The sequence below is a fragment of the Nymphaea colorata genome, chromosome 11, assembly GCF_008831285.2.
Source record: "Nymphaea colorata isolate Beijing-Zhang1983 chromosome 11, ASM883128v2, whole genome shotgun sequence".
Lineage (NCBI taxonomy): Eukaryota > Viridiplantae > Streptophyta > Magnoliopsida > Nymphaeales > Nymphaeaceae > Nymphaea > Nymphaea colorata.
The window spans coordinates 10,491,064-10,546,355 of NC_045148.1; the positions used below are offsets into that span (position 1 = coordinate 10,491,064).

The following is a 55,292-nucleotide window of genomic DNA, read 5'->3' on the forward strand; positions in this document are numbered from 1 at the left end:
AAGCATTGAGCAGATAAATGGTCAATTGATTCCTCCCAGCTGATAGAAGCAAAAGCGTTTGAGTTAATCTTAAGTTAAAAGTCTTCCTCTTAAAGCAAGAAACATGCACCAACACGAAAAAGATCGGGAAAATTATTATTGATTTTCCTTTCAGGTGTTTGACAAAAGTAGGTAAATACACTGAAAACTACAATGTCACCGTTGAGCTTGGATTGGGCTGAAAGGTTGTCATCCAAAGGTGGTTTCAAGCATGAGTAGAGGAGAGGAAAGGGAAGGGATTATGATTATCCAGAAATCTGCTTGTATCCAACGTTAGCTTATATAACCTGCAAAGTTGCAAAAGGGTTCTGCACACGCTTGCACAGAAGACGGTTCAATAGCAATTATTTGGTGAATCGGCTCATTGAAGGCGTGAATGAAGATTCTGAAGGCATTCACCGCCTTCTTGATTGGCTCCATCACAATGTTGCCGCCAGGAGGAACGTCTTCCTCCATGATCGAGTTTCACGTTTCTTTTTCTTTTTCTTCCACTCATCAGATCATATGCTTCAACTTTATCCATCTCGTCTGTTTTCCATGCATAATCTGGTGTAATGTGAGCCAATTTAGCATTCACTATGTTCTGTTAAAGAATTTAAATAACCACTTATATATCTAGTTCAGTAAAGTCACAGGGACTTTACGATATGGATTCATGAGTTCAGGATGATTCATGTGGTTCAATTTGAGCGACGTATTGCCATCGACTAAACGAACTCTTATGGCATAAAAGAATCCTAACCAGCTACAAGGAAATCTATATTCTGCATTTCGACAATTGGCTTCCTGCTTCCCACATGCCATTATAAAATATTCTGCAAAACACGGACATTGACATGTATGCTTCTAGCTATCTGCTTCGAAGTACTCTTTCATTTATTGGCAACTGGCATTGTAACATCATCTGCTGTCGATCAAACAGCTCTCAAATATACCCAATTGTTTTCTAGTGTTTCATATAATATGTGATGCACTGTGAACGACATGACACGGTACTGATATCAAATCCTCAAATTGATGACAGAAGTTGAAGGAATTGACAGATGACTCGTCATTGCTTGGGATTGACAGCGGTAGTAACATGCTACGGCTTGATCACATCGATGGTGGTCATCAGCAAGGAGGAAGATCGGCAGGTGGCGGTAAAAGGGATTGGGAAGGAGTTGCTCCATTCTCCACAATGAAGCCCACGGCGAGACCCCATGTTGTGTGTATCTCCAAGTGACAGTGCACAAACCATACGCCTGGGTTGAGTGCCTTGAACCGCAGCACTGCCCATCCGCCGCTTGGCACCGCCACCGTATTTCTTTCCGGCGGATCAATCAGGTTGTAACTGCTCTCCGAGTTTAGTTCAGAATCGAAGTTCCCGAATCCACGCGCTACAATGAAGAAATTGTTTCCATGAAAATGGATGGGATGGTTCTCTGCATTCACAAAACTTGTATCCTGCAGCACCACCTCCACAGATGCCCCATAGGGAATAAGAAGAAGCTTCGTTCCAGGCTCTGAATTCATGTTGGCAGTTCCGATCGGGTGCCGCCTGGTGAAGTCGTAAGGGTACAGAGGAACCTTTGGGAAACCGGTGGAGTAAATGCCGGATACATTTCGATAGTATGCTTCAAGTATGGAAAGTGGTGCGGATTGAACAACAAATGACTGGTTGTTGATAGAGGCAGAGAACTTCCTGCCATTCTTGCCTTTGCATGTCTGGTTTGCAGGACAATCTTGAAGGTTGAGGCTGACGGCTAGAAACAGGCGCATGTCTACCTCATTAGGGACTCTGCATGGGTACCGCATGGAGTTGAGACTGCGCAAGCTATCAGAAAAGTTGGTAGCAAATTGGGTGTCTCTCATTTGTGGGAGCTGCTTCACTTCAAATATGAACATTGATGATGGTGGTGGTGGTGATGGTGGCCGTGGAAGTGATGATGGGGACGCTGGTGTTGGCACTGCTGCTCCTGTTGGTGTGTACTGCACGAAGCCGATGGCTGTAGTTTTGTCAAACGGGAATACAGTAGTCGCATATGGCCTGACCGCCATTGCAAACACTTGCCGAGGTGGGGTGATCAGAGTTGAGAGCAGAACGGCCGTGGTCTGGCCAGGAGCTATCATGATTGCAGTGGTGGTGAATGGCTTGGTGTACGTGGCGTCGATCTCGACCACTGTCAGCGTGTGTTCTGCCACAGCAAAGAAGAGCTCGTCGTTGAGGGCGGCGTTGATCACCCGGAGCAGGTAGATCTTCCCTGGTTCAACGAGCATGCTGAAGGTATCTGCAGAAGCAGCAGCAGAACGCTTGATTGTTGCTTAGCTGAGAAGACAACAGGAAGGAAGATGGTGATGATGCGGTAACACAGTATGGGTCTGAGAAATGCCGGATACCAGCTCCCCACCGATCTGCTTGTTGCGGCCATTATACCACAGAGAAACTTTTGTTGCCCACTGGGTGGACTTTGAACTTGTGACAAAGATTTCATACCATAATCATGTACGAAAGTCTAACAAATGTGCAAAGTAAAAGTAGTTTCGGCTTGGTTTGTATTTTTGGAATCTGAACCATAATCTTTCGTTTTTCCCCATGTCTGAGGATCCTCTTTAATACATAGTTCTATTGGATTGGTTTCCGGTTTGACCTTCAGGTTATACGGGAACTGGAGTTGAATTTAATTCTTAAAGAGAAAGCTAAGATGGACTTGGGAATCCAGTCCATATCCACTCGGCTTGCCCTTTGCTTGTAGTCAGGAAGAAATATTTTCTGGCATTTCTGGAAGCCGTTTTCCCACTTGAAAATGAAAGAGAAAGACATTCCTAGGAAATCCATTAGCATCACCAGGACAGCACTTTTTCCACTTAAAAATGAAAGGAAGAAGACATTCCTTAGGAAGCCCCTTAGAGGATATAATTATTGTTGGAAAAATCATTTTTGCCAGCTAGTCGGATCTAAAAAAGGCTAGGATTTTAATGGCTCCTGGTACATAATTATGGGCAGCTACTTAGGATGAGCTTTTTGGCGTTCCTGCCTCACTACTAGGTCAAGGCAGGGCGAGGATCCGTGCAGCATCTTTAGTGCTCCATGGTAACTTTTCTGTCATTCTTTAAGCAGCTGCTATCATTTACAGACTCAAACTTGATTGCCCTTTCTCTGGCAAAGAAACCAACCATAAAGAAATCACAAAAGGATGACCATGCATGCATTCATATCAGTTGCATGTGATCCATCTTTTCTTTAAACTCGAATTACTCATGCACACTGAAGGTCAAACAGCTAAAAGAAACAAAACGCAGTGATTTTCTCAGAAAGATAAACAGTACTGTTCCTTTTGCTTTCTCGTTATTGCTGCCAGCTTGAAAAAACAGCATAAGTTTGAAAGAAGCTGTTCTGACATGTTATTCGAAGACGGTGACTGTTTCATATATATTGTGCGACTTTTTGGAAGTAAATTGGCTGTTTCATTACGGGTTTCTGAGTGATTAGAATGAACTTTACCATTCTTGGAGCAAGGATACAGTGGTCCTGGTAAGCCATTGATGGTGTACGCATCGGAGACATTGGGGCCTCCTCCATACAGTAAAGTGTCTGCTTCAATGGCAATTACATCTTGATTCCACCATTCTCCTACAACAATTGAAGAGGCAAACGAGGAACACAGTCATGATAAGAAATTCTTCTAGAACCCTCACGAAAAGAAAGAAACAGGAACAGGAGCTAGTCTCCTTGTACCTAATAGAATTGGAAACTCCTCGGAAATATGAGAAGGAAATGGATATGGGGCTTTTGGGTAGATGACGAATGCCCCATGAACTGATGCTCTCTGCCATGAAAGATGAGCGTGCCAAAATAGAGTTCCCCTTTGTTCTGTCACCTTGAATCTATATGTGTATGAATGATTTGTCTGAATGGGACACTGGGTTACATACGCAGGCCCATCTGCCCAACTGGTTCTGAATTGCTTGATCCCATGCCTTGGCAACAAAATACAGAGAAGCTTAACTTTTCTATGGAGCAAAGTAACAGAGGAAAACAGAACTGAGATTTTAATAGTGACAAGGAAATGACAAACATTATCAAATATTCATGCATTCTCATGCAAACAGCGAAATTAGAAGCAGCAATCCTCATCGTCTATTTGAAAGATGAGCGGCTAAGAGATTCCTTGCCCCAAGTGGCACTTCTTCAAGAAAGCCAACACAATCAAAATGTTCATGATCTTCTTTGGCTGTTGATATTGGAGTTACTAACCAGTGGATGGTAGTGTTGTCTGCTACCCTGTTTGTCACCTTGATGGCGACCTCATCACCCTCTTGGACAGCTATAGTTGGGCCTGGGTACTGGCCATTGACTGTTAGAAGAGGCTTGGTGTGGCAAATCCTCGTGATAGTCTTCCATTCAACCTACAAAGTTCTGCAACAATTGAATGGATCGAAGCAGGAAGCAGCATGCATCCAATTTTAATCAAAGGAAGACTTGTGTGGATTCTTACATTGAAACTAAATTGCCTTATCGGCTTTGAAAATGCTACCACAGATAAAGCACAAAGCATGAACACCAAGCATTGGAGATTGCATGGCCTTGTACCGCAATCGTCACAGTGCAGCACCATTTTCAGTTCCAAAGGAAGAAGAAAGAGTAATCTGCTGTTAAGATAGCTCAATGCCTTGCAAGTGCTTCTTATAGGCTGAAGTGCATCCCCTTGAAAACCATGCAGGGGGACGAGACCCAAGGTTTTCGTCTCTGACTGCTTGTTCTTTAAGTCTATGCCACTCATAGGTCATCATATAGTGCCAGCATTTTTATTTTCTTTCCTTTTCTCTTATGATCCCTTTTCACTTTTCCTTTCACAAACTCGAGGGCCTATAATATAATGTGTCTTTAGACCCCAATGGTTGGTTGGGACATGACAGGAATTCGCCTAGCAAGTTCCCTACTCGTTAGAAAGTTTGCATCTTTGAATACATTTGTATAACCCAGAGACATACATCATCCACAAGGCAGAAACAGTGTTGCAAAGAAGAGCTCTACAATTCAGTCGATATTCACTGAGTCCATCCAAAGTAACACGTTCGGTTAGATAATACTTGATGTATAATAACTATTTATGATGTCTACTGTCTAGGTGGCTGATAGCACATTAAAAATATAATGCACCATGGTTCTCACTGAGATTCATCTCCACTCTGAAGTGTGAACTGGTGACAAATTTTTGCTAGTTTAAGGGCAAAGCCTAGTTAGTACCTCGCATTGCCTCCAGAAACCATCATTATAACCTTTTACAGTTTTTATCCTTGATAAAGATACCAACTTCTGTATATATATATATATATTTGTTATTTGTATATATATATATATATATATTTGTTATTTGTAGGTACTGTGGAATTTACAACTACTCAGTTCTTCTGTCCCCGTCTACCCCTTGGATTTTTTATCTGTTCATGGCGTGCCTTCGTTTAATCTCTCATAGATAATCATGTTTCATGTCTACTGGCTACGCTCTTTCTTCATTATATTACACTTCCGCAGCGGAAACAGTCGATATCTTGGGCTATACATTTGTAACATGTAAACAGATTTTTTTCAACTATCATTCATAAAATGACAACTTCATGACTCATAAAATTCATGTTCTTGGGATCTGAAAATCACGATTTGCTGTTTGACATAAGTAAATCTTGTTGAGCACTTCTACATGTTCAAACTGAGTTAACACAGATTTACATCAAGTAGGGCGTAAGCTTCGTCGACCATACAATTAATGTGCTCGATTTGCTGGGGCTGGAATCCAGTCTGCGGTCTGTCAATTTCAATAGATAGACCTGTAGCCAGTCATAGTTTCATTAAATCCAATATGTGTGGACGCATGAGAAATGTGATCTTAGTGTTCATAAACTTTTGTGTATGTAATTGCATGACAACCCAGTATGGAGCAAGACTTTAAAAAGAGGTCAAAGGACCCAATACAAGCCTGGTGCCAACATGATGGCTAAGCAGCCATCCAAAACCATAGGGGACCTTTTCATCATTTGGTTAAGTCAAGGGCAATCACAATCATTTTCTTGATAGCTGGAGTCTCTCCTATCCTTGACCAAGGTTCAAGAGTGCACAGTTAGGGGTTAGCAATGAATTAGATCTCAAATCGGGTAGGGTTATCAATACAAAAGATATCAGGTTTAAGTTTGATTTATAGCAAAAAGAAAAGAAAGGCAAACTGGGGTTTGCGCTTCATGATCTGAGAAGAGGTGGCAGCATATGTTTGGATGCCTTATTCTACATAGTTCACGAGCTAAGTTGGTCCAGCTTGAGCTTGACTGGAAGCATATGTTTGGATGCCTTATTCTACATAGTTCACGAGCTAAGTTGGTCCAGCTTGAGCTTGACTGGAACCTAGCTTGAAAGACATGGCTCAAGCTCGTTTTGAGCGATCAAATCAAGTTCATCTACTTGAGCTCAGCCCGGCTAAGCTAAAGCTAGCTCGTGGTGAGTATTGAGAAAGTTTTTTGTTGAAGCAAAAGGTCAATCTACTAAAGATCCGACTTGTTTATGTCAGCACGAAATTCTGGCCCAGGTAATGTCTTCGTTTGAATGTCCGCAACCTGATTCTTGATATTGATGAATTGAATTCTGTATTCTTGATTAGTGAAGTGGAAGTCTATCTCTATATGCATTGTTCTGTCGTGAAATTGCTACAAGCCATTTGGCCCCCAAGTTGTCCGACCATAATATGATAGTCTCTTCTTCTCTTTCACTTGTAATTTTCTTAGGATGGTCTGCATCGATTCCTGCTAACTCATCAGATGCGGCTCTAATCAGAGTTTTGTCTTCAGCCTCTTTTTCATTATCTTAACATGGTGTGCTGTTTTCTAGATTTCCTTGAAACTAGATTGGATCCCATGAACGTGATATACCCATTTGTTGATCTTCTATTGTCTACGCGTCTTACCCAATCACCTGGAAAGGAGACAATCTAAGGGAATTCCGATTTGACTAGTTTCGGTCATAGTGCTACAAAGTGTCTACCAGATAATGAAGGATATTCTTGCATATTTCCAATGTGCTTGAGTTGGTTGATGCATGAATTGGCACGATTTATTCATTAAAAAGCTATATTTGGTCTTGTCAAGATTACACATTGTTGCGATGCTTTAATAATATTTATACATTTAATATGATCATTGACCGATGCCTGAGTCTCTTCCACCTTAGAAACGGGAGAGTTGGCAACAGCAGGGGTAATAGCTGCCTCGGGCTCGGTCATTTTTTCCCGATCAAGAATTCCACATGTGCTGTCAACAAGGTTGATACTTTCATACATCCAAGAAAGGAATGCAGTTTTCCTAGGTCGTTTATGGAAACTTTTACCAAGACCTGAGATAAGCTTATTTGCTTCAACTTCGTTTATGCCACCTACTTAAAGCAGCACAAAAACAACTTCATTAGTTGATTGAGTAGGAGCTTAGGAGGAGTATTTCATCCTATCACTAGGGGTGAATAACGAGTCGAGCTACTCGAGCTCGACTCATTAAAGTTCGGCTCGTGAATGAGTTCGAGTTACTCGTTAAAGATCTGCTCGTGAACGAGTTCGAGCTTAACACGTAACTGCCAAGTCGAACTTGAGCCTTAATCAAGTCGATATATTCAAACGAGTTTACGAGTTAGTTGAACCTTAATCGAGTCGAGCTCGAGCTTAACATGTAACGATGAATATCAGTTCTATTCAATCGAGTTTGTCGAGCCTTAATCGAGTCGAGCTCGAACTTAACACATAACTGCCAAGTCGAGCTTGAGTTGCTTTCGTCGAGCTATTCTTCAGCTTGAGCCGAGCTCGAGTTGACTGAACTCGGGCTCGACTCGACTCGACTCGTGTTCACCCCTACCTACCACCCAAGAGGGCCGAAATTCCCACCCTCTCCCCATCCTCTCCAGGCTGCCCTTTGGTGTTTCAAGACAATACTCCTACTATGCTTCAACTTGCATATCAATGTTTTCCTTTTGCAACATAAGATGCTGATGCCCTAAGAGTTCAAAATAAAACTGACCACCTACCAGCTCCCGCCCCATCCATTGCACCAAACCTCTAAGGAACAAAACAACTTCATTAGTTGATGGGTTTATGAATAACGGCAAACTGAGTTTTATCAAATGAGGCTGAGTCCTTAGAAACATGGCCTAGGATCCTTTTTCAGCTCATACAAGGTCTTAGGCAAAGCGCATGACATGTCTTCTCCTATATGTACTCTTCATCTATACCACATAAAGAATACAAACATTACATGAGTTTCAAACAAAATATAAAATTACAACCATAAAAGAATATGTACAACAAGAAAAGAATGAATTCATATAAAATGGATTTATACAATGAAAGTCATAATAGATATAAACATATCAATTAATAGCAAATATTGCATGCTTGTCATCCCTATCCCAACCCATATCATCTTCTTCCTTGTCAGCTTGTCAATAATAAATTTCAACCATTTGGTTTCTGATTCATGGAAATGAATACTCTTTGTGTAGTTCGTCATACAATCTTTCAAACAAGAACTTAAACATTTTATTTGGATAAAACTACATCTTTCAAATAACGTCAAAAAATGATACCTTTAACATATATGCAACATAAATATCATTCTATCCTTAACTCAAATATCATTAACAAAATACTTATTGTGCCATACAGCATTGTAACAAGCTACATAATTTTTAAATGATACTAGAATCCAAGTGGTTCAAGAAAAATATAACTTTTCACTTGTTTAAATAATTGGTCGAACACTTGGTGGATGGCTAAAAAGGCTAGGAACCAAAAACATTCAAATATCTAAAAAAACCATAAAAATGAGAACCAATCAAACTAATAATCTACAAATAAGTATACGTGTACTGAGTTAGACATTGTTCAAATTTGATGCTGAAATCCAGCCTCAATGCACTAGAATCTGACAATAACAAAAATTAAGAAAAAAATAGAGGTTTTGTGATTCTATAGAGATTTTATGTAATTAATATATCAAATTGAAGGTACTACTAGAAAAATTTTGATATATAACTTACAAGCATGTTATAAATTTAAATCATATAAAATTAGAAAAAATGAAAGATGAGATTGAGGAATCAACCTTTTCAGCCTTCAAGCAATCCAAAAACACGATGAAGAAGAAGAGCTTGTCAGAAAATCACCTATAAGGGAAAGGGAAAAAAAAAGAGAAAGAAGAAGAAGGAAGGAGAAAAAGGGTTTGGGTGGAGGTAATAAGTCGGATAAGCCTTTACCGACACGTACAGCACATTGGTAAAGGCATTACTAAAAATCATTGGTAATGTTATTGTGGCACTTACTGACATCTAAAGAGCGTAGATGAAAAAACGTTCGTAATCAACATGTTGATCAAAGTAGATACCCGCGTCAGTAATGTTCCAATAAAGATACATTTCAATGACGCGGTGAATATCACGTGCCGATAAAATGAGATACATGTATGTTTTACCGATGCACTCAACTAGACATCGTTAATTTTCAATGTGAAAACTTTCATCGACGCAAAACCTGTAATGTTTTGGTAAAGATGAAACTTCAGCGACACAATAGCTCCACCTGTCGATAAAGACTTCTTTTAACTGACTGGACGTCGTGAAAATGTATACTTACTGACATTTAGGTCTAAACGTTGACGCAGAAGCAGACTCCGTATCAGCAAAGTAAAAGAGCTTGCACTCCCCTATGACTTCGTCTCTTGTCATTCCCTTGTTCCCATGATTACGGTGGCTCTTGTTTGATTCCAACAATATGCCTAACGATCATCATTTTTAGCTATCCCCAACTGCATTTCCTTCTCTCTATTCTCAATTATGTTATTAAGCAGGGATATAACCTTTCTGTTCAGCTCCCTCTGCCTCTTGTTCAACTTGATCGGCAAAAACCTATTTTATACCCACAGAACATTAGCATATGTTAAGTTTTGGACATTGTATTCTCCTACAAACTAATTTGTAATTAAATTAATTCTGAAAGAATGTTGTCAAGGACGGTTCGTATTTTACCTTGATCCAGGAAAATAAATTCTTCTGGAGGCTTGAATCACTAGCTCTGCTTGTTCCTTCTGCATTTGGAATATCTGCTTGCCTTCATCATAGTGACTGCCAAAGGCAGTCCTAGAAATGGCATCTCCAGTAAGATTATGAAGTTCCTTCCACACATCCAACTCACACGATCCCTGGGGACTAATTGAACTTTCCCACCTCTGGACCAGCTCACTGCAACTAGTGGAGAATGATGGCAGCATTCCCTACTCACCCGAAACCAAAGTCGAAGTAAATAAATGACAGATCTATAGATGTAAGGCCGTCAAATTGAATAATTTTTTATTAAATAAGTGTCCAGAAGAAGAAGAAAAAGAATTACATAGACAGCTATATTAGATCGTTCAAACCTTGTGTTTTTTCAAATGGAAAACAGGATTGATGCGCCTTCTCTGAACTGCCCATTGTTCACCGTCCAAGTTGGCGAGGCCCCACCCCAGCATCTTCACCTGGGCCGGCAGAGGAGGCTTGGAGAAGTGCCCAAATTTGTTGGAAAGGACTTCGTTTACCATCTCCGGATCCTTCAGGATTAGCTGCGGAGTCTTCCCAAACCAAGTCAGACAAATTCTTCCTGCACTTGTTCCAAAATCACCAAACGTTTCAGGAAGAATCAGATTCGAATCAAAAGGAGGACAAGATTAAAAGACCAAAGTTGGTGCCAAATATATTGTCTGTCTTTGGAAAGAAAGTAAAACAGCAGAAAAATAACAATACATGAATCTGATTACTGAAGACGAAATGAAAATTCTTTTTTTCTCATCCATTGCATATTGGCATCCTTCGAATTCGCGTGGGGTATCTGCCATTAATTAGTTTCGAACTCCCAATCAACTTGGTGAAGTTCAGAGCCACAGGATATATAGAAAGAATAAAGAATTGAGACCTCAAGCCCTTATGACATACCGTATTTATCAACGGCTTCCTTAAAGAAGGGCTCGACTCGTGGAGTTATGTCATGAGAGGTCATGGGCTTAGCCATTGCTTTCTCATGCATAGCGGCTTCTTTCCACGAGTTGCCTACGAGGAGTTTGTAAGGGTAGCCATGGATTCCCTGCCTCTTGAAGAACTCTGCGTACTGCCTAGGCTTCCACCACACAGAGTATACTGTCATCACCACCACCCACGAGAGGAAGAGAGCTACAGAAGCCAGGAGAAGGAGCACGGCAGCTGCCATGAATGCTGTTCTTCCTTGGCTTACTGACACTGCTTGTGGGAGAGGCCCCAACCACAGGGTTGATATTTAATGTCGAAATTTTTCATTTGGTTCACGTGGTGACAAAATAATGCTCGGTTCGCAAACCGAGCAGCGAGTAGTCACAGTTAGCCTTCTGTTTTCCTCTGGTAGTTTCTAAGGAGCCCAAACTTCGGCTTCAAGGTGACGGATTTTTCTTGGGTTGCGGAAATTCAAGGTTTATGTTTTGAAAGATCCATTTCAATATCCATACTACGTGTTAAAATCTATGAATTTAATAGATTGGAAAGAGAAGAGGAGGAAAGTCCGATCTTAAATTCATAGACGTAAGATTCTAAGGTCTCAGATCACACATATTTAAATCCACCATAAAACAAACACAACCTACAACCTGTTTAGCAATGTTGTTTAATATAAAAAATTGATGTTTTTTAAATTTAAAATAAAAATTAACCACCTACCAACCTCACCCCAATTATTGCACTAACAGTATCTTTGGACGTGGGCATTGTACGATTAAGTTCGTTCTCAGCTCTTTTCTCTCTCTTCCTTTATTTTCCTTGTTTTTGAATGCCATCTTTTTGAAATGATTGTCAGCAGTGACGGTCTCACAAAATTGTTTTAATATTATGCTAATGTTTTAATATATTTGAATGTTTATATATATAAGTGTCCCATAAAAATTAAATATATTAAATTAGTGCCACACCAATATATATATATATATATATATATATATATATATATATATATATATATATATATATATATATATATATATATATATATATATATGAGTCATACCTTTTACAAGAACATTCAATGCCATCTTTATGATATGAAATGGGTTACCACCATGTGTAGTATATGGAATTGAAATGGTTATTATATCATTTTATGGTTCACAAATCTGGATTTTGTCATTCAGAAAGGATCACAATATTGAGGGTGACACTGCGCCCTTGCCAAAAATAAACGGTGGCTGTTTTCAACGTTAAGCTCTATCACTAAGTTAAGAAAAGTTTACTTCATCCCTTGTTTAAATGTTCTTGTAAAAGGTATGACTCTTATTAAAATATGCTCCTTTTTAACAAAAACTTTCCTCTTAGTTTGAAGGCATTTATGACTAAATACAACTTAACTTGAGCTAGTGATAAGAGGAAAATGGGAGGAATGTTAAGTTGCACAATATAATATAACAATTTCAATGTTGACTATGCTTTTGTTCTTTGTAAGGCTGAATGGTTAAGTTTCACTGGTTTAGCTAGTTGGATGAGTAATTGGTGGAATGCTAATTCCCACTTGGATCCATACATGGCTGTGTTTGTTTACCACATATCACAAATTGGCAGTGATATGAGATAGCCGAAGTTCTCAAATCCATGAATTTAAGGTCAGACCTTCTCCATTCGGACCTTAAATGCTTGTTTTTTTTTTTTTGTATATAGAATGGATTTGAGATCTTGTGTTTGCTTAAACTGGGATATTCTTATGTATCAAAACTTCAAAAGCAGCGTCGGATTTCGGACGAAAGGCTATCAAACACAACCTTTGGTATCAACCACTGTGAAAGCCGTCGTAGCCGAAGACTTTGGGAGCAAGGAAAGGGCAAAGGAAGGGGAAGGGACAAGAGGATGAGAGTTGTTTACTTCTGAGGGCCTACTGATTAGGTTTTAATTTAAAAAATTAATTAAAAAACCTTTTTCACCAAACCCAAAAAAAAAACTATTTGATGACAAGGAAAATGTGCAAGCTCTTGTTAATTTAAGCTTGGAAGTATCTTCAAGTTGAGCCTTTGCTTTAAAAATTTTCCCAGCAGTGGTCAAACATGGTTTTCGTTTTCCCTGGACAACATGTTATAGTTTCAATTTCCAACTCCGGCCGTCAATCAAACAGTTGGAATTATGTAGGATCCAAAGATGTCTAGATCCAAACCTAATTAAGTTGGAGATACACAGAGTGCAGGCTATATGGGCCATTCGGGCAGTGGCGTAGCCACATGGTGGCTGGTGTAGACAGTTGCCCACACCAGCCTCACAAAATTATTTTAATATACATGTTAATATGTAAAAAAAATAAAGAAATTGAATGAGTGCTCCCACCAGAAAAAATTTCTGGCGCCACTAGTGCATTCGAGTCATTCGCCTAACTAGATATCGGCCAATAGGATATGAATTTGGGCTCCAATTTGAATCATGAAGACCAATAGTTCAATTTCAATATCACTAGGATCCACTTATGCCTCAAAATCGCCTACCTAACGTAATCATCTTAACAAAGTTCGATTGTATTAACCGATCCGATTCAGTGGCCGATCCAAGAGAGTCACCTTTTAAATAAAAGTGTTTATTTTTAAGTTGCTTAATTGAATTAATCAATTAAGTTTTTTTAAAAATTGATTTTTTAAGTAATTTTGCCAATCCACAAATCAACTGAATCGGCATCCTTACCAGTTCAGTTCAAGAACCAATGTTTAGAATACTGTTTGGCAATACCCTAAGCATTTGATTCCAAGGCCCATTCAAAGGTGCCATGTTGGTTTATTAATTAATTTTTTAATACTTTAAGAAAATTTTCTTTTTAATTATTCTTTGCATTTATTTTGTTTAGATTTTTTTTTTGTAAATTTTTTACCAGTTTCCAACCGATCGACTCCTTGAGTCGTCCCTATAGAAATATGGGTTTGGGTACATGCTGTGCGATTGTAAACTTTAAAAATTTGTTGTTAAATTATAATCACTTAATTCGTATTAACCATGGGTTATGAGTAGGCCTGAGCATATGGCTGGCCCCACATCCGAAACACAAGTCCTGCAAAAATATATATTTTAATATACAATAATATATAAAAATAATTAATGGTAATAAAATATTATAATTACATATAAAAACAAAAAAAATTAATGTTTAAAAAAATTGATCAGGCCAAGCAAGGCGCCCACCAAGGCCAGCACAATGCCTTTTTTTGGGGTCTGAGAGTTGGGCCGGGTTCCAAGTACTCATCGGGTACCCAACCCAACGCCCAAGCTTACTTATGAATAGCGATGATTTATAGTGACTTTAGTAGTGATTTATGGTGTTTTAAAAAATAAAAAATTTAAACTTTAATGGATATATATATAATACATGTTTCAATAGCCACGTAATTACTACAGAAAAAAAAATAATGTTAAGAAAATCTAGAGAGACTTGCTGATTCAGGACCAATCACATTTCCTATTGCATGACCAATTAGGCAAAACCTTTTCTTTTCCAAATTGATCTTAATCATGAAATTGTACGTTGATCTTGATCATGAAATTGTACGTTGATCTTAAACATGAAATTAACTAATTAATCAACTGCTCTCTTTCAATGTCGCAGTGAAAGGGTTGGGCCTTGAATATTTCTTTCGAAAAGATATCTCCATATTGAATCAGAATATACTCTCTCTGCGTGAAGCAGATTCTCTGAAATTTCTGACAAAATTCCCCGCTCAAATGAGGTGCTTCTCATGGCACAGAGAGTCAGTAAAGATCTAGATTCAGCGGGGAGAGGAAAAGAGAAAGATCACTAGTGCAGACGTTCAAGTCAACTTTTCCAAATGGAAACCAGGATTGATGTGCTTCTCCTGGCTGCCCATCCTGATCACTAGTTGGTAACAAGTTTCTTTTACCATCTCTGTATTCATAAGGACCAGTTGCAGCATCTTCCCCTAACCAGGTGAGACATTCTACCTGCAGTATTCAGCATCCAGGAACTCCTTGTTTTTACAGCAACAAAGCACCAGAATCAGAATTTTAATCGGCAAAAAAGAAGATAAAAGCAGTTGTTCTGAGATGTTTGTAACCTGATAAGCTTAACAAGAATGGGATTGAAACTAAAATCTAGAAGTCCTGACCAATTCACCCTCTTATTGAAGGCAACAGATTGTCTACAGCTTCGAAGGGAATCGACTCGAGGAACTGTGCCACGAGAGAAGGCCGTGGGCTTATAGCCTTGGCCATGGGCTTATAGCAAGAGGCGCATATAAGCTTTGGTTGGTAACATCTACATAAGTTCTAGAAGATTAAAGTAGTCAAGAATCCTCTAGGTTGTGTTTGATTGCCTCTTAGACCTAATGCTGCATTAAAAGGATCTCAGTAACGTGGATCTTAAATCAACGTTAGATCTAAGAAACCATAAATTTAAAGTCATCTGTGAGGGGGTCAGACCTTAAATCCATGGATCCGATTTCAGATCACCGCAAATCTTAGATCCGTGGTAAAACAAACTCACCCTTGGGGTTTTATAGTGATGGATGGAATAGGTGTTCCTAAATCCTGCTAGAAAATATGAAAATGGAGAACCTCTGATTATTTAATTTTTGGAATTTTATTGTTATGTAGGAATAATAGTCAGTTGTTAGATTTATTATATATATCTGCGATCTTTGTAATTGGTATATACAAATTTGCCTCTAATGGGACCATGATTTATTTCAATTATAGAGGAAGCACGCAAAAGTTTGCTACAAGAGATGAAAATATTAGAGAACTTAGGACGATTTTCCAAGATTTTATTGCTATCTACAACAGTGATAATATTCACCCATTAGACATGTTATCCATAGTTGCAATCTTTATCTGCACAAGCAAAAATTGGACTATTACCAATTCCAAGCATTTTGTTTTAGCGAATCTAGCTCGAGTAGCTGACTACAATGCATTATATCATAGTAGATTATGTAGAAACTGAAGGCCAAGTTGCTTCCTCTTTGCACCAAACCAAGCACATAGCAAAGTTAGACAGGCAACAGTGTGGAGGAAGCTATGTAGTGGTACTTTTCTCAGATAGAATGCAGGATGATCTGAGCTCCATGTTGAGGCTGAAGGGTTATGATCTGGCGTGGAGCATGAGCATAAGTTGGTGACAGTTCGAAGGAGAAGCGCTGCAGAATCATGGCAAGTGCCATCTTAGCCTCAATCAGTGCAAATGTCTGGCCAATGCAGATCCGAGGACCCCAACCAAATGGAAGGAATGCCAATTGATTCTTGGATGCATTTGCAATTCCTTCCGAAAACCTCTCTGGTTTGAATTCTTCAGCATCATCGCCCCAGAGCTTGTGATCATGGTGGATCAGAAGCAATGGCAGAATCAGGCGAACTCCTTCTGGGAGGATGAGGTCTCCTAATTTTACAGTCTTGTAAGTGTATCTAACAATAAAAGTTGCAGGTGGATATAGTCTTAAAACTTCGTTCAGAATCATGGTGACCTGCAATATTAGATCATATATGAAATGTACATATTTGTGCTAAATATTCAAAGTAGGCTCGGATAGAGCTTGCTAAAGAAGCTTAAACACAGTAATTCTATTAGAATTTGGTGAAGGCACAACCAATTACTTGAACAATCAAGAGCATACTTACAGTCTTCAGGTGGCTTAAGCTGTCAAAAGAGGGGATGTTCTTTCCACAAACTTGAAGAACCTCCTCCCTCGCATGCATCTGCCAGCTAGGGTACATGGAGAGCAGAACCATGGTCCATGTTAGCAACACTGAAGTTGTCTCCTGACCAGCAAAGTAGAAGAGCTTGCACTCCTCTATGACTTCCTTTCTTGTCATTCCCTTGTCCCCATGCTCACGATGGCTCTTGTTTGATTCCAACAATATGCCCAACAGATCATCATTTTTAGCTATCCCCAACTGCATTTCCTTCTCTCTCTTCTCAATTATGTTATTAAGCAGGGATATAACCTTTCTGTTCAGCTCCTTCTGCCTCTTGTTCTCCTTGGTGGGTAAAAACCTATTTTATACGCACATGACATTAGCATATGTTAAGTTTTCAATATTGTATTCTCTTACAAACTAATTTGTAATTAAATTAGTTCTGAAAGAATGTTATCAAGGACGGTACATATTTTACCTTGATCCAGGTATATAAATTCTTCTGATGGCTTGAATCACTAGCTCTGCTTGTTCCTTCTGCATTTGGAATATCTGCTTGCCTTCATCATAGTTACTGCCAAAGGCAGTCCTAGAAATGACATCTCCAGTAAGATTCTGAAGTTCGTTCCACACATCCAACTCACACGATCCTTTGGGACTAATTGATTTTTCCCACCTCTGGACCAGCTCACTGCAGCTAGTGGAGAATGACGGCAGCATTCCCTACTCACCCGAAACCAAAGCCGAAATGAAAGATCTATAGATGTAAGGCCGTAAAAATTGAAAGCTCTGTCTCACTGACAATAGGATCATCTATAACTACTTTTCCTGTATAAATTGGATACCAATTAAGTATGAGCCCCACAGGAAAAGGGCTCACCACTTTTTCATAGTAAAAGCCAACTAATAATAACAGTAAATATTAATATTTGTCTGCCTACTTGCAACAAAATCCAGTACTCAGTCAGATACTACACATTTGACTAGAAAGGTGTGGTCAGTAAGGTAACAAAGAAAATTCCATATGAAGATCATAATTCTCTGCCTCAATTCTAACAAAGTAGTGATTTCTTGAAAGTCATTTTCAAAAAGTAGTTATCTCTATTCCTTTCGTTTTAAACAAATGAGAAGAACAACTTCAGGGACCAAGCTATTAATGAGCATGTTCTTAAGATGTGGAACCTCAATCAGTTCCCAAATAACTCTTATATTTGCATTGAATTATTGTTTACTCAGTCTTACTAAGTAGGCAACTGATCCATATCAAAATCAATAAATACTATAACTGATTACTAAACCGTGGTAAAGTGGTTCATTTTTCCCTTTCGTTCTTCAAATACACAAGCGAGCTGTGGTTACAACTACTATAGACTATAGAATACGCCCATGTAGGATCACAGCGGACACTGAACACTGAACCTTCTTCAACTTGAAGGTCTTCGGTTCAAGGTGGACTGACCTCTTCTTGACATCTTTTGGAACTAAACACTAAATGCGTTCACATGAAATTGAGTTTGACGATTTAGGTGAGAAACTGGGTCCTATGCCCATCTTTTCAAAAAACATGCCTCTAAGGTATCTGTCTTATACAACAAAATAAATTTTCTGCCAAATAAGGGTTCAGAAGAAGAAGAAGAATTATATAGACAGCTACATTAATCGTTCAAACCTTGAGTTTTTCCAAATGGAAAACAGGACTGATGCGCCTTCTCTGGACTGCCCATTGTTCACCGTTCAAGTTGGCGAGGCCCCACGCCAGCATCTTCACCTGGGCCGGCTGAGGGGCCTTGGAGAAGTGCCCAAATTTGTTGGAAAGGACTTCTTTTACCATCTCCGGATCCTGCAGGATTAGCTGCGGAGTCTTCCCAAACCAAGTCAGAGAAATTCTTCCTGCACTTGTTCCATAAAGAATCAAACTCGAATCAAACGAAGTACAAGATTAAAAGGCCAAAATTGGGGCCCAATATATGGGCGTCTTTCAAAAAGAAAGTAAAATAGCAGAAAAATAACAAGACATGAATCTGATTACTGAAGACGGAACGAAACTTCTTTTTTCTCATCCAGTGCATATTGGCAGTCTTTGAATTGGCAAAGGTTATCTGCCATTAATTAGTTTCGAACTCCCAGTCAACTTGGTGAAGTTCAGAGCCACAGGTCATATAGCTAAAGAATAAAGAGTTGAGACCTACGGCCTTATAACATACCGTGTTTATCAACGGATTCCTTAAAGAATGGCCCGACTCGTGGAGCTATGTCATGAGAGAAGGCCATGGGCTTAGCCAACGCTTTCTCTTGCATCGTGGCTGCTTCCTTTATGTTGCCTACGAGGAGTTTGTAAGGGTAGCCATGGATTCCCTGCCTCTTGAAGGCCTCTGCGTACTGCCTGGGCTTCCACCACACAGAGTATACTGTCTTCACCACCACCCACGAGAGGAAGAGAGCTACAGAAGCCAGGAGAAGGAGCACGGCAGCTGCCATGAATGCTGTTATTCCTTGGCTTACTGAGACTGCTGATGGGGGCGGGCGACCACATGGCTAGTATTTATGGAAAATTTTCCGCTTGGTTCATGTGGTGACAAGTGACGATGGGAACGCCGTAGAATTAATGCTCGGCTCCAAATCAATGCAGTCAACGTTAGGCATCTCCCTGAGGTATTTTATCTTAGCGCTCAAGAAAAGAAAAGAGTTGTCTAAGAGTGTCTTGCGTGCCACCACCAACCTTCACTCTCACCAATTCAAATGATATTTTTGTTCCTTCCCAGCTCTTTTTCTGTTTCTTTCTTCTTTGTTTTTGAAAGTCATCTTTCTCAAATGTAATGGTTACGCCACAATGTCTAGTATATGGAATTGAAGTGATTATTATATAATTTTATGGTTCATAAATCTGGATTTTGGTATTCGGAAAGGAACAGAATATTGAGGGTGATACTGTACGTTTGCAAAAAAAATAAGCAGTGGCTGCTTTCAACGTTAACCTCTTTCACTAAATTACAACATTTTTATTCTTTAAGTTAATAGAAGTTTACTTATTTCATCCTTAGTTTGTTTAAATCTTCGTATAAAAAGTAGTCCTTTTTGACAAAAAACTTTCCTCTTAGTTTGAAGGCATTCATAAGTAAATGCAACTTAACTTGAGCTAGTGATAAGAGGAGAACGCGAAGAATGTTAAATCGAACAATATTATGTATCAATTTCAATTTTGCCTATGCTTTTGTTCCTTGTAAGCCTGAGTGGTTAAGTTCCAAGGTTTTAGTTAGTTGATGAATAATTGGTGGAAGGCTAATTCCCGATTGGATCCATATATGGTTGTGTTTGTTTACTACAGATCACAAATCTCAGTGATACAAAAGTACTTAAGATCTCAAATTCATGGATTTAAGGTCGGATCTTTCCTTATTTGATTTTAAATACATGGTTTTTTTTATATAACATAGATTTAAGATCCAAGCTATTAAGAATATGAGATCTTGTGTTTGTTTAAACTAGAAATCTTACGTAGCACAACTTTTAAAGCAGCGTCGGATTTCAAATCCGAGGCTATATGAGTATTAACCTCTATCGAAGCCGTTGTAGCCCTAGCAATTAGAGCTCTTAACTTGTCATTCATTACTTGCTTAGCGATTATGTTTTTTCCTTAAAACATTAGTTTAAAAGCCATTTTTACCAAAAAAAAAAAAAGAAGAAACTATTTGAGGTGGAGCCAGAAAAATTGGATGGAGGAGCATGTGTTTAAACAAACTCAAATCTAGTGGGACACTTATATATATAAGAATAAATATTTAAGATTTCTATTTAAAAATAAAACTTTTACTGCCCACACCACAGTTGCCACAGTGTGGCTACGCCACTGCTTGGAAGTACTATATTTTCTTTAAAAATTTTCCGGCAGTTCCGTTTTCACGGACACCATGTTATCTTCCAACTCCGGCCGCCAACCAAACTGTTTGGCAACACCCTAAACATTTGATTCCGTGGCCTATTCGAAGGTGGCCCTTTGGTTTTTAAATAATTTTTTAATACTTCAGGAATTTTTCTTTTTAATTATTATTTTCGTTTATTATTTATTAAAAAAATACCAGTTTCCAACCGATCCACTCCTTGAGAAGTCCGGATCGAAATATTTACATCCTTCTGATGCCACGTCGCCACGTGATCTGTCAAACTGTTAGATTCCTTATTTTTTAACTTAATGGCTTGATGATTCCAAGGAGTGCAATGCTGCTGCCATGCGCTTGAATATAAAATTTAAAAATTTGTCGTTAAAAAAATAATCACTTAATTCATATTAACCACGGACTATGTTCGGTTTATATGACTTTCGTGGTGATTTATGGTTTTTAATAAATAGATTTTTAAAATTTAACCATTTAATAATCTCCTATAATGCCAAGTTAATATATATATATATATATATATTCTAGCTTTGCCAGAGATGAGACACATGTTTAAATGGCTACTTAATTACTACAGGAAAAAAAAGAAAAAAATTAATGTTAAGAAAATCTAAGAGACTTGTTGAAACATGAAAGTGAAAATGTACCATTTGACTCGAATCAGCCGATTCAGGACCAATCACGTTTCTTATTGCATGACCAACTAGGCAAAAGTTTTTCTTTTCCAACTTAAGCAGAAAGCAACGTTTGCACCCTTTGATCTTAATCATGAAATTTAACTCAACCACTCTTTTTCAAGGCCCCATTGAAAGATTGTGCCTCGATATTTCTTTCGAAAAGATATCTCCATGTTGAATCCGGATATACTGTCTCTGCGTGTAGCAGATTCTGATAAAATTTACAAGAAGGTGCTTTTTATGGCGCCAGAAACTCAGTAGGATCAAGATTCAGCAGGGAGAAGAAAAGAGAAAGATCACTAGTGCAAAGCTTCACGTCAACTTTTCCAAATGGAAAGCAGGATTGATGAGCTTCTCCTGGCTGCCCATTCGTCACCTCTGAAGCCAGGAAAACTTGCCTGATTTGTTGGAGAGAAGTTCTTTCACCATCATCTTCCCAACCAGGCGAGACATATTCTACCTGCAGTATTCAACGTCCAAGAACTCCTTGTTCTTACAGCAAAAAAGCACCAGAATCAGATATTTAATCCACGAAATGAAAATTAAGCAGTTGGTCTTAAATATTCTAACCTGATAAACTTAACAAGAATGGGATTGAAACTAAAAACTAGAAGTCCTGACCAATTCACCCAGTTATTGAAGGTGCTTTTTGTAGAAGGTGCTTTTTACAAGCAGCTGCTTCATTCCTATTGGCAACCGTGAAGAAGGAACACGGCTGCCATGAATGCTTTCTTTTCTGTACAGGCTTTGGTCTTGCTTGCTTGGTGACCAGATTAAGTTGTATGGTGACCAGATTAAGTTGTATGGATTGCAGCCCATGACAGGGCCATGTCATGTGAATAGGATCCACTCTTGAGCTTCGACTTCATTTTGGAATTCTGAAGCTTATAATCAATAAAAAGTAATTTCAGTTTGCAGGAACATTAATAAAAGAAAAAGTTTTGAGAAAATAAGAAAATGTATGTCAGTTTGATTTTCTTTTTTTTTTTAAAAAAAAATGTTAGTTGCTTGAATTAAGCATAAACTAAGCAATCCATTGAGAGCCATTGGGGTTGGACATGAAACTTGGGGTGAGCAAAAAGTTAACCTATTGAATCGAAGAAGGCCCCTCTCCCCTGCGATCTCATTTTTAATATCCAAAGAACTAGCAGTTATAGGAATCGAACAGATGACTCATTTTCCAGGTGCCTGTCTATCCTACCAACTATGCTAAGGTTCTCCACGCTAAAAACTTAGCTACCGTTTATGAAACAAGATTTGTGAAGTTGTTTGTATTTGCAAGTTCTTTAGATTCTCATAAAGCTTTCTTTCTCCATAGAAAAACGAAGGCAAAGGGTAAACCTCTTAAAAACGGCGGCCAGTTTAGCGGCCGCTGCCACAATCCACCTACTGCACCGACCCTGTCGAGCCTCCATTAGCTCCATTTCTACTACTGAAAGAAGTGGTAGTTTTCTTTTCTGCACGTCGACGATCTACGAGATCGAGAATGAAAGAAGTTTTTCCTAGCAAAAGTAGGTCGAGCAAGGACCTGGTTGGTTCATTTACCAGCCGTCGTGCGGCTAAGTGCAGGAGCCCCCATGATTTCTAGACAAGGAGAATATCTCTCCGTTCTTGTTTCCAGAATGCAAGATGGTCGTGGTCGCGACCAGTAGGGCGACAGGGAAGTTGGTATCCAGGCTGCGTACAGTTTCGAAATGTGAAGCCGCTACGCCGCCACCGAAGGGTGGCGGAAAGAGGCGGTCGTCACCAACTGTATCTGATGAACAGATCGTGAAATGGAACATGGCTATCAGCAGTCACATGCGAAGCGGGAATTGTGATTCCGCGCGGAAACTGTTCGACGAAATGCCTAGGAGAAGCACAGTGTCGTGGAACGCCATGATATCGGGCTATGCTTCGAATGGCATGATAGAGTTGGCGAGGGAGATGTTTGAGAGGGTTCCTAAGAGGGATTTAGTCTCCTGGAACGTGATGATAGCTGGGCACGTTCGAAACCGGAATCTAAGAGCTGCGCGTCGGTTGTTTGATGAAATGCCCGAAAGAGATGTTGTGTCCTGGAATACGCTTGTTTCTGGGTATACCCAGAACGCGCTTATGAATGAAGCGCGAGAATTATTTGAGATGATGCCGATTAGAAACTCAATCTCGTGGAATGCCATGCTCACGGGATATGTTCAACATGGCAAAATCGATCTGGCGAAAGAATTTTTTGAGACGAATTCAGACTGGGATATTGTTGCTTGGAATGCGTTAATGGGCGGATATGTTCAGAAGGGCAGACTAGAAGAGGCACGGGAATTATTCGACAGGATGCCTGAGAGAGATGCCGTCTCGTGGAATACGATGATCAGTGGTTATGCACAGAATGGAAAACTTCCAGAAGCTGAAAAGCTCTTCACCAATGCTCCAGTTCTGGACGTTGTTAGTTGGACAGCTATGGTATCTGCGTATGTGCAGAATGGCAGGCTTGTGGATGCTCAAAAAGTTTTTGATGAAATGCCAGAAAGGAATGAGGTTTCTTGGAATGCATTGATTGCAGGGTATGCCCAGAGCCGACAAATGGACAAAGTACAAGAACTTTTCGAGAAAATGCCTTGCCGTAATATTAGCTCTTGGAACACAATGATCACCGGTCATGCCCAGAACGGTAATGTAGATCTTGCTCGACAGGTTTTCGATAGGATGCCTCAACGGGATTCTATATCGTGGGCCGGAATGATAGCTGGGTATGCACAAAATGGACGTGGAGAAGAAGCTCTACAGCTGTTTATTGAAATGAGACGCAGCGGAGAGCAAAGCAACAGGTCGACTTTCACATGTTCTCTTAGCACATGTGCTGATCTTGCAGCTGTCGAATGTGGAAAGCAGTTGCACGGTCTCCTTGTGAAGGTTGGCTATGAGATGGGGTGCTTTGTGGGAAATGCGCTTCTTGCCATGTATTGCAAATGTGGGAGCATAGATGAAGCATATGGTGCATTTGAATGTATGCAAGAAAGAGATGCTGTTACTTGGAACACCATGATTGCCGGATATGCAAGACATGGTTTTGGATTAGAAGCACTCAAAGTCTTTGAGACTATGAGGATGACAAATACTAAGCCAGACGATGTCACCATGATTGGAGTTTTATCAGCATGTAGCCATGCCGGCTTAGTGGACATGGGAATGGATTACTTTCACACGATGAATGCTAAATATGAGATAAAAACAACTCCTCAACACTATACTTGCGTGATTGACCTCCTTGGCCGGGCAGGTAGACTGGAAGAGGCCCAAGAGCTGATGAAAAATATGCCTTTTGAGCCAGATGCGACTATGTGGGGTGCTTTGCTAGGGGCGAGTAGAATTCATGGGGACACTAAGTTAGGTGAGATTGCTGCTGAGAAAATTTTTCAGATGGAACCAGACAATGCGGGAATGTATGTGCTTCTTTCTAATCTCTATGCAATAGATGGCAGGTGGCGTGATGTGGACAGATTGAGGGACATGATGAGAGAGAGAGGAGTGAAGAAGGTGCCTGGTTATAGTTGGATTGAGATAAAGGACGAAGTCCACACATTCTCTGTCGGGGATACTGCACACCCTGAAAAGGAGAAAATCTATGCTTTCTTAGAGGAACTAGATCTGCAAATGAAAAAGAAAGGGTATGTCTCGTCCACGAAGATGGTATTGCATGATGTTGAAGAGGAAGAAAAGGAACATATGCTCAAGTACCATAGTGAAAAACTTGCGGTTGCTTTTGGGATTTTGAATGTGCCTGCGGGAAGACCTGTTAGAGTGATTAAGAACCTTAGGGTATGCCAGGACTGCCACAATGCGATCAAGTACGTCTCTAAGATTACAGGGAGGTTGATTATACTAAGGGACTCCAATCGGTTTCATCATTTTGATGGCGGAAAATGTTCATGTGGAGATTATTGGTAAGGCATTTTTCTTCAGAGTCTAGCCATTCAATAGATGTTGAAGGTGGATATCTTGCAATTCGCTAAGGCTTGAGATTGACCCCCAATGCAAATTTGCTGGGGTTGATGGGTCCCCTCCCTTTTATTCAATACGGCTTGAGATTGACCTATTCAGAGGACTTATCCTTTTAAGTACTTTATTGAGCCATGAAAAGGGTGCTGAAATAAGGTGATTTTCGAGCAATGTTAGCTTTGATGGAGGCTCAGGTGATGCTGGTTGATGTTGAAGCATTATCGTAACTTAAAGAAGAGAAAAAATGTTTCATTTGGGAAGAGAGGCTTGCCTCTCTATGGTAGTCCTGGATATTCCTTGGCCTTCTTGGGAGGATGAGATTGAGGTACTTTTGGATTTGTGCACTCCGTACTTCTTTTGGCCTTTAGGATTATTTCTCACAACTGACGGAGCAAAAGCCCAACAGGATGTGCAAACTTTGGTCAGGCTTTCGCTGTAGAACACTAATACATTTTTATAATGAAAGCGTGACGACAAATATTGCATTTTTAACTGCTGAAGAGATTATGTGCAAAGTGGCTTCAGCTAAGTCCATGCAATAACTTAAAATTGCTTATAGCACAGCCGACCATGTTCAAATTGATTGCCTTATGAATGAAGGCCATCCAATGTAATCAAACTTTTGCAAGATTTCTGAATCGGCTTCCTGTTTGTGTACTCGGATCCTCGCAAAGGGATGAGAAAAACAAGCAACATACCGATCCCATTGGCTTCTTTATCGATCTGATACTTCTTGTCAGCTATTACACAGGTGTTCGAGAATTTTGTTTTGTTGGCCACATGTAAACCGACGAATACATGTTCTGTACATTTACTGGTTTCCTTAGCAAATCCTTAGTTTGTTGGCGCTGATCTGATACGTCAGTCGATAACATTTTTTGCGATGGGCTTTCATGGCCAGCATTGTTATATATAGATATTACATAGCATAGGCGCTAGTTTTGAAGCTTGTAATTTCAAGAACACATACATCAATAAAAGGTGATAAGAGGTGTGTGAACGATGTTAAAGAAAAGCCCTAGATCAAATTGTGCTGCTGCCACTTTGCAGCCCGAACTTTTTCATGGCTGTCTTTTTAAGGGGGGTAGTGGTCAGATCTCCTCTGTGCCTTCAGAGGAGCAGGCCTGTTCAAATGGTCTTGAAGAGGAAAAAAACGTTACTCTAGCTACACGGAATGATTTATTTACCATGGCAGCATGTTTAGAACTATACCGATGCTTGTGAGATACTGGAAAACTAGCGCTTCAAGATTCATGAAGCAACATCTTGGACTTTGCTGCATAGAAGTGATATAAACTGTCAAAAGTGATTCAAATGTTTCGTTTTCCCTTGGAAGATCAGTTTATATAATCAAAGGCAGTGTTATACTTATCATAACTAACTTTTGTTATGCATGATACGTTACACCTCTGTATACCAGTATCACACTGTATCATATAATACATAGCTTTAACATGTGATATGGTGTGAAATTCTCCATATTGTACCATATGGTGGTGGCTTAAAAAAAGGAGCAGTGCTCGATCTTGATTTAAAATTTTGGGTTTTAGAAAGTTTTTTCACCCGACTTAAACACTCTTAAGAGTTGAGAGTGAGGGAAATCTTGCCATTTTGAAGCAAAACAAGTCAATTTGAAGTTTGAACCCAATTTTGTTTGTAGGAAAACGATGTGTAAGAAAGAGGAGTTTATAATTTCTACTGTAAAAGGTGGAAAATCTTATTGATTTACAAGACTTTAAACTTACTTCTGTATTATGATAAATTGTTGAATGTCCATTGTTATATCCATGTGTGAAATGTTCTTATGGAAACAGATTGTTTATTTTTTCTCTGGCTTTAATTCTCAGTTTAGTAATTTTTGAATATTAAATGATATCAGACATTCTACATTGCTGCTTAATGAAATTTGAATTAGCAAATCCTAATGAAAATTTTATAAAAACGCACACAAGTATTGACCAAATTCGAAATGAAGAATAGAAATCTCCTGGCTCCCAGATGCTGCGGCATCGGCCAAAAATTTTCAAACAGCAGCTGACTAAAAGAAAAATCATTTTAAATTGCCAAAAATTTAAAAAGCGTAGCTGAGAAAAATAAAAATCATCGTTCAGACCGCCATAAAGATGTCACTATACTATAAACCTATTTTTAATACCCCTTGTCGTGGCTGTTTTTCAGATATGGTTTTTAAATTTTTTGTCATCGAGTAACCTGCAACTGGCAAATTTCAATTGTCCAACAAAAAAAAAAAAGTTTTGATTTAACTGCTTAGATTATATAATAAACAAGCGGCTAAACGAAAGAAGTCCAAATTTGAACTTAATTTTTTGCAATTTCATCGAAACTTAAAGTATGTTTCCACGGAAAGTTCAATTCGATTCGGAAGCATATATCTAGCTCAATTTAATAGGATTGATCCAAGTCAAATATGTCATCGTGTCTGGTTCATTCTGTCCCAGACTCCTTTAACTGGGTCGAGCTTAGATAAAGATTGGATCCCCTCTGGTCGTCTTCTTCACGCTGGTGCGCGCTGCTTTCCCGGAGGGAGTTCAATGGCCTGTTCAAGCTTATCCGGAGAGCACCTCCTCCTCTTCTCACGACCCTCTCCTCCCCTCTACCACCAGAGGCCGACATTCCTTTTTCCCAGAATCAATAGGATTCAAATCTCTCCCAGTCGAAAACCACGTTTTCTTTGTAACCCATTATGCCAAACGTTGCATTCTCCGTTCTCTCTTCGTGCTTTGCTGAGTAGGGGTAAGGCCCATTTCATCCTGCCACTTTTTTACTGTCCATTCTTGCTCTTTTTATTTTTAACTATTTTTTGCTTTGTTGGTCCTCTTTGACGCAGAGACTCCTGAAGTAAAAGACGACGAAGATGATACGGAATTCATTGAAATTGGGTATGTGTCTAATGTTCATGGCCTCGACGGTGAAGTACGGGTAAAGCCATCTACCGATTTTCCGGAAATGCGATTTGAGAAGGTATGTTGATGTTATTCTTCTCTTGGTGGGATTTCAAAGAGTAGGTTCATCATTGAGATGGTATTTGTGGTCACAGCCAGGAAAGAGATGGTTGAGGAGCTTGGTCTCAGGGCGGAAGGTTATTCGCGAAGTTGAACTCACTAGCGGGAGAGCTCATGCCGGACCTAAGTCTTGGATTCTTAGTTTTGCTGGGGTTGACACGGTTGAGATGGTCAGTGTTGTCTTCTTTTTGTTTTGTATTTTTTAGAACTTTATGTTCTTATAGAATTGTGAAGCTCCTTTTCTCCTATAAGTGGAAGCCAAAAATTTTATCTACAAGGGGCTGGTGTGAATGGGCACATACTAATCTAGGAAGGAGTATCTTATGGATTTGGATTTCCTTTTTATGTATTTGTTCATTATTATTTTTCGGCCTTGCTAGAGATGTATGAAGTATAAGGCTTCTTCATGGGAGGGTGTATTGTTGGATCATCTTTATGTTTCATGTTGTTTTAGTTTCAAATGGTTGGGTCGAGTTTCCAGGAGCCTGCTTACTGTTGTCCGAAAAGAGACATGGATACCGTTTTCTCTTTACCGTGTTGTTCCTTTCTTCTGCCCTTTTAGCTCCCAGTTTACTTGCAAGACCTTCCGCGTCTTAACATTCTTAAACCGCCACACTTGTTACTCTCAGTGCCTCTTCTACCCCTCAGTCGTAGGGTTGACAAACTTGTCTTTTAAAGTTGAAGAATTTGATAGGCGGCTGCGCTTGATAAAGTATCTAATTAATTATTTACCTTGCCTATCAAGTTGGTGGATGAAGATGATTTGTAGCAGAAACAATGGTACTAGTGGTCATCCAAGTGACACAACTTGCAATATCTTGCAAGCAATTCCTGGTCGAGGAATGTGTTCCTGAAGGGGGCTTCAGCTACAGTGACATGAGGTGTATAAACAATCCCAATGATGTGTAGTGAGAAGAAGTCGATTGACGACACAAGGAGTTACAGCCGAAATGAGTTTGACTGATTATCCTTATTCATACTTGTTAATGCTGTCTTGAAGTCCGATTTCTTTCCATCCTATGGAAAGTTGAAGTCAAGTTCATGTTTGAGTTAGATTTTATGGTTATAGTTGATTGATAGGCTATCGTCTAGACATAGCTTTGCCATATGGTCTTGCTCCTATTTTCATATTAAAGCCAATCATGCTGATGCCTTCTTTTTGCAGGCCAAAGAAATTGTGGGTTCAAGTATACTTGTTAGGGAAGACGATAGACCACCACTAGAGGATGGTGACTTTTACACGCCTGATCTAATAGGCATGAAGGTCTATTTGAAGGTTTGTAGTTGTATAAAATGAGAAACATTTACTATGTTATGTTTGAGTTCTTTATAATTGGTGAATGCTTTTCTGTCTAGATTGTTCATTCTTGCCAGTACTGCATCATCTCAATGCCTTCCTCACCACTAGGATGCCAGTCATCCGAAAAGTTCTTTTATACTCCCTATCAAATATAACCTGACACTGTAATTGTGACTGTATTGCTTGCATTTTCTTTTTATAATTAGCTGATTATTTTATGTATATTTTTCCTGTGGCTTCTGCTCAATACCTCTTTTAGTGAATTCAACTCTTGTAATTGCCCATGTTGTCGTGATAAAATCCACATCATGCAGAACTTTGATATCTAATTGTTGCTTTCCTTTGACAAAATGTCTTAGATGGAGGTAGGTGAGTAGTTTATCCATTTCTTTCGAGGTAATGTCTTTTCAATCATGTCGAGAACCATTTGTTAGCATAAGGTTTAAGGTTTGCTAAAGTCTTAATTTTACAGTAGGCTGAATCTTGCCCTGCACTTTGAAAGTGCTATAACTTGAACTGTTTGTGGGTCACTCTTCTGTCAACTTCTTCTGAACCTTATCTTTTCCAGTAAAATATATCTTGAATATTGTTGGGGGAAATAGAAATTATTATGATTTTATTTGTTTCTAAACTTTTTGTTATAAATATGTAAACTAGCATGAACGGCTAAAGCTGGAATTAAAATGGCAGAAGGGGTTTAGTGATAGTCATCCAAGGAACTTCAGCCAGTTGGGGCATGTTTATGAGGCCAGAAAACAGCACATTATAAGGTCACCCGGGAATGTGTGAAAGCATAACTGGCTGTGACTTCATTAGGTTGTTCCCAGAATAGGACGCATGTAGAGGTCTACAGATAGTCATGAAATAAAAAAATGAGAAGAAAATGACTTTCGTATTTGAGGACATTTTATGAAGCCTGAAAAGCTGTGTCACATGGGTGTACCTAAACAGCTGTTTCACCCGTGCTGGCTCTGGTACTGGTGCTTATCTGTCACAGTACATCTGCCGAATCATGCCAAAAATGACCATCTTAAATGTGCACTGACTAAACTAGCCCTAACGCAAAAAGTTCATAGTGATTTATATGTAAATATGGATGAATAAGGCTATTCGAAAAATCAGATGTTGACACATCCATGGGAGACATAGTCAGTGACAAGATGAAAGAATTCAAACTAAACATGCTCTTGTTTGTATACTAATGTTATTGGCGGTGATCCTCTCAGTTAAGAGGTCACAAAGTTTCTTGGATAATAGGTATGGTTTCTTATGCTGTGCTATCTAAGTGACTGCTAACTTCTTATAGGCCAGTGTATATCTATGACATTAAAAAAAACAAATCTGGTTACTTTTTCTGGATCTTTAATCGTCTAAATTTTCCTTTAGGACAACAGAGAGCTTGTGGGTACTGTAGTAAATGTACTCAAATCTGGTGCAAGTGATCTTTTACAAGTGATGCTGGTCCAAGAAGTTAATAGTAGATCTATTTCACTGGATACAACATCAAGTCAATCCGCTCAATTGGTGTGGATTCCTTTCGTTGAAGCCATTGTGCCTGATGTGGATATCAAAGAAAGGCATATGCTGATTACACCTCCACAGGGCCTTCTGGAGTTAAACTTACGCTGTCATGAAGCATCAAAGAAAGAAAGAAGACAGCTGGTTTGACATGCTTCCTTGAGTTTGAAGCCGCTTTTTGTCTTTGCTTTAATATATCACTAAATGAAATTGCATTATCTCCCATATGCACCTTTTTGTGGTGTTCTACTGTGCACATTACTAAATGAAGTTGTGCTGCTTTTCCACATTTTCAAGTACATTATTGATTATACATTATTATTATTATTATTATTATATGTATGTTCTGTGCAATTTTTATTCTTTCTTTGGGGCATATTATGTATATATTTCTTTACAATATAATTTTGCATAATCTTCAAAATTTGCATTTGCATCAAGACAACTTTTTACAACCAATATAGCTGTATATCTCAGTCAGTAGCATGTTTTCTCAAGTTATTTCTGCAATATTTCTATACATTTTTTATGGGGTTCTTGACTGAGTTGTTGTGTGTCCAGCATACCATGTTTACTTGGTCAAGCTTGTGTCTTGAGCTTGTTTAGGAGCAAGGGATTATGTAATACCTGGTCGACTAGATCCACATCCTCATACTAATTATTAACAGAGTATAATAGATGGTGCCTAGAGGCTGTCATAATCATTTGTTATTTAACCAGGTATCAGGTCTCTCCTTTGCCTAGCACGTGATCAGGAATTGTTTTTCTTATTTTCACCGTTTCTCAACTAGCCAGAAACAGGACTTGGCATATGTTGCATGCTTGATCTGTATCTACTTCTATGTGAGTCATGTATGCCCTTGGCTAAGCTATGATTGCAATGTAGGAGTGGAAGCAAAAGAAAAGAACTAGGCAACGTCTTCTTGCTGCAAAGAAGAAGTTAGCTGACATTGGACAACAACATATATTGGAGGGATTATCATCAGGTGACAAGGATCAAAAGCTGTTGCTGACGAACCAGATTACAAATATGAATCTGCAGTTATTTCAACATGCACTGCACAATATTTCAAAGCCAAAAGTATGGTAATATTGATCTCTCTTCAAACAGATAAGACATCTACTGCTGCACGAACCATTGCATCTTTATGAATTTCATTCTTGCAGCCTATAGAATACACTGATCTAGATGTATCTGGTTCAGTTAGCCTTATGTCTCAGCAGAAAGTTTCCTTTTCTGATTATTTATGGTGGTAGGGTACAAATTATTGTGGTGCTTGTAGTGTTGATGCTCCAATTTCTAGTTTCCTTCAAACTCTCTGGAGCATTGGCACTTCTATAAAAAAGTTGAATGGAGAAGGATTGTTCCTTTTTCTGATTTTCCTTGTTGTCAATGGAAAAAGTTTATTTTAATGTATATCTCCATGATTCTAAATTTTTTACCATCTGTTGGCTTTGTGGGATGTTGGGTGAATAATTTTGTGGTTTTGCTGGAAAATCAGAAACAGCAATATTCTATAGTATTCTTTTTTTTACCATACAATTTGGAAAGGTATTCGGATTATTGAATGTTTTCTAATTGATTCTGTACAATTATCAAGCTGAACAATTTGGCGACTCAACTAGATCTTTTTTTACTTGAAAAATTTCTTCCTGCATGTTCATCAAACTGCTGATTTATGGGTTACATAGGAGTGTTGACGAAGCTAAACAGCTAAATGTAATAATAAGGGCTGCTTAATGTTGACCTATTTCAGGAGCTTCCTGGGAAGGAACGTCTTTGAAGTATTCCATTTTTTTTGTTTTCAAAGGACACCACCTCAATAATGTTTTTGAAAAGAAATGACACACAAAGTATTCATCCTTATGGTGGATGTTTGTGGACATGTGTCATGCTATTATCATTCTGGTCCTTTTATGTTTTGACTTTCTTCTGAATCGCTGGTCTGATGCAGTTACCTTTCTCTTGTTTAATGTTGAAGCAATTGTTACTTGGAAGAATTTGTCAATGCAAATTCAGCTAAATTATTGCACAAGACTTTGAAGATACCCAAGAGCAGTCTTCATTGTTATGGAAGCAAGAACCAACAGAATGGATGTTCAGAATTACGCAAAGCTGGTTTTGATTTCATTGTTCAAGGGAAAGTTGCTACTGTTCTTGCACTTGATGATGGGAAAGTGCAAGAAGGACGTCTGCAGCAGAATTCCATTGAGGAAAATGTCTCAAACTCTGCAAACTGTGTTCAACTTCATGAATTTCTTCTAAATATTAAAGAACAAACTAAGGTAATTGACTGGCTTGAGCTGAGTCTACCAAATCATCTGGTTGACTCAGTGAGTTTACTTTGGGTGTCTCAATGTGTATTGTATTTGTAAATCCCTAGAGGTGTCAAATATTGCCTTCACAGTCCATTCTGATTCCAATGTTATGCAGGTAGAGGAGAATTTTCCTGTTGCATTAATCATGGCATCTCCTGCTAATGAAGTGCAGACGTTTCGTGATTTTTTGGTTGATCATGATTATTACGGCTTAGACAAGGAAAAGGTAGGATATTAGTGGTTGAAGTTCCTTTATTTTTTGTTTGGGTATACATGTGTGGAGGCTTTATTGTCTAGATCATGGCAGTTATCTGCAACTTAGGACAAAATGCTCTGAGTGGATTCACTTTTTCTTCAGAGACCTTTTTGATGTAATGGTTAGGACATCAATGTCCACAACTGCTCCATCCACCTGGTCAGGAGGGCAGAATTAAAACCTTCAATTTGAAGGAGGTCAAAAGTTTGATGTGTCTGGGTTGGATCTCATGGACTTATTTAGTGAGGGTTTGCCTAACCCAGGTTGCTGATTATAATAAAAGGTTTGCATCTGCGAAATTGTGCTTTTGTCAAAAGATCCATGGTATACTTTTGTTACATCCTCTGAATGGATAGATCATGTCAGTCCGCTTGATAGTGCCTACACAAGTGGAAATTTTGTCCTTGCTTTACTGGTTTGTGTCAACCTATGTCCAGTCACTTATTTTCTATTTTAGGCTGATTATATGATAGCCACAACTGCATGTTTCTATGATTTTTTTATTTTTTTTAATTTGACATAGGTCTGGATCCTTGAAGAAGATAATCTGCCAGTTGTTAGCAACTCAGCTGAAGAAAAAGCACTCAAGATACTCTTGAAAACTCCATGGGAGGTACTTCATGCACCAGTAGGATCTGGGAGCATATTCAACTTACTCTCAACCCATACAGTGGTGGATAATCTGAGTGAAATTGGTATCGAATATGTGCAGGTAGGAGGCTGGGAAACTTTCTTTCTATTTACGCTCCAGTATCTGGGCTCATTGACAAAGTGTTAGTGATTTTAGTACTTGCTAAATTCATCCTGTAAAGTGGACCAAGTCTATTCACTTTTCTGACTGAGAAACAGTTTATATTTATGCAGTTGCTCCAACCAATCTGATGGCATGCTTGAATCACAAACTTCAGCTGATTTTGTTTTATTGTTGCCCCGCATACCTAATTTGCTAGACTAGTAAATGCCCAAAGGGGCGACCAATTGGTTTGCTCAAGGGTTGACCCCTTACTGTGTTTGCTTTACCTTTTTGTCGAAACAGAAAGCAACTCTTGGAGTGCCTTACTGGTTTGATATGATCTTTCTGCCGAGATCCCTTAGAGTGTAAAGCTAGCTAAGGTCTTCTTGACGGCTTGAACCTAAGGAATTGTTCACCTTGTGCAAGCACGGCAATGCTTCCGCCTTGCAAGAGGCTGCAATGAATGAGGTTCCTAATTGTGGTAATCAGTTGGTTTGTGTTTGCTGCCACGTTGATTCCCATGCAATATTCCCTTTAGTAAATGAACTGATGGTCCAACTCGCCCCTGTGGAATGTGCTAGAAGATTTCTACACGTTTCTGGCTTTAAATATCTGCATTCTTATGTCAATTTATGTAATGACTACACGTTTCCGGTGTAAATTTTCTTTCTAGAGTTTCCAGGATCTGCGAGTTTTGTTGGGATACTTAGATTTGACAATGTGCTTCCTTTCTTGCAGGTATGCAGCTTGAGTAAAAGATCTGCTATTGGGTATCCTCTACTTCTTGGTCACATCCACGCATGTAAAGCGGATGTTGGAATTAAGATCTTTGGTGACGAGGATGATGAGTTCTTCTATGATATGGTATTCTCCTTGTCATTTCTAAGGAGGTTGGCTACGCAGATGGACGAACTGCAATTTTTTGCCTTGGAAGGACAGCGCTCGCATGTTCAGAAGATTGACAATGATTGGGTGGTTGTACATCCTCTGCAGCCCAATTCTTATATTTTGCGTTCATCAATTTACAGTTGTTTGCGCTTATGTCCTCCTGATAAGGTCTGTATGTTACATATTGAAGGTTGATTGTACATGGAAGAATTTTGGTTTCCAATGCAAGGCTGCGGGGCGATAGGTCTTCCAACCTTTATGGATTAAAAAAATAGAGCTATACAAAAAGGAATGGACAACCAACAAAACAAAACTATCAACCTGCTGTACTAAATCCAAGAAGGAAAAAACCAGCAGCAAAGCCTTAGGCCATCCAGATGAACAATGGGAATCATAGCAAGAAACTTAATTCAGGATAGTAAAAGAACTTTCAGATCCACGCATCAACTGCACCGTCCTTTCCAAAATTTGCTTCGGAACTTTATTTTGATGACAAAAATCTGAGGATGTAAATGCTGTAGGGTTGGGAATCGAGACAGGATGTTTAGCCTCCTTGTAGTTGCTCTCCTAAGTATTCCTTTTAGGTGAGGAGTTGGTGAGCAGACCAATAGAAAGGTTAGAGTGCGGAAACTTAGTGATCAGGGACCTTCACCTCCGGAAACAAGAAATGCTCACTCATGAAAGATTACACAGTCAATAAATAAATCTTCCAATCAATGGTTATAAACGCATCCACACAGGATTTCCAGATCAACCACTGGAAAGAGGCTATGGAGTAGGTTGACTCTTGATGCAGTAGTTCATTCCTTATGGACCAAATTTTCCAAACAGTAGTTGGACGGGCTATAGCCCAGCATTTGCTTAACCACCCGCTTTTTAAAGAAGTCAATTTCCATTTCTTGATTCCATGGATAATATTCACGTGAGGAATGCACTTCTTATGAATTTTTTTGGCTATAGGTTGCCAAGGGTTTGCTGCATAAGGAGTCCAAGAGGAGGTGGTTCAGGTCCTCTTCATGTCGATGTCAAAGGGTGCAACGGCTAGGGAGGTGGAAACCCATGTGTTTCAATCTTTCTTGGCATGGACGCTTATTTTGACATGCCAAATACAGAAACCATTTGCCTCTTGCGTGGCATTGGATATGCCAGAACCAGTGTCTCCAAGCCTGGCTAGATGATTTTTTGCCTATTTCTCTCCCATATGTCTCTTCTCGACAACGAGCTGTGTTCATGACTTCCCCACTCAAGGGTATCAGGTTTGTGCAAGTCCGCTGCCTGATAGCGTTGAACCTTAGCATACGGCTCATTCCAATCTGCATGACCGAAGGAATTCCCCATAAAAGCAACAGAAACAAAAGGGGATTGGATAGCATGGAGGGGGAGATTTCCACAGCATCCCATCTGTCAATCCAGAAACGGGTACTCTGCCATCATGAACTTTCCATTCGATATGGTGTTTATTGGTCGCCCATTGCTTGACCATACTCTTCCACAATCACAAGTGGCGGCTTTTTGCTTTACAGATCCAAATGCTATTCTCAGAGAGATATTTGTCACGAAAGATTGCAGCCCATAAACTACCCGATAATGGAACAATAGCCATCAAAAGAATCATAGCTGCATTATTGTCCCCAAGTAAAGGCTTAAGTTCAATGCCTCCTTCTTTATAAGTTTTACACAATTGCTTCCAGGCAATGTAGTGGGGCCTTTTCTCATCAGGCCAATCGTTCCAGAGGAAATTGGCTATGTTCCTTTCTATACTCTGAAGTACCGAAGCCGGGATGGGGAATATGGAAATCCAATATTCCGCCACCAGGGATATGACAGATTCAAGCCAAATGTGGCCAGCAAATGAGAGGACCTTGCTTTTCCAAGCAGCCAATAGCTTCTTGATCTTGAGGAGAAGAGGATCGCACATGTTGGCATTCAATTTACCATAGAAAAGTGGAACGCCTAAATAGTTGGCCGGTAGAGCGGAAACTTGCCATGTAAGGACCTCCAAAATTCTCCTTTGTCTCTCCCTGTCAACATTGAAGAAGAAAACACTATATTTTTTATCGTTAACCATCAAACCCGAATAAGAGGTTAGCTCATTAGAAGCATCGTGAATAGCATGAATTGACGAGATTTTTGCTTTCGAAAAGAATAGGGTGTCATCTGCATAAAGGACCAGACTCGCGCCTTAGCCTTCGCCCAAACCATAGGAGGAATCACATGTGCATTATCTCTAAGCAAAACAAATCTTTTATGAAAAATTTCCATTGCAATAATGAATAAGTAAGGAGAGATGGGATCTCCCTGCCGAACACCTCTACCTGCCCAGATGAAATTAGTCAATTACCCGAGCTCTATTTAGAAGAACAGAGAAAGCCATGGTGGAGACACACGTCATGATTCCTTGAGTCATTTTGGGGTGAAACCCAAGGAATAGAAGAGCATTCTGAAGAAAATTCCAATTCAATCTGTCATAGGCTTTAGAGAGGTTCACTTTAAACCCAATACAGGGGTATTGCATACGGTAGAGACCTTGAACGATCATGTGCTATTATGATGTTCTCTGATGTGCCTACCCTTGAGGAAAGCAGCTTGCTCCGAGGAGATGATCCTACCAAGTATAGGTCTCATTGCCAAGAGCTTGGTGATAAACTTATAGAGGCAGTTACAAAGAGGAATAGGTCTGAAGTCCTCCAGTCTGGAAGCACCAACTATTTTGGGAATAAGCACAATGAGGGATTGATTCACCTTCTCAAGAAATTTTCCAGTGTCAAAGAAATCTTTTATAGCACAAGTGATATCTTTACCTATGATGTGCCAAAATTGTTGATAGAAACCCACGAAGAAGCCATCAGGACCGGGAGCATTGTATTTGCCCATGGAGAAAACCACCTTTTGCACTTCGTCTGCAGTGACCTACCCTAAAAGAGAGATTCTCCTCTTCAGTGACCGTCTCTCCATCCTATAGAGTGAGGGGAATATCACCTGTAGCGCCATCCTCCGATAGAAGGTAGGAGAAATAGTATTCATAGATGCCTCTAGTAAGAGGCGGAAATCTGGTGGGGCCATCTATATAAGATATACGGTTAGAGTGACCCCTTTTTTTGAGCATCTCAAAGAAAAATTGAGAACTACAATCTCCTTCCTTGAGCCACTTTTAGCGAGGTTTCTGTTTCCAAAAAAGTTCTTCATCTTCTAAGGCTGATTGAAGTTCTGCTTTGAGTAAAGATTCATGTTCATGGTCCTTATGATTTGCGTGAGGTTGTTGTGATTGGACCACCTCAAGTTCACGAGTTGACAGGCTTCTTTTCTCCTCCAAAAGAGAATATTTGAATAGATGCTTGAGAAAATCAGAAAACTAACCTGAATCCGAAACAGTAAAAGTGAGTAAACCAACTCTCTACTACGCGTTGACATGCTTCTTTTCTCCTCCAAAAGAGAATATTCTTGAGAAAATCAGAAAACTGCCCTGAATCCGAAACAGTAAAAGTGAGTAAACTATGAACAGAAACTGTTCTAGGAGAAACATGTAGTTTGGATGATGAGCCAAAAGCGCCCATCCAATGGCTGTTCACTAGGCAGCGGTCAAGGCGGCATTATATATTCTCTAATCCTGTTCTATTGTTAGAGCAAGTAAAGTGGTCATGCATGATGGAGTTATTGTGATCAAATATGAATGACACAAACAAATCGCAAGATTTTTGCTTTGGGTCCGGCCCGACTTATCCTCAGGTCCCCGAAGATAATTGAAATCACCAATAAGAGCATAAGGGCAAGAGATGCGATAATCACTAACCGAAGTTCAACATATGGGTAGCTCTAATAACAAGATTAGGGCTCATGTATACACCAAAAACCACAAGCAGACCCAAAGGAGAAATTAATGAGGTTCCAACGAAGAAGCACAGTTGGGTTCTGTTACGTCTGCCCTTGTAGCATCTCAGAAGAGAGACGAACGCAACCTCCCAAGACCTCTTAGTGGCGAAGTAGCTGGCCCAAGCTTGGCCTTACAAACTTTTCTACCCGGCTGAACACAATCCCAGCTCAAATGGCCCTTGGGTAAGGATACAAGGAATGTCTTTCCCCTTCGCTAAGCTAGGTTTGAACCTACTACAACAATGTGGGTTCGAGGCCGTACAAGCATAGCGTACATATGCATCTCATTCCTCATTCATTCAAGCATCCATCATTCACAACAATCCATCATTCACAACAAACCACGCATACAATCCCTAGGACGTGCAAACCATCACCATGCACCTTAGGTAGGTCCGTAATACGGGTTCGTGTCCTTAGCTATCGAGCTTTGGAGGTAACCCAATCATTACACGTTCGGAGGCAAGGCTGAAAACAAATGCACCCACCCTCGGGACTATAAGGGGAACCGGGTGCCTACCTGGCTGAAGCAAGTTCAGCTAGCGACCAAGGACAAAGGCCAAAGCCCCTTGGTAATCAGCACGTCGGTCTTCGCAAGTGAGGCGCCCGATCGAGATGGTCTCTCCTCCTTGCTCAAGACAAAAACAGCAAGGTCACTGCAATGGATTTCAGTGACTCAAACGGGAGAAGGGAATGCACTTAGCTGGAAGCTTTGAAACCCCTAGTGCACTGTCGAAGTAGGGGGAGGCAAGCGCTGACAAGGTGACAGCGTACACCATTCTTCTCCCGGGATCAGCTCAGCACACGGTTGCTGGCGCTGCTCCTTCTTCTCAGCAATAAACACCAGAAAATACAACGAGAAGATTACTGTCCAAAATGGCAAGGAAACAGAATATTTCCGAGCGTCGTTAGGAGACTTCATTGTGAGAACATTTTACCCATGTTCTTTGTTGAGCTTAGGGGGATGCAGGCACCGATTAGCCCGGCGTAAGCTGGGTCTCCTAACTGGTGCAGCAGCGTCGATTTAGTCCATGCTGCCTCGCATCTCCTTCCACGGTTTGACTGTAAGTGGACTCCAACAAAAAGCAAGGCAGTCACTGAAAAAGACAAGGATGAAGTGCAAGGATTTGAAGGTGGAGAAGCGTCACCAGATCAAGAGTTAAACCCCTGGAGCAAGACGAAGAAGGGGTGAGGCTAGCTTCGAATGACGCCGAAGCACGCACGCTGTCCTGGACAGCTAAAGCTCATTGGTTCTTTGGTGAATGTTCTGGTTTCTCAGGTGGTGCAGACATTTAAAAATTCACTAAAAATCAGCCGTACCTCGGAATGGGCTGAAAATTGGTGGGTAGCTGCCTCTGATACTTATGAAGGGACGCTCCAAAAACCACTTCAATCGGAGCCCTCTAAGGTCAAGTCGTTGAGGGTTGAAGATGCAGGACTGTCGCAGTAAACAGAACCTGTTCAGGAACAGGGGAGTCCGCCAGCGAGCTCAAGACCAGTCTGACTTCAAAAAATCACCCCCGCTCATCCAAATGCCCAAAAATCCTGAAATTTGGATTGAAGGGAGCTGACACACCCAGGAGTGGACGCCCAAAAGATTGGGCCCAAATCAGATCTCCTTGGGCCACTCGTTGATGCCTTTGTGGGTTGCAGCTGAGCAAGTTCAGTTCAGGTGGGTCTCCTCACAAGGATGGAACTCCATTTGGGGATTTCGATCAATCCGGGCCATTCAAACGAGGATTATAGCATTAAACTACAAGGTTAAGGTAAGAACAACCCAATAAAGTGAAGGAGAATAGTCAGATCACCGGATTTTATGCATTTTCCCAATTTCTGATGAACTTGGGGTTGTTGCCGCCGTTCTGGCGGATATTACAGAACTCCTCCGCCGGTAGTCGCCGGATTCAGTCCGACGTCCATATCTCCCTCGTCTGAGCTCGGATTTTGGGGCTCTTAGGCTTGAAAGTTCCGTCTGGTTGTTAGGAAGGCAACCACGGTGGCCGATCACCAAGATTTGACACCGTTTTCTTCAAATTTGCAGTTTATCAAAGTATGGTCGGCGGCAGAACAGGGGAAACAGAACCCGACGTTCCCCGATCGATTTCTCACTCGTTTTCGAGTGGAATCGGCTCAATCCAAGTTTGTTGGTTTCGTATTGATGTGCGGAAGATCACCACAGCGTCCGATCATTGAAACCCTCACTAGATTTCTTCAGATTTACACATTATCAGGGTCTGGTTAGCGATGTCACAGGGACTGCTCCATTGTCAAATTAACTCGGTTCCCTCTGTGATTCTCCTCGATTTCTCGCAGCAATCATATAATAGAAGCAGGTTTCAGCGTGTGCTACAGAAATCAACAAGTTCCTCACCGATTTAGCCCTCTGATCGCAGTGTTAGACAGTCGGTAGCGAACCGGCTGAATGCGCTGCGATCAGCCATTGGAATCAATGGAGTAACCCTTCAGATCAGTGGCAATCGCTCGATCTACCTTCGGTGGGTTCCACACTGGTTGGAAGCACCTCCGGCGTCAGCAGCGTTAGGGTCACCTTCTGGAACGAACGGAACAACAAGAGGAAGCCATCGGAGATCAGGACTTACCTCTTGAAGACCGCCGGATGTCGAATGCAGCAGGGAAGACGACGCTGGAATCAGCGTATCCACATCCGCTGCTCTCCCTCGATGATCGGAGCCTCACAGCAGCCCCGTGGTCGAGCTGCTAGCACTTCGATCAATCTCCTCCTCGGTTCCGGCCAGCGGCTTCTCAGAACCAGCGTTTTCAGCAAATGGGAGATGGAAAAACGTAGTCGCCCGTCCGGTATTGGTCTCTGGCGCCAATCCTCTGGTTGCATGACTTTTCTACCGACGATCCAGCAACATTTCTGGCCTGGGGCTTCTCAGAAACGCAGGGATCAACAGCATTGGGGAAGGCAAGTTTGGCAGCCTCCCATGGTGACAAGGTCTCTCGTGCGAGAGGGAGAAACGTGATTTCTATTTCATAAAAACTTAGGGCATAATGCTCATCACTTAGCTTATAAAGCCACAGTGACCCGGGACGCCCCTGAACCGTCCCGGTACAAGGATAAAACCGAAACATAAGGAAACTATGTACAAGTGCAACGATACGGCCGAGACGGCCTACCAAAAAGACTCCGACTCGGGTCTTCCTTCCGCTCCAAGGTGCTGCCTCGATGCCTCGCCTGGGTCCCAACCCACTTCGTCAAACTCGGTCTAGACGGCCTTCATCTCCGCCCGTCTTAGTTTTCTGGACTGTCTCTGTTCTGGACGCCAGAACATCCTCTGTGTCTGTCCTATGGCTGTCCGTCCTGTCTGTCAGCTCTGTCTCCGTTCTGAACACCTGAACGACTCATGTCCCTGTCCAGTCTGTGCGTCCATTGTTTGACTGTCTGGACTCTGACAGTTTCTGTCCAGAACACGCTATCTCCGTGGTGTGTCCAACATCTCCAACAAACTGAGCTCCGCCTACTTTGTCCAGCCTACTCCGCTCGAGTACGTCTGTCTTAGCCGGGATGGGCAGGATAGCCTCACCTTAGCCAAACTCTAAGGCATGAAGTCCTCGGGTCGATGGGTTAGCCTCTCCAGAAGTAGAGGCACTGGAGGTGTGTGGGACCTCTAACCCATTAACCTCCCTTGGCTGAACGGAGCCTCTGCTAGCGCTCCCCTCCGTTGTGGCTGGCGCGTCCGGGCTTTTGGCGTCGTCATTGGTCATGGTGGCCGTGGCTCCTCCTCGGGTAACCTCACTTGCGCCCTCGTCCTTTGCCCTGCAAAACACGTTAGCCTCACATTGTAAAGAAGCAGGTTCGTCGGTAGCAGGTGCCATCCCCGCTCGGCGTGGGCGCTCGGCGTGGGCGCTCGGCGCCCTCGTCTCTCGGCAGTCCCTCGGTGATGCGCTGCCCAGCGCCATCTTCGGCCGTGCTCGGCCATCTTCGGCGCCCATGGCCGGCGCTCGCCCTGCCCTGTAGCTGGCTGCTCCCGCCATCTGGCCCGGTCTCAGCGGTGCTGCCGGCTGCTCTCGGCCAGCTCGTAGGTAGTCCTGTAACAGATCCACCACCCTTGGATTGAGCTTGTCCCCAAGCTCTAGTAGGGAAGCGATGGTGAACATGATCCCATAACTCCCACGATATCCTACTGTCCGGCCCTTCCCACTCGACCAGCACCTCATGCCTCTGCCGCCCATCCCTTTGCACATGTCTGTGGCGCAAGATGCGATATGGCGTCGGTAACTGCGGTGGTAAGGGCTCGGCCCTCTCTGTTGGCTGCCCGTGGTGAGGTTTCAGCCGAGAGACATGGAACACGGGATAAACCATGGCCGACTGAGGTAGAGCCAATCTGTAAGCCGCCTTGCCTACCCTTTGTAGGACTGGAAAAGGTCCATAATACCTTGGCAGGAGTTTCGAGTACGGTTGGCCCAAGAGAGACCGTTGTTTCAATGGAAGCCTCTTGAGCCATACATGATCCCCAATTGAGAACTCCCTGTCTTTTCTGCCCTTGTTATAGTTCTGCCGCATGCGATGTTGGGCCTTAATGATATTCTTCTTTAGGAAATCTAGAAGTTCATCGCGAGTACGAAGACTACAATCAACCTCGTCTTTGATGGATGTGCCTCTCTCATATCGGACAATGGTGGGAGGAGGGTACCCGTAAACAGCCTCATAGGGTGTCATGTTGATGGACGAGTAATGGCTGGTGTTGTAGGACCACTCAGCCCAAGAAAGGTACCTAACCCATGTATTCGGTCTATCCCCAGCATAGCATCGAAGGTAGGTCTCTAGCATGCGGTTGACGATCTCACTCTGACCGTCCGTCTGAGGGTGATGTGCGGTACTGGCTAAGAGTGTTGTTTCTGCCATCTTCAAGTACTCCTTCCAAAAGAGACTCATGAAGATTGAGTCTCTAACACACACAATCGTCTGAGGCATGCTATGGAGTTTCTCGACATAGTTGTGGTATACCTCAGCCACCATAGGCCCGTTGTAGTGCTTTGGAAATGGAGCAAAGTGGCTATATTTTGACAATCGATCCACCACCACAAGGATAGCTTCCTTGTTTTCAGATTTGGGTAGAGCGTCTATAAAATCCATGGAGACGTCTACCCAAGGCCTAGTTGGAATAGGCAAAGGGTGTAGCAAGCCGGGAGGCTTAATGGCCTCATACTTCTCTCTTTGGCACGTGTGACACTGCCTCACCATCTGCCTAACATCTGATTTGAACTCTTCCCACCAAAACTGCCCTTTGATGCGACTAGCGGTCTTGGCCGCCCCTTCATGCCCGGCGGAGGGTGTAGAGTGAAAGTGTTCAAATAACTCACGAATCAAAGGGGAGCCTTTCGGTATTACCACCTTCCCCTTGCGACGTAATAGGCCCCCTTCTTGGCTGTACAAAGGTATGGAGCCCGGATGTTGTTGGAGAGAAACCGTCAATAGCCGAAGGCTCTCGTCTTCTCGTTGGGCTGTCTGAATTCTGTCCCAAAGGTCGGTTTCTAGAACCGATAATGTCATCAGCTGCTCACTAAGGCGTGAGAGGGAGTCAACCGCCGTGTTATCAGCCCCACGTTTGTATTCGATCTCAAAATCGTAGCCAATGAGCTTGGCTAACCACCGTTGCTGCGTTGGAGTCGATACCCTTTGTTTCATCATGTAGCGTAGGCTATTGTGGTCGGTCCTTACTTTAAACTTCCGACCAATCAAGTAGGGACGCCACTTTTCCACGGCCATCACGATGGCTAGAAACTCTTTTTCGTATGTGGAAAGTGGCTTTGCTCTTTGCGTAAGAGCCTTGGACATAAAGGCTATCGGGTGGCCAGACTGACTAAGGACGGCCCGTGGCTTAACACTAGAACTCATGGCTGTCAACGTGATTCGTTCGTCACCACCGTCTTTAGAGAAACTCATTCGAAGGTTGGCGAAATCCCAATGGATTACTCCCAATGTCTCCAGCCATTGGATGCCTAACACAATGTCAACTCCGCCTAGAGGTAAGACAAACACGTCCACCTTGAAGGGTACCTTGTTCATCACGAGTTCTAAATCCTTGCATTGTCCTTCGCAAGGGAGCTTAGAACTGTCTCCCACCATGACCGTGAATGGAGCTTGAGGCTCAATACGGCATCCCAACTTGTGAGCCATCTCTAGACTCATGAAATTATGAGTGGCTCCCGAGTCAAGGAGAACCACAATTCTGATCTGGTTGACATACCCTCCAACCCTCATCGCTTTAGCTTTGCTAGGGTCGGTCAAAGAATGGCAAGACTTCTCCTTTCCAAGTGCTGCCTTTACTAGGACCTCCTGTGGGACTTCATCCTCACTAGAATCATCGTCAATGGATGGTTCTTCATCATCTTTTAGGACTGCATACAATCTTTTCTTTTTGCACTCGTGGCCCTTGTGCCATTTTTCTTCGCAATTATAACACAATCCTTATTGGAAACGCTGGTCCCTCTCTTCCTTGGTTATGTAAGTGATCTTCCGTGGGGGAAGTTGGGGTGGGGGTGTGTCCTTCTTCTTGAAGTGCCCTTTGGTGTTCATGGGGGGTCTGGCCCGATGTGAGTCATACCCCTTCGTCTCCTTCCTTATGACACGCTTAAGTTCCATTTTCTCTTCCTTATCCCTAGCCACCTTCATACATACCCGAAGATCATGTAATTCTTGTGTTTGAACGATCAGACGGATTTCTGGTTGCAAGCCTGCAATAAAGGCCCCTACAAGGGCATCTTTGTTCCAATCCTCAACTAGACATGACAACCTCTCAAACTGGTTTTGATATTCGATCACGGGTCCCATTTGCCCTAGGCTGTTTAGCTGCACATTGAAATCTCTTTGGCTGGCCCTTTCGAATCTCTCTATCAAACCTGCCCGAAATTGGTCCCAATGTTGGTTTGGTGTCTTCCTCATAGTGTATTGGTACCAATGAAGAGCATTCAAAATACATCATAGCTCGATCGATCTTATTATGTTCATGGGCAATCCTTTGACATTGGAAGTATTTCTCGAACTTGCAAACCCAATCTCGAACCTTAGTCCCATTAAATGTTGGACACTCCATCCGTGGATGAGGCAAGGGTGCCTCCTCACGTGGTCTCTCTTGGCGTCCCCTTCGTGCAAACTGCCCTCTATGGATAGGGTATCCATCCTCATCGTGGAAGTCCTCATATGCTTCTTCAAACTCATCCGTTTCTGTTTGGGAGTGTTGGCGCCCTCTTCGTTGCACCGGTGGGGGCCTAGGGGGCCTAGCCACCTTTTGCCTATACTCTCGATGATCTTCTTTGACTGGGCTAGGGGGGTAAGATAGGTAAATTTCGGTTCTCTCCTTGGGTTTGTAGGCTGTCCTTCATTCAAGAGGGTAGCTCCACCACTAGCTACTCCGATAGCTTGGGAGAGTAGGTGATGTAGCCCTTTCAAGAAGTCGGGTATACTCAATTGGGTGGCTTCCTTAGGTTCTTGCTGTGAAGTGCCCGGAGAGTTGTGGTTTGCTGGTTGGGGGATATTATTTGGGCCATGGACAGAAGCACTTAGAGATCGCCTCTCTATTTGGTCTATCCTCTCATTCATCTTTTCGTTTTGAACTCTCATTTCTTCGTATATTGCTTGATTTTCCCTCGTTAAGGCAGACTGTTGGGCTGTGAGCTGGTGTATTGACTGTATTAAGGCACTTAGTTCCGATGGAGGGAGGCTTGGTTGAGGATTTATGTTGGCTATCATGGCTACTTCTTCACCCACGTCGATTTCTTCCACATCTCTAGCCAGCTGTTTATCTTTGCGTCCCATGACTGTTCTACATGACCTCGAAAGCTGAAACTCAAATGCCAAATGATGCTCACAACTACTATAACTTGCTGTTCAACCTGAACAAATCTGAACTGAAAAGTCCGCTAAGCCGCTCTGATTCCAAACTGTTAGTCCGCCCTTGTAGCACCTCAGAAGAGCGACGGACGCAACCTCCCAAAACCTCTTAGTGGCGAAGTAGCTGGCCCAAGCTTGGCCTTACAAATTTTTCTACCCGGCTGGACACAATCCCAGCTCAAATGGCCCTTGGGTAAGGATACAAGGAATGTCTTTCCCCCTCGCTAAGCTAGGTCTGAACCTACTACAACAATGTGGGTTCGAAGCCGTACAAGCGTAGCGTACATATGCATCTCATTCCTCATTCATTCAAGCATCCCTCATTCACAACAAACCACGCATACAATCCCTAGGACGTGCAAACCATCACCATGCACCCTAGATAGGTCCGTAATACGGGTTCGTGTCCTTAGCTATCGAGCTTTGGAGGTAACCCAATCATTACACGTCCGGAGGCAAGGCTGAAAACAAATGCACCCACCCTCGGGACTATAGGGGGAACCGGGTGCCTATCTGGCTGAAGCAAGTTCAGCTAGCGACCAAGGACAAAGGCCAAAGCCCCTTGGTAATCAGCACGTCGGTCTTCGCAAATGAAGCGCCCGATCGAGATGGTCTCTCCTCCTTGCTCAAGACAAAAACAGCAAGGTCACTGCAATGGATTTCAGTGACTCAAACGGGAGAAGAGAATGCACTTAGCTGGAAGCTTTGAAACCCCTAGTGCACTGTCGAAGTAGGGGGAGGCTAGCGCTGACAAGGTGACAGCGTACACCATTCTTCTCTCGGGATCAGCTCAACACACGGTTGCTGGCGCTGCTCCTTCTTCTCAGCAATAAACACCAGAAAATACAACGAGAAGATTATTGTCCAAAATGGCAAGGAAACAGAATATTTCTGAGCGTCGTTAGGAGACTTCACCGTGAGAACATTTTACCCCTGTTCTTTGTTGAGCTTAGGGGGATGCAGACACCGATTAGCCCTGCGTAAGCTGGGTCTCCTAACTGGTGCAGCAGCGTCGATTTAGTCCCTGCTACCTCGCATCTCCTTCCACGGTTTGACTGTAAGTGGACTCCAACCAAAAGCAAGGCAGTCACTAAAAAAGACAAGGATGAAGTGGACTGATTTGAAGGTGGAGAAGCGTCACCTGATCAAGAGTTAAACCCCTGGAGCAAGACGAAGAAGGGGTGAGGCTAGCTTCGAATGACGCCGAAGCACACACGCTGTCCTGGACAGCTAAAGCTCCTTGGTTCTCTGGTGAAGGTTCTGGTTTCTCAGGTGGTGCAGACCTTCAAAAATTCACTAAAAATCAGCCGTACCTCGGAATGGGCTGAAAATTGGTGAGTAGCTGCCTCTGATACTTATGAAGGGACGCTCCAAAAACCATTTCAATCAGAGCCCTCTAAGGTCAAGTCGTTGTGGGTTGAAGACGCAGGACTGTCGCAGTACACAGAACCTGTTCAGGTACAGGGGAGTCCGCCAGCGAGCTCAGGACCAGTCTGACTTCAAAAAATCACCCCCGCTCATCCAGATGCCCAAAAATCCTGAAATTTGGATTGAAGGGAGCTGACACACCCAGGAGTGGACGCCCATAAGATTGGGCCCAAATCAAATCTCCTTGGGCCACTCGTTGATGCCTTTGTGGGCTACAGCTGAGCAAGTTCAGTTCAAGTGGGTCTCCTCGCAGGGATGAAACTCCATTTGGGGATTTCGATCAATCCGGGCCATTCAAACGAGGATTATAGCATTAAACTACAAGGTTAAGGTAAGAACAACCAAATAAAGTGAAGGAGAATAGTCAGATCACCGGATTTTATGCATTTCCTTAATTTCTGATGAACTTGGGGTTGCTGCCGCCGTTCTGGCGGATATTACAGAACTCCTCCGCCGGTAGTCGCCGGATTCAGTCCGACGTCCATATCTCCCTCGTCTGAGCTCGGATTTTGGGGCTCTTAAGCTTGAAAGTTCCGTCTGGATGTCAGGAAAGCAACCACGGTGGCCGATCACCAAGATTCAACACCGTTTTCTTCAGATTTGCAGTTTATCAGAGTATGGTCGGCGGCAAAACAAGGGAAACAGAACCCAACGTTCCCCGATCGATTTCTCACTCGTTTTCGAGTGGAATCGGCTCAATCCAAGTTTGTTGGTTTCGTATTGATGTGGGGAAGATCACCACGGTGTCCGATCATCGAAACCCTCACTAGATTTCTTCAGATTTACACATGATCAGGGTCTGGTTAGCGATGTCACAGGGACAGGGAGAGGGACTTCTCCATTGTCAAATTAACTCGGTTCCCTCTGTGATTCTCCTCGATTTCTCGCAGCAATCATATAATAGAAGCAGGTTTCAGCGTGTGCTACAGAAATCAACAAGTTCCTCACCGATTTAACCCTCTGATCGCAGTGTTAAACAGTCGGTAGCGAACCGGCTGAATGTGCTGCGATCAGCCGCTGGAATCGATGGAGTAACCCTTCATATCAGTGGCGATCGCTCGATCTACCTTCGGTGGGTTCCACACTGGTTGGAAGCATCTTCGGCTTCAGCAGCGTTAGGATCACCTTCTGAAACGAACGGAACAGCAAGAGGAAGGCATCGGAGATCAGGACTTACCTCTTGAAGACCGCCGGATGTCGAATGCAGCAGGGAAGACGACGCTGGAATCAGTGTAGCCGCATTCGCTGCTCTCCCTCGATGATCGGAGCCTCACAGCAGCCCCGTGGTCGAGCTGCTAGCACTTCGATCAATATCCTCCTCGGTTCCGGCCATCTCCTCCTCAGAACCAGCATTTTCAGCAAATGGGAGATGGAAAAACGTAGTCGCCCGTCCGTAATTGGTCTCCGGCGCCAATCCTCTGGTTGCACGACTCTTCTACCGACGATCCAGCAACATTTTCAGCATGGGGCTTCTCAGAAATGCATGGATCAACAGCATTGGGGAAGGCAAGCTTGTAGCCTTCCATGGTGACAAGGTCTCTCGTGCAAGAGGGAGAAACGTGATTTCTATTTCATAAGTGACCCGGGACGCCCCTGAACCGTCCCGGTACAAGGATAAAACCGAAACATAAGCAAACTATGTACAAGTGCAACGGTACAGCCGAGACGGCCTACCAAAAAGACTCCGACTCGGGTCTTCCTTCCGCTCCAAGGTGCCTCGATGATTCGCCTGGGTCCCAACTCACTTCGTCTAAACTCGGTCTAGACGGCCTTCATCTCCGCCCGTCTTAGTTTTCTGGACTGTCTCTGTTCTGGACGCCAGAACATCCTCTGTGGCTGTCTGTCCTGTCTGTCAGCTTTGTCTCCGTTCTACGACTCCTGTTCCTTTCAAGTCTCTGCGTCCACTGTTTGTTTGACTGTCTGGACTCTGACAGTTTCTGTCCAGAACACGCTGTCTTTGTGGTGTGTCCAGCATCCCCAACAAACTGAGCTCCGCCTACTTGGTCCAACCTACTCCGCTCGAGTACGTCTGTCTTAGCCGGGATGGGCAGGATAGCCTCACCTTGGCCAAGCTCTAAGGCATGAAGTCCTCGGGTCGATGGGTTAGCCTCTCGAGAAGTAGAGGCACTGGAGGTGTGTGGGACCTCTAACCCATTAACCTCCCTTGGCTGAACGGAGCCTCTGCTAGCGCTCCCCTCCGTTGTGGCTGGCGCGTCCGGGCTTTTGGCATCGTCATCGGTCATGGTGGCTGGGGCTCCTCCTCGGGTAACCTCACTTGCGCCCTCGTCCTGTGCCCTGCAAAACACGTTAGCCTCACATTGTAAAGAAGCATGTTCGTAGGTAGCGGGTGCCTTCCCCGCTCTGTGTGGGCGCTCGGTGCCCTCGTCTCTCGGCAGTCCCTCGGCGATGCGCCGCCCATCGCCATCTTCGGCGCCCACGACCGGCGCTCGCCCTGCCCTGTAGCTGGCTGCTCCCGCCATCTGGCCCAGTCTCGGCGGTGCTGCCAGCTACTCTCGGCCAGCTCGTAGGTAGTCCTGTAACAAGTTCCAAGCACCAATGATTCGACCAGGAGGAACATAACTATCAACAGTCATAAGTCAATCCTGATTGGGAAAACTGAGATGAAGAGATTGACAATTATGTCTCGAAAGCATGGTGTCAAATAAAGATATGATGTTTGGATTGTCAACTGAAATAAGATGCCGAAGGGCACGCCTTGCAGCCGCACGCACTAACCCTCGGATATTCCAAGCGATAATCTTCATGATAAATTTTGAGAGTCAGAAACTACTGGAGGACCCGGCTCCTCCCGGATCTCTGGGTTAACCGGATGCTCATCATCTCCAGGTGGGACATTCTCCTTAGCCAAAACACTGTGAGGTATATGTTGTGACGTTGTATTGGCGGCTTTTCTTTTTTTTCTTCTTTTGAACATGGTTTTCATTTCGAGATTTAGATATGGAGTCATGAATGTCCACTAGAGAGTAGAGAAGGCCGTTCAGACGAAGAAGACACTTCGTATAAATCTTTGAATCTGGATGTTTTGGATTTCCCATGAGAGGCTCGCTCTACGTCTTCGTGTCTGCACTTCTGTCCAAGGCTGTTCAACAGGAACCTCTGAGGCCTGAGGGGCCAGCGCTATTAGCAGGGTTGAGGAGATGGCATTTTGCGGCCAGATGAGAATTATTCCTGCATCTGGGGCAATATTTTATTCGTCCTACCTAACGGAGAGGTTAAACAAGAATTCTGTCTTCGTCAAGTTGATTTTCGACTTCACTGATGGGCTGGAAGTTAAGAGGGACTTCGGCACATATTCTAGCATAATACGTACGCATGATACCAGACGTGAAAGGGTCAGTGGAGACGAGGTCTCTCTTGAGCGCTTTGGCGACAACCCTAAAGGATTCCATAACAGAGAAGCAAGTTTAGGGATTTGAATCCATACCGGAATTTTGAAGGTCGATTCCACCTCCAAGTCCAACAAAGGAGTCCATCGGTACACAACAAAAGTTTTCCCTGCTAAGCGCCACGGTCGCTGACGCAGAGCAAGAAGCATGTCTTCGGCATGGGCAAATCGATAAGCCCAGTGAATTTGGGAGAGGATGAGGGTTTTCAAAGCCGTTTGAGGTCATCCATGGCAAACTTTGATTCGACACTCATCCTTTCTGTGCCATGGAAAAAGCACTCGATGACAGACCAGTGGAAAGGCGTCTTCATTTCTTCAAATGCATCTTTGGGAACTAGATGAGCTGTCTATCGCCCTTTTGGACAACTTCTGTTACTTCCCCCGAGGAGTTCCAAATCCATGGCCAACAGGGCCAAAACCATGCGGCAGAGGTCATGGCAATAACTAGCTTAGGCGCACCAACAAATGCGCTTAAGGATGTTAACTATTGAGGGTGGAGCGGGCGGAGCACCAAGGGCAGCATGAGCATCAGAGGACTGATCTATAGGGCTAAGTGGACTTAGTCCCGGTTTTAGACCAAGTAGGTCAAGAGTCAAGTTCAACCCAAGTCATTCGAGTGAGCCTAGCACGGAACCTAGGTGAGTTATCGGGCTAAGCCTAGCGGCAAGGCCAAGAGACTTTATTTACTTTGTTTGCTTTAGTGTTTGAACTTGCGAGACGTTTGGTCTTGCGCTCTTTGCTTTCGCATTTGGATTTGAGTCGTGGGTGGGTCAAGCACTAAGGACCCGATCCACATTAGAAAGTATAAATTGTTTCCGTTCTTTGTATTTTGTATGCTTTGAATTGAAGAGAAATCATTTCGAGCATCAACATGCTCTCTCCTCTTTATCTCTCGTCCTTGCTCTCTCATCCCCCTCTTCGTGGTTTGCATCTCCTTCTTCACCATGCATCATCCTCAGTCGACCGAGGAGCTCTTCCTCTCCATTGGGGTGAGCGACAGCTTCCCACAAGCAAAAGGATCTTGGCGCTTTCTTTTCCTCAATCCCACAACATCAACCTGCTCCTCCAAATCGCGCATTCAATGATCTACGAAGTTAGGAGCTCTCGAGTGCTCTCCATAGCTCTCGGGTTCTTATTCCCCACAAGTCCCTTATGGGCAAAGGATTGTGCACACGGTGCAATCTCCTCAAAACAGCCAGGAGATTAGAGGCGAGCGCGATCTTTCGAATGATCATCCAAGGTGTCGGAATCAAGTTTGTTCATTGGCTCAAATCATAGAAGTGAACGAATATCAGATTCCCGGAAAATAGGCAAGTACCCCCTCCCTCGGTTTAAGTTTTTGGGCTTGATTTAACGAAGGAGAGTAGGCTTCGGTTTAAGGCCTTAGGCCTAGGTGTCTCCCTCAGCATACCCAAGAGATACTTCTTGGTTCACCGGCTAAAAGTCACCGCTCTCTCCCTCGGGTCTTCCCTCTTCCTTGTCCAAGCAGAGCTCGGGCTTGTCCACAAGTTGGGCATCCGATTTCGTAAAAGAAGAAGTTTGATCCATGGGCTTGTCTCCACGGGTTGATCTTCTTGACCTGCCAGCTACAAGCCTCTAGACATCGCCAAAACCATAGCATCGTGGGAGATCCTTGAGTGAAACTAGTATCAAGGAGATCGCCCGAAGCTAAGGCCCATACCGGTGCATTTGGGAGTTCATTGGAGTCATCGTTGAGGAGTTGTGGTATCGGCCAGATTCTCGTCTATTCTGTCGTCGTTGCCATCATTCCGACCAACCCAAGACACCAGAAAGGTCATTACCGTTATACCCTTGTATTAAGCGATTATGTTGTCCATTAATTAGTTTGGGCAAGGGTATTAACGTCTACCTCCAAGTCGGCGTTTAGGGTGTAGTCTCCTTAGCTACCAGCTACCTCGTCCCTTGCCTTAGCCGTTTTCTCCATAACGAGCTAGGGCAAGTCTCTCGCCACCCTCTCTCCATCTCAGCCACAAGTGGTGCCACGTGTTGCACATCGGGAGTCCTTCCCAGCCGCGTGATCCACTTGCCATATCTCCCAATTTCACCAACGGGCGCGCCAAGCTTTCCATTTGGTGGGCCGGGCCTTGCCTCCTCACCTCACCTCTCGGCCAGGCGGGCCGAGACCTCTCTCTGCTTATGCGCCTCTTCTTCTCTCGGCCAGGTGGGCCGAGACCTCTAACTTCTCAACTCCTCGCCTCCAATCGGTCAGGCGGATCGAGCCTTCTCATCCCCTCTACCTCCGTAACTGAGATACTCCAGGGAGCGGCTTGCCGCTGGTTTTCCCCTGGGATCACTTGTAGATTACCGAGATCCCCTCGGTCGGTAACTCCCTTGCTCCCCCTTGTAGTTTCTGAGGTGGTAGTATTTGTTTTATTGCTTTTGTATTTACTGCTTTAGCTCGGCGAAAGTCATCACTACCCCGCGCGGTTCCTCTGAGGCCTAAGGCCAAAGGCACAACTGCAGGGCAGCCAACCACCTGCTGGGTATCTGGGTGTGGTTTGTTCCATTAGTTGTGGTTTGTATGGTGTGCATGTGTATGTTGAGTGAGTTGTGAGTGTATTTTTGTTACATTCGTGTTTGTAAAATATGTATCCCCTAGTTGTTGTATTAGGTTAAACTTTTGGGATTTAGGAAAACTTACCTGTATCTGTGTCCTAAGGGATTTGCGTCGGGGTGTCTGTCCAGCCGGGTAGATTTTTTGTAATTAACTTCTTTAGGTTTTGGTTTTAGATAGGCTCGAACTCAGATATCCTAGCTACTAGGGCTGATCTTGGCCTAGAATTGGTTTAAGCCGGGGTAAGTCCTAACAATTGGTATCAGAGCCCTTCGAGATGCAGCTGACCAGATTTCAGTGTATTTGATTTCAGTTTTGTCAGTAGTCAGTGTGTGGATTCGGCGTGTGTAGAAGAACTGGTACCAACCTATCAATTGGTATCATAGACATCCTAGGAGTAGATTACAGTGAGCGATGGTTTTCTGTCAGTGTCAGTGGACTTTTTGTTGTGTATCGGTCTTATAGCTGCAATTGGTATCAGTCGGTCAGAGTATTCTCTGGTTTTCGACAGTCTAGGCAGTGTGTTGCTCACGGCTATACCTGCTACATAGGCAGCCAGGCGTGGGTAGTGTCTACGGGCATTACCAAGGGCTTACTAGGTTTGCGGTGCGTTGCCGAGGCGCCAGGTGGGCGCGGCAATTCAGGCCTTTCCCTTTAGGCCCGGCCGAGAGCCTGGTAGGGCAACTGAGGTGCCAGGCGGGCGCGGCGGGCTAACCCATCTCCTTTGCCAATGGGTGCACGGGCAATAGCATGAGCAGTTGGCAGCGAGGGCAGATTTGTGTGTTTGTGTCAGTTTCGGGTTTTCCTTCATTGTATAGCAGCAGCGAGTTTGTTAGTTTTGTTGGTGTTGTTTGTAACTTGAGTC

At 42.6% G+C, this 55,292-nt stretch overlaps 4 protein-coding genes and 1 pseudogene across 5 annotated transcripts; 2 read left to right on the forward strand and 3 right to left on the reverse strand.

The window, feature by feature from the left end:
- Positions 1-911: 911 nt before the first annotated feature.
- Positions 912-4,722, reverse strand: LOC116263549 (laccase-1). The gene is made up of 5 exons (XM_031643288.2): positions 4,518-4,722; positions 4,277-4,428; positions 3,758-3,999; positions 3,524-3,652; positions 912-2,309 (listed from the first exon to the last, which is right to left on the reverse strand). The coding sequence occupies exons 1-5, from the start codon at positions 4,635-4,637 to the stop codon at positions 1,153-1,155; spliced, it is 1,800 nt and encodes a 599-aa protein (XP_031499148.2). The 5' UTR covers positions 4,638-4,722; the 3' UTR covers positions 912-1,152.
- Positions 4,723-9,676: 4,954 nt separating this feature from the next.
- LOC116263551 (cytochrome P450 72A15-like) lies at positions 9,677-11,391 on the reverse strand (annotated as a pseudogene).
- A 4,419-nt stretch (positions 11,392-15,810) lies between these two features.
- Positions 15,811-19,237, reverse strand: LOC116264970 (cytochrome P450 72A397-like). Its single transcript, XM_031645456.2, has 5 exons — positions 18,913-19,237; positions 18,378-18,598; positions 17,187-17,431; positions 16,691-17,066; positions 15,811-16,536 (listed from the first exon to the last, which is right to left on the reverse strand). The coding sequence occupies exons 1-5, from the start codon at positions 19,184-19,186 to the stop codon at positions 16,111-16,113; spliced, it is 1,542 nt and encodes a 513-aa protein (XP_031501316.1). The 5' UTR covers positions 19,187-19,237; the 3' UTR covers positions 15,811-16,110.
- A 3,212-nt stretch (positions 19,238-22,449) lies between these two features.
- Positions 22,450-25,999, forward strand: LOC116264964 (pentatricopeptide repeat-containing protein At4g02750). The gene has a single exon (XM_031645448.2). It carries the CDS (start codon positions 22,908-22,910, stop codon positions 25,200-25,202), a length of 2,295 nt encoding a protein of 764 aa, XP_031501308.1. The 5' UTR covers positions 22,450-22,907; the 3' UTR covers positions 25,203-25,999.
- Positions 26,000-27,693: 1,694 nt separating this feature from the next.
- LOC116264426 (uncharacterized) lies at positions 27,694-35,597 on the forward strand. Of its 2 annotated transcripts, XM_031644632.2 has the most exons (10): positions 27,695-28,007; positions 28,102-28,235; positions 28,312-28,446; positions 29,442-29,552; positions 30,963-31,238; positions 31,981-32,180; positions 33,077-33,380; positions 33,529-33,639; positions 34,193-34,381; positions 35,141-35,597. In XM_031644632.2, the coding sequence occupies exons 1-10, from the start codon at positions 27,806-27,808 to the stop codon at positions 35,483-35,485; spliced, it is 2,007 nt and encodes a 668-aa protein (XP_031500492.1). In that variant the 5' UTR covers positions 27,695-27,805; the 3' UTR covers positions 35,486-35,597. The 2 variants fall into 2 exon arrangements, with proteins under 2 accessions (XP_031500493.1, XP_031500492.1); XM_031644633.2 differs by lacking the exon at positions 30,963-31,238 and having other exon boundaries at positions 27,694-28,007.
- The last annotated feature ends 19,695 nt before the right edge of the window (positions 35,598-55,292 follow it).

What these genes read in the sequence shown, in the direction of transcription:
- LOC116263549 (XM_031643288.2), bottom strand. Translation starts at nt 4,637, where the DNA reads ATGGTGCTGCACTGTGACGATTGCGGTACAAGGCCATGCAATCTCCAA. An exon ending in TAAGGCAATTTAGTTTCAAT is followed by an intron (nt 4,429 to 4,517) that starts GTAAGAATCCAC and finishes AGAACTTTGTAG; the next exon opens with GTTGAATGGAAGACTATCAC. An exon ending in GACAACACTACCATCCACTG is followed by an intron (nt 4,000 to 4,276) that starts GTTAGTAACTCC and finishes TTTGTTGCCAAG; the next exon opens with GCATGGGATCAAGCAATTCA.
- LOC116264970 (XM_031645456.2), bottom strand. Translation starts at nt 19,186, where the DNA reads ATGGCAGCTGCCGTGCTCCTTCTCCTGGCTTCTGTAGCTCTCTTCCTC. An exon ending in GGAATCCGTTGATAAACACG is followed by an intron (nt 18,599 to 18,912) that starts GTATGTTATAAG and finishes GAACAAGTGCAG; the next exon opens with GAAGAATTTCTCTGACTTGG. An exon ending in TCCATTTGGAAAAACTCAAG is followed by an intron (nt 17,432 to 18,377) that starts GTTTGAACGATT and finishes TCGGGTGAGTAG; the next exon opens with GGAATGCTGCCGTCATTCTC.
- LOC116264964 (XM_031645448.2), top strand. Translation starts at nt 22,908, where the DNA reads ATGGTCGTGGTCGCGACCAGTAGGGCGACAGGGAAGTTGGTATCCAGG.
- LOC116264426 (XM_031644632.2), top strand. Translation starts at nt 27,806, where the DNA reads ATGGCCTGTTCAAGCTTATCCGGAGAGCACCTCCTCCTCTTCTCACGA. An exon ending in TCGTGCTTTGCTGAGTAGGG is followed by an intron (nt 28,008 to 28,101) that starts GTAAGGCCCATT and finishes TCTTTGACGCAG; the next exon opens with AGACTCCTGAAGTAAAAGAC. An exon ending in GGGTTGACACGGTTGAGATG is followed by an intron (nt 28,447 to 29,441) that starts GTCAGTGTTGTC and finishes TTCTTTTTGCAG; the next exon opens with GCCAAAGAAATTGTGGGTTC.